General features: G+C 47.5%; 5 protein-coding genes and 1 long non-coding RNA gene across 6 annotated transcripts in view; 5 read left to right on the plus strand and 1 right to left on the minus strand.

Moving 5' to 3' along the window:
- Positions 1–8,220: 8,220 nt before the first annotated feature.
- On the minus strand, positions 8,221–30,946 carry HEPH (hephaestin). The gene is made up of 21 exons (XM_021548432.2): positions 30,833–30,946; positions 27,652–27,848; positions 25,313–25,557; positions 24,609–24,821; positions 23,857–24,036; positions 23,262–23,516; positions 22,577–22,745; positions 21,100–21,239; positions 20,173–20,304; positions 19,797–20,008; positions 18,020–18,170; positions 17,495–17,707; positions 16,364–16,574; positions 15,971–16,110; positions 14,942–15,073; positions 13,949–14,055; positions 12,982–13,207; positions 11,458–11,597; positions 10,944–11,106; positions 10,208–10,240; positions 8,221–8,945 (listed from the first exon to the last, which is right to left on the minus strand). Exons 2-21 carry the CDS (start codon positions 27,810–27,812, stop codon positions 8,701–8,703), a joined length of 3,468 nt encoding a protein of 1,155 aa, XP_021404107.2. The 5' UTR covers positions 27,813–27,848; positions 30,833–30,946; the 3' UTR covers positions 8,221–8,700.
- Positions 30,947–31,442: 496 nt separating this feature from the next.
- Positions 31,443–47,052, plus strand: LOC110480451 (heat shock factor protein 3). Its single transcript, XM_021548383.2, has 13 exons — positions 31,443–31,580; positions 32,657–32,765; positions 34,396–34,523; positions 37,392–37,516; positions 38,376–38,451; positions 39,121–39,182; positions 39,612–39,693; positions 39,971–40,104; positions 40,903–41,148; positions 42,339–42,444; positions 42,997–43,062; positions 43,900–43,966; positions 44,548–47,052. Exons 1-13 carry the CDS (start codon positions 31,443–31,445, stop codon positions 44,877–44,879), a joined length of 1,671 nt encoding a protein of 556 aa, XP_021404058.2. The 3' UTR covers positions 44,880–47,052.
- Positions 47,053–50,385: 3,333 nt separating this feature from the next.
- On the plus strand, positions 50,386–57,628 carry LOC110480483 (V-set and immunoglobulin domain-containing protein 4). Its single transcript, XM_077786500.1, has 9 exons — positions 50,386–50,440; positions 51,021–51,377; positions 51,902–52,183; positions 53,100–53,168; positions 53,830–53,907; positions 54,205–54,273; positions 54,950–55,063; positions 56,234–56,255; positions 57,375–57,628. The coding sequence occupies exons 1-9, from the start codon at positions 50,386–50,388 to the stop codon at positions 57,553–57,555; spliced, it is 1,227 nt and encodes a 408-aa protein (XP_077642626.1). The 3' UTR covers positions 57,556–57,628.
- A 6,696-nt stretch (positions 57,629–64,324) lies between these two features.
- On the plus strand, positions 64,325–65,739 carry LOC144247118 (V-set and immunoglobulin domain-containing protein 4-like). Its single transcript, XM_077786618.1, has 4 exons — positions 64,325–64,637; positions 64,867–64,940; positions 65,130–65,544; positions 65,723–65,739. Exons 1-4 carry the CDS (start codon positions 64,325–64,327, stop codon positions 65,737–65,739), a joined length of 819 nt encoding a protein of 272 aa, XP_077642744.1.
- Positions 65,740–66,007: 268 nt separating this feature from the next.
- On the plus strand, positions 66,008–67,307 carry LOC144247110 (uncharacterized). The gene is made up of 3 exons (XR_013340791.1): positions 66,008–66,100; positions 66,508–66,615; positions 67,234–67,307. It is a non-coding gene; the product is annotated as an uncharacterized LOC144247110 (long non-coding RNA).
- Positions 67,308–67,643: 336 nt separating this feature from the next.
- LOC144247119 (uncharacterized) overlaps positions 67,644–68,545 on the plus strand; it is a 2,209-nt gene continuing 1,307 nt past the window's right edge. The window contains exons 1-3 of the mRNA XM_077786619.1: positions 67,644–67,680; positions 67,830–67,952; positions 68,395–68,416. Of these exons, the coding sequence (XP_077642745.1) occupies positions 67,644–67,680; positions 67,830–67,952; positions 68,395–68,416 (182 nt within the window). The remainder of the gene's footprint in view (positions 67,681–67,829; positions 67,953–68,394; positions 68,417–68,545) is intronic.

The raw sequence follows: 68,545 nt of genomic DNA on the forward strand, positions 1-68,545 counted from the left end.
CATCAATAAGTCATGGCTGCAATTGCATCTGCCCTGAAATCAGCTGTGGGGGAAGAGGGGGAGGATGCAATCTGGGAGCCAAATAATCTAATTTAGAAGTGTTTCTCTCCAATCACGTCTTAGTGATTTGGTTTGGGTGATTACACATCACTCTGGAATGGGTACACTGCGTAACAAGGGCGAAATACAGGAGGAAAAAAAGAAACAAGGCAGAAAAAAACCCCTGACACCCCAGAAGCTCCAAAGGTGCTGGGGACTGATCCAAAACTCAGAGAAATGCACTTAATTTTATAAAAGCAGCTTGGAAGTTTACACAGCTATTCTTGTCTTTCACTCTAATCCTGATCCCTTTGAAATGAATGGTATTCTTATTGTTTGTGTTTTCCTAAAATTTCCCAGAACTTAGCCCCATGAATGTTCAAAAATAATAAACTGTTTGGGAACAGGCTGTCTCCTTTCAGTGCCTCTAACACTGGCCAAAAAGGTTTTATGAACCTGTGTGCCTGATTTGCACAGAAATCTCACCTCCAGAAGGTACTATGAAATTTTAATTATAGTCCATCTGAAGCAAAGTGGCCCTGAATTAAATCCAAACTTCTCCCATGCTGAGCAGAGGATTTTGTGCCTGGCAGTCTTACAAACCACTTCTGCTGCCAACTTAACAGGATAACACTCAAAAACCTTGAGAGCCCTGAGTGGCAGTGGCTATTAATTATGAAGGTTCAATTATCAACGACAGCACCTGAATTGCTGAACCTCAGGCCCAGCTCAGCACGTCTCCATAACCAAATATCATTTCTTGCTGAATCACTGGAACATTTGCATGAGTCAACCTGAAGCAAAACAACCAGCCCTGCACAAAAAGGATGCTTTTCTGCCCCCTGATCCATAGTGCTGCTTCGACCCATGCTGGGCAGGGAATTCTGGAGCCACTACTGAGCAGCTGGAGGGTGAAGCAGTTGTAAGCATAAGCAGCCAGCCAAATTTGCAAGAACATTGAAAACATCCCCATGTGTGTGAAACAAAAATCAAAGAAAATACTTCTGCATAAGCATCTGGTCTAGGATGTTTTGTTTGTTGTAGTGTCTTTTTGCCACAGAAAAGCAGGCAAAAGCAGCCTTAATCGCTGGCCACCACCTTGCTCCATCTGTTACTAATCAGCATCTAGGACAATATGACTTTTTTCCTGTTTTCTGTGCAGCCAAATTCCCAGAGCTTACACACAGGACATGGAAGGTGTGCTAATGCCTCTGCTAAATGCTCTGACAGCAATGAAAACATCTCAGGCTTTTGTGAGGAGCATCAGCACAAACAGAGATGTTTTGAGAGTGTGTTGGCAAGGGCTGGGGGTGGTGACCCAGGACTGGAATCCACTGCACTGGGCTGGGGCCACCAGCCACAAACCCCACATAAACAGAGGAGATTGATGCTGCCAGGGCAGCAGCCACAAAACTACAATTCATATTTCTGACTGAGGCTCCGTCGGGACCCTCCTTCCTTGCAAAGCCCTGATTTCCCTCAATCAATTCTCACATTTCCTCTCTGTGCTGTGCCCCACAGTCTGGGCTGGTCACGTTTGCCACAGCCAGTATCACTGTGACACACACCCAGGAGCCAGAGAGGGGCTCACTCAGCAGGAACAGAACAAATTACTTCTGTCTTCACAGAGGTTTGGCATGGAAATGTCAAATGGAACAGGTAGACAACCTGCTGAAAAGATGCTTTCTTATCATACAAAACAAGCCAGAATCTTAGAGAAGCCCAGCTGAGTTCTGTCACGTGTGGTTTGTGCCCTGCAGTCAGGAATTTGTTGTGCTAGGTATGAATCCAATTAAGGTTTGTTGCCCTTCCAGTCCACACTGTGACATTTATTTGCCATCACCTTAAGAAATCCAGGGATTTACTGACTCTCCTCCATTTTGTTTAGTAATATATGTATCTTTAGCCTACAGAAAGCTGGCTCACGACTGTCAGCTGGCAGGACAAGGACAGACCCAGAAAGGTGCAGGACATGTTCAGAATGTGCTTTACAACTTATTGCCTTGTTCCATGGAAATCATCATCTGCTCTCTGACCCCAGACTCTCGCTTACAGCGCGTACCTGCACACGTCCAGGTACAAACAGGCACAAGATCCAGATGTGGCATTGCCATGGCAACACACTTGTAAAACCAATGTGCTGTTTTTCTGAGATTCACCATTTAGAGAGAAGCAGCAGTAAAGCTGCAGGTGTCTCAAAGAACTGTTCAATGGATTGTGCAGAGCAGCACCAGGAGACCCTGGGAGAGGTGGTCAGTGGGACAAATCCTGGTGGGTGGGCAGGGGTGGAACCCTGCATGTCATGAAGCACTACTGAGGCAGTGAGGTCATAGAAGGGCAGATAAATAAAGCAGCACAAAGCAACCTGGGGAAAAGGATCCACAGGAAAGCCCTAACAGAGCATGACTGTGTAGCTAAATGTTGCTGTTGAGGCAGGGACAGGAATGAAGATCTATCTTTAGAAGGTAAAGAATCTATCTAAGATAAGGAAGATAAAGAATGATCTTTATTCAAAAGCACCTCTATTTTTTATAGAGAACATCGTGAACATTAATTCCATTGGTCTTAAAGTAAAACCATTTCACCTGATTGGACTTAGTGTGGTAGAACATATCTATAAACAATATGAACAGAAAACAAGATAATAGGTTGTTTGCATTCCTCGCAGACTTTTTCCCAGGCTTAGCCTGGCAGAAATCTTTCTCTTTTTCTCTTTGACTGAACTGAGAATATCCACGGCTAAAGAGTGTCAGAGGTCACATATCAAGTGCAGGAGCCACATGGCTCAGGATACAAGAATTTGATTATATTGATTAAATATGGGCAAAGTCTGTGGAGGTGTTTGGCTTGATTGGGCAATATTTGGGCAAACTGAAATGAGAAGAATTTTAAATCTTGGTTCCATTTCATTTGACTATTCAAAATCCCCTAAATTAGGATACAGTTTGTGTTTCAGCAATACTGATATCCCCCTGGGTAAGAACTGAGGCCACAGCATGGTAGGCATCAACCATTATGCTAAGTGATGCCCCTGGGCACTTCAAGCACTGTGTTACTGTGGCTCAGCTTGATGATTCCAGACCCTTCCCCACAGCCTCTCCACTTGTAATCAGTCTTCAGGCTCTCAACTTAACTGAAGATGATAACTTACCCTGACAGTGATTTATCTGAATTTCTCAAAGCATTAAAAGCTGTGGCCTAGTCTCCCATCTTGTATCACTGCAGACAGTAATTTGATGCTCTGCTGGATTATCAGCCTTTCGGGAATTTGCTGGCTAATGAAACACTGCTGTCAGTTTTATCAAATCTTTGTAGAGCTTCACCCAAGGGAAATCATATAACTCAGCCACAGCACCAGCAATCAATTTCCCAGGAGGGTGCTCATAAAGCAACTGTGAAACCTGGTATTTTTACACCTAAAATTTGCAATTCTGCCATAAGTCTGTGGGTTCCACTCACTGAGGATCAGAACAGGACCCAAGAGGATCCATTTCTGAGCTGTGCATCTGGAATATTAACAAAGGCATAAAAGTCATGGTTCCTCACCCACTGGGCTTCTCAGACTGGCAATTAGCAACATCAAGGGATCCTGGTCAGTTCTTCCAGGCTAACTCACAAAACACCCCCAAGCTAAAAATCTCTAAAGGCTGTAGAGAGAAAACCATGAGCCACAATCCATTCTGACACAAGACTTGCAGCCAGACCTTCAGAGGAGCACGGATGGGAAGGGAGGAGCTCCCAAGGAAAGGGCAGCTTGGACTTGGGTGGCAGCTTCACTTAAGGACCATCTCTGGCCCTTCCCAGGCAGCTGCCTTGGGTCTGTGCCAATGACTGGAGAAAGGGACAAACTCAAACTTCAGTTAGTGTAGGCTCTGGTCCCAGCCTAAAAGGTCAATATATTTTTTTTATAGTTTCAGTCGTACCTTGTGAATAATCATTCTGGTCACATCAAAACAGCTTTGTGAACTGAAAGGATAATTTCCATTTCCATTGTGAAGACTTTTCTAAAGAAAGGGGTAGTTTTGACATAAATCTCCCTCAGATATTGAGAAAGTAGAGCTGGAATGCCTGTTCCAGCTTTATTGAAGCAAAATCTTTCAGTCAGGAAATGTGCATTGATTTTTTTTTTTTTTTTGTGAAACAAGAGATTACAACTTCAGGGCATGACATCCCTTCAGCAGTGAGAAACAGTTTTAAATGCTCAGCTTTGCAAAGAGCTACATTTCTAAAAGTGTGGCCAGACCCTGGTACAGGACAGGAACCAGACACTGTCTCCAGGGCTGGCAGTGGGCAAAGGGTCCCTCCAGTGCAGCTGTACAACCTATGAGGCCCCTCTCTTGTGGCTGTACAGCCCTTGGAATAAGCTATTGTACACTGGGCTGGTGGGAAAATGTGCATGCATCCAGGAACATCTGTAGACAGGCTAATAGCAGCATAATCTTGAACATCTGGGCCATTGAGCAGATAAATCAAACAGCAGCTCTTCCCAAGAAAAATTATTTCTTTTGCATTGAGAAAATGAAGCAGGAAGGAAGTTTTCTGGGGTCACATGCCAGCTGTAACCTACTGAGTTGTATATTCACAGAGTATTGATGAAAGGAGGTTGAAGATTGTTTCAGCTCAGTGCAGCACTAACAAGCTCTTCTGGCCCTGCTGGAGTGCTGCAGTGCTCACCAGCTGCCCGGCCACCTCCTCATACCCACGCTGCTCTCACTCCCTGGGTTCTTCTAATGTTTAACAAACTGAGAGTCTGCAAATTGGACTAGTCACAATTCTCGTGTTCAGTCTTGTACAGGAGGCCCAGTTTTGATAAGCCCATCCAAATCTGGCTGTACATGCCTCACCCCACTGGTTCCAAAGCACAAGTTTCCAAAAGGATGGGAGCAAACACCAAACCTGGAGGGATTGACACTACAAAAGCACCCACACCAGTGACCTCTCCCACATGTTATGGTTTGCTTAAGAGCTTCCTGCATTTGGCAGTGACATGGGGAATAGAACTGTCTCACTGCTAACCCCATTCCCTCACACAGCCTCCAGCAGCAGGAGCCCACGGGCAGGCAGGGACACACTGTGCTCACTGCCATCCTCAGCTTTGCTTTGGGCTTGACCTGACAAAGCAGGTCAGCCTGACCCAAAGAAGACGGCTGCTCTTCACTTGTCTCTAAAAAGGAAAGCTTTCCTTGGAAGAAAACCCCCTAAGTATGAGAAATAAGAATCCACTAAGAAGGTCCTACAGGTAGGATTTTCTGTCAGCTCCTTACAGTGACAGAATGCAAAGCTTCCCATATCAACATACACAAAGTAAGACATAACTTCTTTGTTAAACTTGATGACACTGAATAAGAGAGTATTTGTCTCTCCTGTGCCTACCAGACATGCACAGCACGTATTGAACTGTCTCTTATGCAGCAAGTTCCTTGCCCACACCTTCTCCCAACAGGCTGAACTCCTCCTTTACTGTTTCCTTGTGTCTCTTCAGGGAGAGGTGACTGTTTCATCTCACCCATCCTTCCCACAGCTACAGAATGCAGAATACAGAAGCCTGTCAGTCCCACAGCTACAGAATGCAGAATGAAGCCTGTCTCTCAAGAACACCAAAGGACATTCGGTTTATAAAGCACATGGTGAGCAACATATTTACTTCCCCAAAACAAGAGCAAATTATCAAACAAATTGATTTCCAAGACAGGCTGTCTTTAACACCATAAATGCTAATTTCAGCAACATGCCCAGTCCTGCTCTTCTTACATCCCAGAACAATCAGTGACTGAATTTATTGATTGTTTCCAAGACAAGTGCAGCAGTCTGATACCTCATGTGTGCACACTGCCTTATTCCTACATCCCATATCCCAGACTCCATACACAAATAGGCCAGATGTGGCTTTCTCTTCCGCTCAGATCCATCCTCTGATTTTACCTTGCAGATCCCCTTGTTTTGGCAGCTGTTGCGCCAAAATTCTTCTCTCCAGGCAGCCTGTTAACACATCACTCCAGACTTGCCACCACTCCTATAATTTGCTATGCCAACAAAATTGCAAACAGGATGCACGGCCAGTCTGGATCACCAAGCAATTTAGTTCAGAATTAGAGGCTGTACAACAGCTGAGAGCCCAGCAAACCCTTTTGCTGACAATTACCAATCTCAGTTTTTTCATGGAGTGCCACAGGTTAATTCCACATTAACTTCTGTGTTTTGAGAGAAAAGTACAAAGACATGTGCACAGCCAAAAGGCTTTTGACTCACACGTCTCCCATGCACAGTCGGAGGGGGAGTCAGAGGAGGATGAACCACACGGCCATGGCTGCCTGCCCATCACTGAGCAAGGTGACAGCACAGGGATCCCACCCCAGCCCTGCTGCAAACAGCCAGATGCTGCAATGCAACAAGTAACTACCTCTGCTTTGCAGTCACCCGAGAGAGCCTGGAAGGCTTCAAAGAGGTGGGTGATCATCTGGGTCAACTTTTGAAAATGTCATTGCAGCTAATGGAGTCTAGAAAGGATGGTGTTAAAACTGCAGACAGAAAGCACTACCTAAAGCAACTACAACAGGCAGTATTAACTGCTCCTTACATTTATCCCACACAAAAGCTGCAGCACCCATTCTCCCATGGCAGTAAACCTGTTCTGAACTCATACTGGCAGTATGGGTTAAAGTGGGGTGGGTTTATGGTGGAGGTTTATTGGACTAGCTCAGATGGTTAAAGCATGGTGCTAACAATGCCAGGGTTGAGGCTTCAATCCCTGTGTGGGCCATTCACCTAAGGACCAGACTCTGTGATCCTTGTAGGTCCCTTCCAACTCAGAATATTCTCTGATCTCTCCTCCTCCTCACACGCACACTGGCTGGGAGAGCTGAATCTTAGAAGCAGTTGTGACCTTGCTGATAAACTGTGCTTTGTCAGTTTGCTGCAACAGAAGATTCTAGAAAAATGATCTGTTGCTGTTTTGTCCAAAGTTTTCCCTTGAGTTTTCTCAGGTTGAGGAGGAATTGGTGCTCACAGGACACAGCCCTCACATCACAGGCTTCTCCAGAGCCCACCCTCAGTGTTCCTCACAACCCCTGCTGGAGGAGACCTCTGCCACTGACACTCCACTTGGCCCAAAAAACACTGCATTGTAGGAATTTTGGCAGCTTGCTGTTTATGGAATGTGAGAAATCCAGCTCCTAACCCCCCTGCTGCCCTGCTTGGGGCCAGCACCCAAAGCCCAGTCTGAGACCAGGCTGCAAAGCTTCAGGAAGGACAATTTCCCTGTTCTGCTGCCCTGAAGCAAGGGAACACATTTAAACACAAAGAGAACTCCCTTTGTCTCAGTGCAGGCCCAAAACATTTTTGATTTATTTTTTAACAAGTCAAGGGGGAAAAATAAAATAAAGACTTCTTTCTTCATTCTTATTTTTCATGCCATAGCTTCTAAAATTTCCTGCAACTGATGGGTTTAGAAACCTCTGGTCTGCAGTAGCAACTGATCCAGCCTTGAATCTGAGCAAAGTTCATCCATATTCAGAGTATTCAACAGCCCTCCAGCCCCTCACCAGGCTTAATGAAGTGTAATGAAAGAAAAAGAATGAGCTTTGTCCTCACTGCCACAGGAAAAGGCAGCTGGAATTATGCAGGGGCTTGATATGAATTGAACATGATTATGTATGTGATAACCACTGTTCTGAAGAAAATGGTGCTGTTATACCTAAGGAGCCCTCAGCAGGCTCTTGTAATTAGAGCCACTTAGCTGCTTTAATTGCCTCTGAAAGCCACCCAGAACAGATTGCTTTTATGCTCTTCCCATTTTAAAACCAGGCACAGAAATACAGAAGCACTAACCTGCATCCATTTGGGCAATGGGGATTGAGGGGAGGGAGCTGGACAGGTATTTCATAGGGAAGGGCTCAGTACTTGACCCACAGGGCAAGAGGACTGGGATTTGTGGGTACACACTGGATGATGTTCTGGTGATGTGTGTGGGCACAGTGATGCTGGAAGATGGCCACCACAGCCCACAGGTGAGCTACAGAACTCTGGTTCCACCACCCACCCCCAGCAAAGAGCAAAAGGATGTGTCACAGCAAGGCTGACAGTGAGGCATAGCTTGACATGGCCCTGATGAAGTTCTCACAGTGGCATGCAGTGCCCTGAATTTGTGTCTGCTCACTTATTCATCAAAAACAGCAATCCAACTCTAAATTAACCATCTTTTTTCTGTATTCTTCATTGATTCACAAAACTGAAAATATTATTTTTCTCTCCTTCAAATTAATTACATTAATGGTTCACAGTTTCTCAGGAGACAGTTCCCAACTTGGTTCTGGCAATGGAGCAAGACTGGAATCTGGCCTAAGCTATTCTGATAGGAAAGACCAATTGGAGCTGTTCTGGACAGAAGAAAATGTCCCCTCTCTTCCCTAGGGAAGGAGAGTATTCCAGAAGGACCTTTTTTAATCATTAATTGTCTTCAGTCAGTTCAAATGGTCCTTGTATCTCTCCTGGATTTTCTTTACAGTGGGCTGAGAAGAATATATGAAGAGGTCAGGGTTCCAGCTTTCCCTCCTCAGCTTCTAGAAATACAGTGCACAGTTGAAATGATGCCCCAAAATCTTTGCTGTGGACAAGGATCCAGCCCCTGCTCCAAGCACACAGCCCAGTGTTTGTACATGGTTTTCAGAGACCAGAATTCTTTTGAGACATGAGTTTGAATCCGTCATCCAGGATGGATCTCCGATTGCGTCGTAACCTCCTTTGCCTCTCAAGATGGATGACTGCTCCCAGGAGCACACCAGCAGCCAGGAGCAGCAGGACTCCTACAACAGCCAGAGAGATGACTGTGGCCTCTATCTGCTCTTGGGTCACCTTAGATCCAAAAAGTATCACCTTCTGGGACTCATCCTCATCCTCAAGCAGCAACCCTGAGAGACAAACAGAAAGGTATTTTCAACAACAGCCAGCAAGACCAGAACTGAAAGGTTGCAAGAAATGCAACAAAGGAGGATTAAGAAAAACATGATGCAAAGTTGTGGAATCACCAACCCTGGAAATGTTCAAAAGATGTGCAGATATGGAGCTTAGAGACATGTTTCAGTGGTAGACATGGCAGTGCTGAGTTCATGCTTGTACTCAATGACCTTAGAGGTCTTTTCCAATCTTAATGATTCAGTGATTCAAAGGAGGCCCCAGTGGCTCTGTCAGACCCAAATCCCTGAGCCCACACAGAGATTTGAGATGGATGGTTCCTTCCCTAACTGCGAGCACACACAAGCTGATATCTGCATATGGTATGAAACCAAGTTATTTAATATTGACACTACTGCTCTCACATATTTCCTCTTCTGGTTTGTCCATTTTGAATGAGGAAAATGTTGGGGAGAAAATGACTGAAGTAACAGTGGAGAAAGTCTGCTGAGTTGTAGGTAGGTGGCTGCATTTGTAGCTGGCTTGAACTGGCTCTCAAATCAGCTCAGCTGAATTTCCTCACAGCAGCTGAAAAATGGACTTGTGAAGAAAGATGAAAAATCACAAAAATATACCACCAGTGTACACCACTCAGAATTCTACTACAGAAAATTTCAAAGGGATCATATCTACTACTCCCCTTCTCCCTGTGCTGCTCAACCAAAGGCTTTCTCACATCTGTTCTTCACAATGCCCAAAAAACTCCAGGCATGTGCTTGGACTCTTTTCTCAGGGGAACATCAGAGCAGAAGACAGATGTGCGTGTTTGCATGCTGACTCCATTCCTTCAGCTTGCAGAGATGATTGTGAAACTTCCCTAAACCACAGGGTCACTGACAGTCCTAAGAGGGAAGACAACCCATCCCAGGCAACCTCCTCCAAATCTCTGCCAGTACCCAAGCTCATACTCTGAATCCGAATCCATACAAAGCAGGCACAACAGGGTGTGAGGCCACTGACCTTTTCCACTTAACACAGGCAAACAAACCTAACCAGCCCAACTTCCTTATTTCTATCACCAGAGGACAGACTGGTGACCTCCCTGTTATCTACTTAAGCAAGGCCTCGCACCAAGGAACTGCCAGGCTGGAAGAGGAGAGGCTGTGGGTGCTGTTGTGCTCCTCCCTCCCCTTACACAGATCCAAACTTCCCTATTGTTCAGGGATCTGCCCTCTCCCCTTCCCACAGACAGGCTTTGGCAGTGCTGTACACACCATACCTGGGGTGACAGTCAAGTCTTCCAGCTCTGACTCTGAAAGAAAACAAAAAGGAGTATCAGAAGGAGTTGGGCTAAGCAGGCAAAGCCCAGAACAAGGAACATCTGGCAAGGATCAGATCCAGAGGCAGCATGGTTTTCCAGGACTAGCAGGCTGTCCTTTGTCCTGTCCATGTTTTCCCTCTCTACATGACATAAGAATTTTTGTGTCAGCTGCTTCAAAGGCAGCCCCAGTTCCAGTGCATAACCCTTCCCATCCTTAAGAAGGAAAAGTGCTGAGGGAGAAACAGAGATGGCCCTGACACTGGGCAGGCAGTGGTCACCCACAGCTGAAACACTGGGGCATTCACTGTCTTGGTAATACATCTAAAACCACATCACCATGTGGGCTCCATTGCAGCCAACCCAGTACTGAGAGTCACTCACCTCTGAGCACCTTCCAGTTCTCAGTAAGAGCAATTACTGGCTGAGAGCTGAACATACCAGTTCAGACACGAGCTAAAAATCAAACTCAGAATAACAACATAGGCAATGTAAACTCCAGAAAACAATTTGTTTTTAACTCCAGCTACAGACATTACCGTATTTAAAGGGAACATCATAATTTAATAACACTTCGGTAATTATCTGATCCATTAACTGGCTTTTTATAGTATGTGAGAGCTGAGATACAAACACTCAGAATTTCACAGCAGTAGCAGGAAGTGCTGCTGGATGTTTTACAGTGACAGCTCCCTACCTTCTCTAGGCAGGACAGTGAAGAGGATCTCCATCCCAGCATGGATATGGTCGGACACATGACAGTGAAGCAGCCATGTCCCAGGGTTCCCAACCAGCATCTCCACCATTTCAAAGGTCCCAGGGAACAGATCCACAACATCTGCTCTGTAGCTTTTGCCATTCTGTTAGAAAAGGGAGGCCAACAGCTGTAGCACTCAATGCATCTTCTCAGGAAGAAAGGTCTGCCAGTGTTGCTGGGGACCACGTCAGCTTTTAATGCTCAAAAAAGCCAAAGCTTTCAAAAAGCAGCTTGGGAAGCAAATTATTATCTGGTAATGCCTAACCCTAACAAGGATTAAGCTGGACATCTCAGCACAACACAGGCTCAGGGAGTCAGACTGGGATGTGTAAAACCACATCCTTTTCCTAGCTGGGTGAAGCTTCTGCAGAGTGATTAAAAACCATTCAAACACTGAGTCAAGTAAAAATGTGGTATCAGTGGTATCTCCCTTACCATCAGAAGATATTCTTACCTTGTATATGAAGGTCTCAGCATGAAAATGAACCGTGTGGACATCAACCTCGTGACCCATTCCCAGCAGGTACCAGCTCACCCTCTCTCCCTGGTACATGGTCAGCCCAGGCAAGGTGGCATAGAGCCTGCCATTGATTGCTGTTCAGGGAGTAACACAGAGAGGAAAAGGCTGTTAGCTGTCAGTGAAACTGTATGGGTGCTGCACCTCCACAGAGGAAGGCAGTAAATTCAAAGCTACAAAGCTCATACAGCACCCAGTGTATCAGCAGCTAGTGTCCCCCACAGGACAGTCCCACAGCTCAGCTAATTATCCACTCTGCTCACAGCCAGGACACTGACTTGCACCCAAGGCCATGCTGTAGCTCAGCTCAAATAAACCTCAAGAACTACCTTTGCTGAAAACCTGCAGTCAGCCAACAGAAGTGGATGCCTCTAGAAGTCAAAATGCATTAAAATGGCATTTCCAGCCCAATGATGGACAAACATGTATATACCTACATACACATAAATGCCTGAACAATTTCCTCAATGAACATTGAGATGAGGTAAATCCTGCTAGTGGGCAGCCCTGTGGTGCTCTGCCTCACACATCACATTCCAACCATTTGTAAAATCCTGCATGGCAGGACTTTACCTCTCAAGTAGCACAGATGGAAGGAACCCTGCTGTGACTGCACATAGGGATCAAAACAGGCAAGGGATCAAAACAGTGAGTGAGCTGACTGCTATGGCACACACATGGAGACTCTTGTGCTCAGATGACAACAGAGGGAATGAAATGGGAAAGAGGCAGGATCTGAGGGCAGAGCACCAGGTTTTTACTCCCAGGTCTGCCCTGGGCACTTTGTGTAGCCTAAAACATGTATCCTACTTCAGCATGCTGGTTCTGCTAGCTGTAATACTGGGTTAACAACTACACCTTCATGGACGTGTATTTGGAGAGTCTTTATCTCACCCATACAAAACCAGTAGTAATGATAGTACAGAAAATGCAACTCCTCAGTATTCTTATCTCCACAACTGTCAAGGGACCTGTTTGGCTGAGGTTATCTTAGATATAATATGGAGATTAACATAAACAACATATTAATTAAACAAATGTGCTCATCCTTCTATGGTAGAAATAACCTAAAACAGCTAAAACAACTGAGCCACATCTTGCAGCCACACACAGCTCAGAAAATTAATCTGAAGCCTAACATACTCTGATGATCCCTGAGACAAATGGAATTAAATTCATCTGACAAGTTAATTTCACATTTGATTTTATTCCCTTTTCTGAGTCACTCAGACACATCCAAGATTAACCTCTCTGGCCTGGATGTTGCTATTCCTCCTTACAGGGACAGCCACAAGGATCAGCCTTCACTGCAGATCAAAGATTTGGCTGTAGGTTTGCTGCAATATTGAGAACAGACAGTTTAGTTATGTCTGTGCTATTGATAATGGGAAAGGATGGGGACATTTCACCACAAGTCAAGCTCCCTACTGAGAGAGGTTGCAGAATCAACTCCAATGTTACCGTGCATTTTGTTGCTTTCCACAAATTTCTCATCCAGCAGGTTGATCTCCTTGTGATTTCCCTTACTGAAACGTTCCACATTCTCCTCCAAGTACCAAGACTGATTTTCATCAAAAACCAGGAAGAGCAGAGCAAACTCCCTCTTTACATCCTTCCTGGTCCCACTGGACTGCAGGGCTCCTCTCCGGCAGACCTTCAGGGGCCCAATCAGCCCACTGTACATATCCTGAGCAGAAGGAAGGAGAGCTCTGAGGCAAGGACCTTCTCACCCTTTTCTATGCAGTTCTTTGCCTTTCAGCAATCATTTTCCATTCCCCCATCAACCAACTAAAAACAACCAGTGCTGCTGTACAAGTATTCTTGTTGGAGAGCATCAGCCGCTGAAGGAATAGGAACTGTATGTGCTCTTATAAATGCAAATCCAAAAGTCATAAATATGGATGGTATCAAAGTATTTTCCACTTGGTGACTGCAAAAACATCTGCAACTTGAGATAAAAAGGCCATTATTTCTGGGTTGAATGCAATGGTTTATTGCAGGATCCTCCAGGTGGTTGCCCTGTGAAATTAGTGCTATGACACTTCTAGCAATGGTCCAATCTGCCTGCTTTATTCATGAGGTTTATTTTGGACAATTTCTGCCTTTTGTAGGTTAGTCCTATGGCTCTCACCAGTACAAACCATGACTAACTGGGAGATGTTCTAAAAGCCTACAAATAACTGGAGGAAGGTTAGTATCAAGGAGAGACGGTGGAATTGTTTTATGAAGGTTTTTTAGGAAAAAATAAGGGCAGACATCAGGAAAATTCAGATTATTTCCTCTCCACAGAGAATGCTGAATATGTTACCAGGTGATTCTTCCACCTCTTGGCTGGGCCAATCTCAAAATTGTACCCAACTCAATTGTTTTCTAAATGGCATAAAAAATTGGTTTAATTAGGCTTTTCTGGTTGTAACTTTTATTTTACCTTTACTGGGTCCACTGCAGAGTAGTAGATCCAAGGAACACAGGCTGAATCATTTGGCCCTGGACCAGATCTCTCAGGAACTTCCCACCGGTATGTCACAATGTCACCTGAGGGACAGAACAGCACCATACACCAGGTGACACACCCACTCACTAAGCAGCAGCAAAACCAAATGGAAAAATAAAATCCTGTCTCCAAAGCCCAAATTCAATTCTGTATCTGCCAGATATTGCATCTGCCTTACCCAAACACAAAGCAGGGTGGAAGCTCCCCTCTCAGAGCAAGACGGAGGGGTCACAGGGTGTAAACACTGTCTGGTACCAGCACAATGCAGGTTTATCTGCTGCTTTTGAGGCTGGACCTGACCATGGAAGCTCATCCAGATGAAGCTTAATATAATCTTTTTTCTCTTTGAAATGAATTCATTATGCTGATTCAAATTGGGGTTTAAAATCACCCTTTTTTCATATTAGCAGCCCATTTCACAAAGACAGGATCTGGCTGACAGCCTGACTGTGGCTTGGATAGTCTGGGCGAGGGGACCAAAAATTAAATACACTAGTATCTGGATCATGAGACAAAGTGGCCATTTCAGTCAGATCCCAGCAAGCAACTGTGCATTTCTCCCATTTCATACTATTTTCATATTTTTGTGCACATGCATCCCAAAGAAGAGACTCCCACGTCCCAGGACTGGCTGAGCTGTCACCTGCCATCAACTTCCCCTTCCCACAGAGAGACCACACTCAGTGTGGGGGAGATAAGGCTGCACACAGAATGTCCTACACATGTTCCAGATGGCTGCCATCCCCACACAAATGGTATCACTGAAACTGTGCTGCACCTGAAAGACCAGTTACTGTCCAGTTCCAGCACTCTACTCTAGCAACACCAGGACATCTGAGGCTGCTTAAGGAAACCAGTCTGGCTCTGAGATAAAATCAGCTGTGTGAGTGAGCCCACACAGGAATGCAGCTAGAGACAGGGACCTACCAGGGTTTGCCACTTGGGGATGCCCAGGCTGCTGCTCCAGCACCCCGTGGGCGTGGATGGAGTAGGGTCGCGAGGCGTTGTTCTTGAACACGATGTTGAGAATATCGCCCACTTCCGCCCACAGAAAAGGGCCTTGGGACAGGAAGAGTGTACTCTGAGACCAGCAAAATCCATCAGCACATCCCCTGGGATATTCCCACCCTTCTCTCAACATCTTCTCTGCATAAATATTACATTATAACATCATATTTATGATGTTCCCCTTTCTCTTCTTTACCTCCCAAAAAGAGAATTGGATGTCAGTCCCAATCCAAGTCTTAGGAAACTAAACTGATTTTCACAATGAGGACAATGAAGGTGGTTACACACATCTTAACTGGGCCCAGCACAGCTAAGGCTTGATTTCTGAATACTGCTATGCTAAATGTCACATGTTGATCACCCCTTGCTATTGGTTTCAAAAAATAGTCAACTGAGACTGACAGTGTCACAAATCAGAGCTACAGCTTATTTTGAGAAGCAGATGCTGCCTCAGCCTGGCTACCCTGACACCACTTACAGTCTTGGGCTCATAACACAGAGCTCTGTCTCCACAGACCTCCACTAGTCAGTGCAAAATGCTCCTCCATGTCCCAAGGCTGCCTGCTCTTGCCCCAGTAGCATTTCTCTCAGTTACAGATTTTCCCCTCTACTTCTCAGACCCCTCTCAAGAAGTCAGTGGTTGTTTCTGTCCCACAGTCAGAGAAATGCAGCTGTGAAACACGCTTTGCCCAAGCCATGACAGAACACTGGTGCAAAGGCAAGTGGAAAAGCCCAGGCTTTCCTACAAGCTGTGCACAGGACTCTCCTAACTACTGTCTCCAAGGTGGCAGATGTGAGTAGAAGACAGTCCCAATTTCTCTGCACTGACACAGCAGATGCCTAAATATCCAGTGAACCTTCAGATTACAGCTGTGAGTCACTGCAGCTTCAGAACCCCAGTCCCATTTCTGTGTGAGAGGAAGGTGAACCCAATGCACACATCCTTACCCAGTATCCCCAGGTGCTCGTCACCACTTATCCTGGCCTTGGGGGTTTGGAAAGTGCCATCCGTGTATTCCCTGTAAACTGCTTTCTTGTACCTGGAGCCGAGCAGTCCATCCTCATTGCTCAGAAACACGTCAGCATAGCTGAGAAATGCAGAATGAGTGCTAAGATAAACCAAAACCTCATGGGGAACAAACAACTAACTTGTGTCAGGGGGTTCACAAGCTGAAGGGGCTTCCCAGAGCCATCAAAGGAGAGCATAATGGCGTGGAGAGCTGCACTCCCACCAGCAGCGCCACCAGCATATGCACCAGGTCACAGGGTGGCCAAGACACCCAACTGGCTCCAGCAGGGTCTGCTGGGACACTGCTGTGGGTTTCCCCAGGTGGGCTCTACCTCTCAGCAGAGTGGTTGTGCCGCTGCCTCTCCCAGCTGCGGTCGGGTGCGTAGTCCCACAGCAGCTCCTCGGCCGCCACGTAGAACGTCCGCACTCCCCTGTAGCGACGGGCAGAGGCACTGCCCATCCTTCCACACTTGGAAACCTTGTACTGCTGCCTCATCCCAGACTGGTAGTGATTGCTCGTCTGGCAGTAGATCTCAAAAGTCCCTGAGGGAGGCAGGATGAACAAAGAAATCAGTTGCTTTTGAAGATTCCAGGAGACCGGTGTCAGTATGTGCTTGGTGTATCTCTGTGGTGCTTACAGAGCTTGGTTGCCACAGGCCAAGGTTAAAAGGAGTCATTGGAAAAATCAAGCACACATAAATCATCTCGGGAAGCTTTCTTACACAATAAGCACCTATAGCACTGTCAGAATCTGTGCTATTGATGATTCCGAGATTGTAGAAAGTCTTTGTCTCTCAGCCCCACTGACAAAGAAGCCATAATTCGTCTGTGCTGGTTTCAAGGTTGTTTATTCTGTTTATCTCTAACATGTTCTGCTGCCCTGCCCAGCTCTGTCCTGCAGGGCAGCGTGTGGGGCTCTGCCCTCAGTGGGATGTTCCAAACATTAAATACCAGAAACTCCCTGTGCTGGATTTACAATGACGTGCCAATATCTGTCACCTACGTTGGACAGTGTGTCCCCAGCCTGAACCAACAGAAAAATGCCAACACCACAGTGACACATGGAGGGCATGAAGAAGAAAAAGGACAAGGCACACCCAATTTCCTCCATCTTGTGCCCTTTGAACCCCTGATCTAGAATCCTAAAATTTTACTTTTGCACCCGTGGCACACTTAATTATTACTTATATCAAACACTCAGAGCTTGTAATTCATCCTGTAAGATTGAAAACTCTTTTCCATGGACAGAGATCACAGACAGTGTCTCTGGGGACTCTGTACAGGGGGGTTCCTGACCCCCTGCCAGGGTCCCAGACCTTCCAGGTCAGCCAGAGGGATCCCCTGGACTCCCCCATAGCACAGCTCACCCTGTAAGAGTTCATACCACACTAGAGAATCGACCACAGGAGCAAATATCACAATGGGAGACTTCCATCTGCCCAGTCAGCAGTGCAGGCACTCACCGCTGTTATCAGGCTGCATGAAAGCAGTGGCAAACGTGTGGGGGAACAGACTGGCTGAATCTCTCCGCATCCCGTTCATCTGCAAGGTGTTTCCCTGAAACACAGCTCTGTGTACGTCCGTTTCGCTGCCCAAGCCCAGGAGGTGCCAGGACACTTTGTCTCCTTCACACACATCCAGCCCAGGCAAGTTACCAAACATAAATCCATTGATGGCTGGAAAGGAGAAAGCAATTAACTCTCTGCAGGCAGGTGTCAGCCAGGAGATTTTGAGCATACACCTTGTAGGACAGGCCTGCCAGTCAGAAGAAGGGTAACTTGTTTGTAATTCACCCCTGGATATGCTGAGAGCACACTTCTCCAGACAGCCGTGCTGCTTGTCCATGTCCCACCTGGTGCCTCCAGCCTGGCTTGATTCCAGGCCAACACCACACAGCCCCTTCCAGCCCCCAGCTCAGCCTTTAGGTGACCATCAGCCCATGCTTGGCAGGTTCATCCCTGCTGTCACAGAGCAGCATCCAACCATACCATGCATCCTGTTGGATTCCTCAAAGTCATCATCCTTTTTCACAGATGTCTCTTCCATCCTCAAGTAGTACTTTATGTTGGCATTCAAATACCAGCTGAGGTTCTCATCAAACACGTTGAAGAGAAGATAAAATTCTTTGTCGATCCCTTTCTATAATTACAATTATGGTTGTTAACTTTTAAAATGCAACAATTAAGTATTCTTAGAGTTAAAACTCTTTTGCTGGGCTCTTGTATTCCCCTTTATTTTAAAACATGGCTCATTGAGGGACAGGACTCTATTCTTTTACTGATGTTGAACATTCCTCTTTTATTTCATAAACAGCACCACTTATGCATTTTCCATTACATTTCACATGAATAAAATGAACAAAAACTCAGCCAAGGCCATAAAGTTAGTGCCTCCTTCCTCCCCCACACCTAAACTGTCTGTCAAAACCAGATCCAAGACCAGAGCCAGACACAAGGCAGGCTGATGAACACACCACAGTCCTCCTGCCTCCTGTCACAGGCCTGGATTGGGGACTTTTAAATTACCCAAAATCCTTCAGAGAGTTAATTCTCCTAAGAAATGCATTTCAAAGCATGGTGTTTCCCCACTAAAAGAACATTGTGATGGTGTCCAGACTCTCACCAGTGACTGTTGTCACTGTCCCCAGCAGCACACACACTGCCAGCCTGCTGAGAAGGGGAGCAAGTCCCAGGCTGCAGCACATGGGTACAGCAGAGTGGCCATGCACCTTCCACAATTAAACATTCGTTAAATGTTTGACAGAGATTGTGGAGCCAGAATTGCCATCCCAGGTGATTTTTCCCTGTCTTACATTTCCAAAGGTCTGTCTCTTTTGCTCACGTTTCCAATACCTACCCATGTTTATCATTATCACAGCTCCTTCACCTCCAGGGCTGTATTCCCAATCCTCTTTGCTCAGCAGATCCACATTTCCACCCTGGGTGCTCATTGATTTCTTCTGCACTCCCAATTTAGTCACATGGTGCCCCCACTGACTGTCAGCTCCCCCAGGAAGGCTCTGAGGACAGCAATCTCCAGATCTGTCACCGCTCCCCGAGCCACGCTGCAGGACACCAGTCAGGGCTTGATTTGCCATCTGCTGTCTCTCACAACAAGGCTCTGCTCCTCTGTCTGGTACCTCCCCAGGGATATCAATTCTTCCCTAGATTTACTGCCAGGAATAGACTACTTCTGAGTGAAATTCCAAGAAGTTCTGGCTGCCCTTCAGGTTTCAACTCTCCATCAAAAGCATAAGACCTGTCATGGCTTTTCACATACTTTTTTGTAGCCAGCTCTGCTTGAAAATTAACTTATCTGGCAGAAAAAATGAGGCTCACCCAAACCTCAAAGCATTGTATCACCCAAGCAGAACACCTGTAAGCAAAAATGTTTTTTCAATGTTTCTGGGACTGTAAGGACTATTCCACATGCCTCTCTGAAAGCAGTCTGCTACACAAGCCTCAGGACAAGTTACCTATAAGGTAAGTATTCCAAGGTACAGTTGTTCAGCCAAGTTTGTCTGTGAATTAAAAGCAGAAAACTGTTTTGAGGGCAGCTCTTGAGAGCCCAGAACACTACTGGCCTTTCCCAGGCAAGACCTGGGTACCAGCTGTACCAGCATTAACTTGGCCAACAACAAGGCTTTGATTTGAGACTCTTCTGGACTCACACTACTGCATATTTGCTCCCTAATGTTTTTCTGATGCTTCCTTTCTCTACATGAAAGCAAAAACCTTTAGGAATGTGGCAGGAAAACTCCTTTACCTGCTTGTTGTTGTCATCCAAAGTGCCTGACTTGCAGATGAGCAGAGGCCCCACTAAGCCTGAGCTGGAGTCTCTGACAGGATTTGCAGCTGAGCTGTACAGCCAGGTGAGGCAGGGAGGGTCACTGGACGTGGGCCCCACGTGCCTTGGCACAGTCCAGCGGTACGTGAAGTTGTGCAGGGGTGCCACAGAAACCCCACTCTGGGACAGGCCTTTAAAACAGGGATTACAGAGTTAATCCTGAGTCCCTGCACAAACTCTGTTACACCTTCTCACCAGGTACTTTCAGAGCAGGCTTTACTTCACTCGTGTCAACCAAATACCCAGCACCTCTGAAGGGTGATGGGGATGTACTCAAGAAAGGGGATCCACCAACCATCATGGTACCACATCCCTTCTGATGCCTTCCCATAGGACACTCCATGTGGCTGGATGCTGAAGGGCCAGGAGGCTTTGTTAAGAAATGTCACCAGGATGGTGTCTCCGACTTCAGCTTTGATCACCGGACCTAGGATATAGCAGGGAGAGCACATCAGCAACACAGCATTTCCCCAGGCCATCAGGCAAACCAAAGCAGAGGGGGCACCTTCCTCCAAGCTGCAGGGCCAAAGATAAGAGGCAACAGATGGTCTGGCCTTGTTGCTGCTGAAGGGGGCTCAGTGGGAGCAGGGGCTGGCAAGGACTGTGTGAAAGCAGTTTGGGTGCGCAGGAGAACTCAAGAGAGGCATTATACCCTCATACAAGGAAGTAACAGAACAGCCAAATGTGCTGGAATGCCCTCAGGATAGACCCTGTCTCTCCCCCACCTACATAAAGCCCCCTCAGCCACCCAAAACATGTGCCTCAGAGGTGTGAGATGCTCCAAGCCCACCAGAGTCTGTAAGCCCACGACCCAGCCAGCCAGAGAGGAGCTATGAGCCTTTACCACGCCTGTGCCCAAGCACCCAATCAGGAGAGAAAGATCTCTGTGAGAACATGGGGTTTGCAGCATGCCTTGAAGGGGCTCAGTGTAAAGCACAAAACCAGGAGCTATTGCTATGACCTGTTTAGCTCTAGTCACACATACTATACTGCATCCCTCAGCTCTTCCCTCTAGGAACACCTTCAGAATGACCCCTGAAGTGATTCTGCCCACTCTACCACCCTGCACTTTGGCCTGCTCAGATGTGACTGTTGTGCAGCACCTCTTGTGCCCTCCCTACCCCTCAAAATGAGCAGGCAGGTACAGCCACCTGGCACTCCCAGCATCAGCATCCTTCTCACAGACACTGACAGAGGATTTGTGTTCCTGGATGATTCTCACCAAGTATTCCAAGGTGTTTCTCTTCTTCTGATTGCTGCTTTTCCTCACGAAAGCTCTCATCAGTATATTCCACATACTTTGCCTTCCAATAGACACCCCCAATGCGGTGGAGGCTACGCTTGAAATACTGCTCAGCAGGACTAAATGCAAAAAGCAAATGTCAGGTCATGTCATAGAAAAATGAGCCCTGTTCCCCTGCTCCCGTTGGCAAGGCCATCAGCATCTCCAAATCAAGCAGTATTTCAGACAAGAACAGCACCTCTAGTTTGGAATAAGCACAGCTTTGATTCTGCAAAGCTTTTTTGCCCTTATAGAGCCATCCACTTGTGTGTTCAGGGAGCACCTGTAGCACACAGCCCTATACCAGCTGAACCTGCCAGGTGTGATCAGCATCACTACACAAGATGTGTGAAAGAATGAACAAAACTGCAGTGCAGTCAGTGGGAAGGCAGTGCTAGAATTCCAACCTCTTCAGAAGCTGGGGACAACCCCATTCCCAACTAAAATAAACAGCTGTAAAGGTATTTATTTCCTCCACTACCACCCTCACCAAATATAAGTAACAAGCCTTGCAGGAGAGGCAGTGCAGCTACAAGGCCAGCTCACAGGTCTAAGGTCTGCAAGGCTTGCTGCATGGCATTGGGTAAATAATTAACCACTTTACATTTCCTCTTTTCCATCTGAATAAGATATATCCTCTCCAACAGATTACTAGGGAAGGGACATAATCTCTGTAGAACGAGAAGAATCTCTTTCAGTTAGCCAAAGACTGAACGGGAAGTCTCTCAACTGCTATCCCAGTCACCTGACCATGGGATGGAGGGCTGCTACCCAAGTGCTGGCATCTAATTTCCTAGAAATTGCATCCTGCAGCAGCACCAGCCTGAGACCCATCTGCAGGCCAGCAATGCCACCCTGTGTCTGCTGCACCAGGGGCTTTTTTAATCATTTCTCATATAGATCAATCTCTTTTTAGATTAGACACAGCAAGCAGAAATAAAGCCCAGAGACAAATGTGGCAGCTCACATTTTTCATCTGCTGGGACTTCTGCTGCTTGTGAGTACAGCTGTGTCACACAGCACTCTCGTGGGAAGGCCCCAAGGTACCTGTACTGCTCACAGTCCAGCTACAGCACCCTCCTTTTCTAGATGGGCTGATTGGCCTTCTTAGGAAATGCACCCCATGTGAGCAATAGGCACATGTTTTGAAAAGAACGAAATTCCACATTTCCTTGAGCAGTGTTCCTGATACAGACCAGACTCCCCAAACACTGCTCAAGCCCAGCAGCCTCTCACTCACCTGCCAGTGTCAGTGAGCTGTTTCCCAACACTGTTCAAGCCCAGCAGCCTCTCACTCACCTGCCAGTGTCAGTGAGCTGTTTCCCAACACTGCCCAAGCCCAGCAGCCTCTCACTCACCTGCCAGTGTCAGTGAGCTGTTTCCCAACACTGTTCAAGCCCAGCAGCCTCTCACTCACCTGCCAGTGTCAGTGAGCTGTTTCCCACTGAGCCGGTCGAACGCCGAGGGGCCGTAGTCCCACTGCAGCTCCTTGGCAGCTATGTAGTATTTCCGAACTCTCCCCTCCAGGCTGGGTGCTGCAGCTTGCCGAGAGCAGGGCCGGACTTCATAGAGTGCCCCCATCCCAGCTGCCCAAGACATGAAGGTGGACACTCAGCCCCTCCAGCCAGCCTAATGGGCAGTCCCACCCTCCCTCTGCCATCCCAAAGGGCACATGGATGGGAGAAGGTGAGTAACTCCACAGCAAGGAGTTCTGTGAGCAGAACCTCCAACCTTAGATAATGGATGCTATGGAAGTATGGACTGAGAGTGACTAAAGCCTTCTGCTGTCCTCAGATCTATCATGCAAGTGTCTCTTATAGCGAGCAGAGCTCTTAAGGCACTGCCTCATCTCAGTTTTCAGCTGTACCAAACATCAAACACCACACCATGGTACAAGTCACCCCCACCAAAGCTGCCCTGCACATTAGTGACCAGCCCACTCCAATTAGTAATCAGCCCACTCCAATTTTACAAGACAAGGCATCACCCACTCATCTAGGGACATTTTTCCATGCCCAAGACTGCTCCCTACCACACTGTACATCATGTACATCAAAAACAGAGGACACAGAGTCCATGACATATTCCACCCTCTGCCTTACCTTGTATGTGATCATTGACCTGGCAGCTCAGCAGCCATCTCCCAGGGTTCCTGGGGATCATATCTGCTGTAACAAAAGTGGCTGGGAAGAGGCTGGCCACATCTGTCCTGTGGCCCCGGATTGTGATTGTCTCTCCATGGAAGTAGGCTGTGTGAACATCAATTTCATTGCCCATCCCAAAGAGGTACCATGAAACAGAATCCCCAGCACACATCTTCAGCTCAGGGAGGTTGCCAAACACATAACCATTAATAGCTGCAAAACAAAGCAAGCCAAAATTAGAGAGCAGAAAAGGAACCTCCAGAGCTCCTGCCAGCAGGTGACAGCACAGACACAGTAGGAGGATGGACCTAACCAGAACTCCTACTCTTCTTCTGCTTTGGAGAGCCCAGCTCCACAGCTCACTCCTAAAACAATGAGCATAAAAGCTCACTCAAGCCAAAAATAAAACCAAAACAATACTTCAATTTTCTGGAGTTGTTGCCCTGTCCCTGAGATATTATTTGCTAAGCACATGATCTCAGAGCAGATCTTGGAGCACTGACACTCCTGAGTGTCTCAGCAGACACAGTGGCCTCACAGAGGTGACACTGACCATGCATTTTGTTGCTCTCCTGAAATTCCTCATCTTCTTTGTCCACAGAGCCAGGATCTGTGCAGAATGATGCAATGTTCTCATCCAGGTACCAGCTTAGGTTCTCATCCACCACACTGAACATCAGAAAAAAATCAACATCCACATCCCAGCGTCTTTGAGAGCTGCCAGTCAGTGTTCCTGAGGTGAAAGGAGAGAGGAATGAATGCAGAAAATCACTCATGCAGAAAATCACACATCAGGCAAGAGATTAGAACCACAGTAGCAGAGAGTCTTGTCACATGAGTTGGAGACAGATGCTTTCCCACCATCCCCACAGCTCACCACAGAGCAGCGAGATCACCTTTTCCAGTATATCCCTGCCAATACAGCTCTCTCTCCCAAGCAGCTCTGCCACCATGTGCCTCAACTACAACACTTCCAGTCTTCTCAGTCCTGCTGAAACCAACCAGTCACCATGATTTTCATACACGAACTTGGACAAGAGCCTTGCTCTTAACATGGATTCAAGCAGCTCTCGTGGATCAAGAGGCCTGCAAGCTTACCTGCCCAACCACTACAGGATAATGACAATGCAATGACCAGGATCCAGCTAGAGCCCAGGTACTGTCCACTCTAACCAAGCTACATTTCCCTCTGAAGCTGGGAGCTGCACACCAGAGTATCTTCACATCCTATCCCTATTCATGTCACTACAAGACCTTTACATTATGGAACTGCAGGCCTCAGCTGCTTTCTCTCAGTGTTTTTACCTGCTTTACATGTAAGTAAAGGCCCAATTAAGCCAGATGCAATGTCCCTTGGTGCATCAATATGAGAGTGATAGATCCAGGTCAAGCAGTTTGGGTCATCATCAGTTGGACTGTGATCTTCAGGGACAGTCCAAGTATAGGTGTAATTCTTTCCTGGGAAAACAGCATCATCCTTCTTCTGATCCTGGGGGGACATATCAGGATACAGGGATCCTAGAACAATTGAGCAATCACAACATCCATTCAAGAAGAGCCAAGATGCCCACACATGTAACCTTATACTGAGCTGAGACTCACCATCCCAAGGCTGAAATAGTGTTTAATCATCACTTCCTTAAAGAGGCACTGAGGCACAGAGCCACTGTAAGGCAATTTGCCCAGTAAATGGGTCAGCACAGAGTCAGCAGGACTATTTCCATTCTGCCTAGTGCTGCTTTGCATTCAATTCTGCACTGTGCCCCACAGTCAGTCTCTCTACAATCTCTAGAGTTGATCAGTGTTTTGGAGGTTCTAAAATCAAGAAACCTGGGCCCAGGTCAGGTCTCTTAGCCCCATGACACTACTAACTCAACACCTGATATCTTCACCAAACACCCAAATGTAGTTGCTTTCCAGCTGGGGCTTTATGGACAGCTCTCCTCCATGAATACTCTTAAATTCCCAGTGAGAAAAATCTGTCTCCATGATGGCAGTAGCTCATTTACCTTCAGAGTCCTTTTTGTAGAAAACACCATGAGGATGGATTGTATATGGTCGAGTAGCAAAATTTTTTAGGTGCACTTGAATGGTATCCCCCACTTCTGCTCGGATGACAGGCCCGAGGAACCCCAGCCAGACAGGTTTGGGGATCTCAGTGGTGTACGTGGAGTCCGTGAACTGCTTATAGACAGATTTCTTGTAGGTGCTTCCCACCCTGTCTTTCCCAGCCTGTAGGAATGCTGAGGCCTGGCTGTAGAATTCAAAGGGAAAGGCACTTTAATGAGTCATCATTATAACAACAGCTGGTCAATGCTGCAGCAGAGTCGTGGTCACACTCCACTTTCCGGAGTACAGCAGAAAGCTTTGGCATTAGAGGATACTCTAAGCCACCCATGCATGGCCACAACTTCAACCCCAGCTCTTCACCAAGAGACACAAAGTGCACCCTGAACTGTGCCCTGCAAACAAGAAATGGGAAGGACAGTGCTTCCCAGACAATCCCATGTGTGTGTTGCAGGGAGAACCCTTTTCATTCCTCCTTCAGCCTTCACTGGGCTCTTCAAAACTCATTTAGATTCCTCTGTGACATTTCCAGCTAAATCACAAGGCAGTAGGCAGAGTGGAGTCTTGACCCTCTGGCCAAATTTTGAAGTCTGAAAGATGACTTTCTACTTCACAGTTTCCAAATTCCTTCCAGAGGGGCAGACGAGTCAGGCAGGTACATACCCAGCACGTAACCAGTTTCCAGAGTTAAAACCTCATACAGGTACTAAAGTTTAACTCACAAGCATATTTGCTTGTTATGGGAAATTCTTAATAGATAAGAAATGAATCACAGTCCAGGTATTACTGGAAGTGGCCTAAATGAGAGACAAGGTCACTCCCCTCACTTCTCCCTTCGGATTGATCACCCACAGCACAAGCAGCCCTGGAAGGGAGGCAAACCCTAATATGCATCTCAAAGAATGAACAATGGAGACCCAAATATTAAGCATTGGCCTCATCATTCAAGAACAGACAGGGCTTGGCTCTGGCTATACAAGCCAGAGTTCAGCCCTTTGCCAAGTCATCTGTGCAGCCATTATTAGATCATTCACACTTTGTTTTACAGATGTGCCTCCTTCTCTACACAGTCCATTTCTTCCCAAAAAAAAAAACCTGAAATAATTGAAATAATTTGCTACTTCTATCAATCATATCAAAATCTCATCCTTCTCTAATTGCCAGTTTCATTTCTGCAATCATTGTACAAATAAGTCCCATTAACTAATTGTTTGCAGTGACAACAGCTTTTAAATTGCTTTTAAGTCCAATGGCCCCAAATTTAATTTCCTTCTTTTCATGTATTATGAGAGAAACCAAACAAAATCCACTGCATTCATTACTACTTCTGGAGTCAGTGTTAACATCTTTATTCACACTGAATTTTGGGGTGTTTCCTGTGGACTTATTTACATCTACACAGCATCTCCAGATAACAGAGACTTTTCCATGCTAAACTGACAGACCTTGATGTTTCTGCATACCCTTCCTGCTCCTGCTGTGCTGTTTCTGAAGGAGGTGTCTGAACCTGAGTGTTAGCTATTTTGGAGGAGTAAAAGACTGAGAGCAGATCAAAAAACACCAGCTATTTCCCACAGAAAATGAGAGCAAGGAAAAAAGTACAAATGCCTTTAAAATAATATGGAAACCTTTGAAAAACAAAACAAACCACGTACACAAAAAATCACCAACCAAAGAAAAAGGCTAGATGTTTTGAAAGCTAAACCCAAAACACTGTTTGTAGTAGTAATTCGAACCAATTATTGCAGTTTCCAAATTTAATTTCGCAAGAAAAACAAAACTGTTTTTCAAACAGCCCCTAAAATCCCATGCAGGAAGTCCCATTAAGTCTAAGGCTCAAAATTCCACTGAAACGAAAACAAGCTGGCTCTGTGAAGTCATTTATAAAAAGATGAAAAGTCATCATGCTTCAGGATAAACAAGCTGATCACCAGCTGGAACTAAGCAAAATGAAACTGCAGGGTAGAGCATTGCAAAACCTGGGTGATTTTAGAACAATCTGTTCTGCGTCTGCTCTATTTTCTGTTCTGTGTTTGTTTTCCATACACTTCTCCCTAGTGTATGGGCTCTGGACTCTCCAGACTAACCATCCCTTTTCCCACTGACACAGGTTTTACCACAGGAGCATAAAACAAGTTAAACATTAAGCTCATAAATATCAGAACCTATGGGAGTGTTGTCTCTTGCTTGCTCAGATGCCCCACAATACTTGCATTAAATGACACATCAAACGACAGCTCCAAGCCAGCCCCAGAATAAATTCTGCTCGAAGGGAACGTACCTGTTACGTGCAATACTCTGGTTAGCGAGCACATTCCTCCCCGTGGGAGCATAGTTCCAGTCCACTTCGTGGATCCCCAGGTAATAAACTCGGATCACACCCCCAGCAAATGTGGGTGACAGCATGGGGATGCAGAGCAGCAGCCACCAGACTGATCCCATCTCAGCCTGAAGGGAAGGCGTTTTTGGAAGTTACACCTATTTGGGAAACACAAAAAGAATGAAACAGAATATGACCACTTGGTTTGAAGGTGCTGGACATTTTGAGAGGGTAGGAAGAAATCAAGTGTAAGTATTATTTGGATCATCACTCAAATATTGAAGAAGGAAATCACTCTAACAAAATTGACATACAAGGCAGATGGTGATCATGCCTTGGTAATGAGTCCCCAATACCAAATGGGCTGCTCTCATAATAGTTTCATTAACCCTTTTTTCACTGCTGCTCACATTCCAAATCATCTTACAGGTCCACATACAAAGCTCAAAGAAATAGTCTTGAGCAAGTACATGTATATTTTAAACCGTCACCAAGACCTCTCTATTTTAAGTCACCCGAGGAAGTACAGTTTAGTTACTGTGAAGTAATTGTTAATTTTAACTTCTTTAAAGATGGCTCTTAAGGAGCAGCTATCTGTAATCCAGGAGTACATCTCAAACAGGCTGCACAAGGTTTTTCCTTTCTGTTCTGTTATTTTCCCCATGATTTTGATCAATAAGTAGCTTACTCATAAAACTTCCAATTGATGCCAAGCTTGTTGGCAATAAGCCAACATCCAAAGTACTCTTAAGAGAGTTCAGAAAAAGTTGGGGAAACTGTCTGAAATCATTAAAAGAAGTTATGTGAATAAAGGCTCAAAGAACTGCCTGCATGAAAGGAGAACCTGATGCAATACGGAGCAGTAGAATTACACCAAAAGATAAGGAAGGATTAAACTGCATTTAAAAATCACGTGAAAATGACTACAAAAGTTCTCACACAATGAGACCCTTAACAAAGCTGGATATAGCCAGCAAACAAACTGCACCTAAACAAGCTGTTGAGATACAGCTCTTGAGACATGCAACAGCAACTCAGAATAGCAGAGAGAAACAGAAAGCAAGAGAATGAGACACATGACCTAGCAAGAAAACTCAGAAGAATCAGTTCTCCTTTTCATACAGAAAAGGATGGTGACACAGCACCATGGCAAAGGTTTTTCATAAAGAGACTGTCATTACTTATTCTTACTGTCTTTGTAACAGCAACATGAATGTATTAAGGTTTGTCTGCAGCAAAGCTGGGTATTCTCTAAGCTTTCAGTCAGCACAATCACACAGAGCTGCTCTGAAACATCTTCTAACATCTGATACCCAACAGACATGATTCAATCCCAGCACATGGCAACAAACATATTCAAAGCTTCACCTTTTGATTTTCAAACATGCTGTGCTATTCTCAGAAGCTAATGATAATCAAGTATTGCTGTTTCCAAATAGTCAATAAATTGGACAAAGTTTAGAGACACCTTCTTTCCCTCCTTTCTCAGAAGGGAGCTGTAGGGATCTCTAAATCTGAGAAGCTTTGGATCCATCAACACAGTATAGCTCTGCTCCAGTGGCTCCACCAGCCAGTCCCCCTCAGAAGCTCCTGGTCATACATCTGATAAAACTCAGATACAGAACAGCCCCTTCAGAGCAGCTTCAGCAGTGTGGGAACAACAGCAGCACACTGGTTCATGCTCACCCCTACACACCACTCAGTCACTGACCTACTCCCTGCTGCTGCTCACAGGGAGGTAAAATACCATTTTTGACTCACTGTGCCAACGTGGACTCCAAGGAAGGAGTCTGGAAAGCCATACCTGTGCCGTTTCACACAGCAGACCACCAAAAGGCAATGGTGACAGCAACGTGGAAAGAAACAGCAGCACCACTCCTCAGCCTGAAGCTGCCACCCTGCCAGCACCCACCCCGAGGGAAGGGCAGCGGGATGCTCCTGACTCAGCCCAAGCTGTGGCCTTCGTGTCAACTCAGGGCAAAGTTCGCGGGAGCTTCCGGCACACAGGGAGGCCTCCTCAAGGCCCGGGAGCCACCGAGCCCAGGCAGCCGGGGCAGGCTGCTCTTTGTGTGCTCTCATCCCTCTGCCTTGTGCCGGCAGCACCACAGCACGGGAGAACCACAGCTCGGGAGAACCACAGCTCGGGAGAACAGCGGCTCTAGAGGCTGGCTGTGAAAACTTCCCATGGAGACAAACCCACCGTGCCAGAGCCCGGCTCGGCGCCCCAAGCCTCCACACGGCACCCATCGGGTGTCACACACAGCCACCAGCCTGTCCTAGGCACCCATCGGGTGTCGCACACGGCCACCAGCCTGTCCTGGCTGCCCATCGGGGTGTCACACACAGCCACCAGCCTGTCCTGGGCACCCATCGGGTGTTGCACACAGCCACCAGCCTGTCCTGGCTGCCCATCGGGGTGTCACACACAGCCACCAGCCTGAGCACCCATCGGGGTGTCACACACAGCCACCAGCCTGTCCTGGGCACCCATTGGGGTGTCACACACAGCCACCAGCCTGTCCTGGGTACTCCATGCTGTTCCCTGCATGGATGAGTCAAGGACAAGTCTTTGGCACAGCTTTCCCAACGCTTTACCAGAGTCCCACCTGGACTCTGCTTGGTGTTCGATCACATCACACACACCTCTGGGGTAATTCTAGGGAACAGCAAAAATTATCCCTGAATGGAGATGTAGCAGATGTCACAACATCTTTGCTCACATACCCATCACAGTAACTAATCACCATTTATTTACTCAACTAGTGCAAGGTGGGAGTAGCTAAATTAGTTTCAAAAGTTTTTGGTTTTAATTTTTCATTGATATTAATATTTACCTTGATTAAGGAAAGAAAAAGAAAGAAAACCAAAACCAACCCAAGTTTTATATTACAACCATCCCTAAATCTTAGTAGTTTAAAGCAGAATCCTCCCCTAGGACTGCCCTTTACCGAGTCCCCGACAGCACAGAGAATCGCGAATGAACGGAAATCAGATTTCAGGCGGGTTGGTGGGATCCAAATTCTATGTGATCCAAGCGGACGATTCAGGGATATTTCCCGACACCTGACTGCAGGGAAAGCACAGCCCGAGAGCGAGGGGAAAGCACAGAGGAAGGCAGGAGGACGGACGGCTCATCCCTTACGTGCGGAGCGGGAGGCGGCGCGGCTGCGGTGCGAGACGCGGGAGCGCCGGCGAGGACCAGCCCGGAGGGACAAAGGGGCTCTGCCTCCGCGGGCCGACCCAGCCCGAGCCCGGCCCCGCAGCGCCGACCGCGCCCGCTCCCGCCCACCGGGCAGGGCGGGCCGGGCTGCTCCGCCCCGCACCTGAGGGAGCGCGGAGCCCGGCCCGCGCCGCGCACCTGCTCGCCCCGCCCAGGGCTCGACCCCGCTGCGAGGAGCGCCGGGAGGGCAGGCGGAGGCAGAGCTGAGGGCGGCGGCACCCACCTTCGGGGCAGGACCGGCGGGCGGCGGCACCCACCTGCGGGGCGGCACCGGCGGCCCCGGCCGAGCGCTCCCCGGGGGCCTCCCGGGGCGGCGGCCGCGGCCCCTTTAAATGCCCGCGGTGACGTCACGCGGCCGCGCGCTCCCCCGGGAGCACAACAAGAGTCACGCTCGCGGCCGCCGGGGCGAGCGGGGGCGGGGCCGGCGCGCGGGGCCGCCGCTGATTGGCGGGAGCCGCCGGGCCCCGCCCCGCGGTGCGTCGCGCGGCGCCGCGCGGCCCGTCCCCCTGGCGCGGCCCGTGGCGCTCCGAGGATGCGGGAGGCGCCCGCGCTGCCCCGCGGCCCCGCCGCCCCCGGCGCGCCCGGCCCCGGGCCCGTGCCCGGCTTCCTCGCCAAGCTCTGGGCCTTGCTGGAGGATCCGGACAGCGACGACGTCATCTGCTGGAGCAGGGTGAGGCGGCCGCTCGGGCCCGGCCCGGGGAGGCCCGCGCGAAGGACTCGAGGGTGGCGGGGGCGCCGGGCCGGGGCTGCGGTGGCCGAGGGTCCCCGGCTGCCCGCAGCGAGCCGAGCGCGCTTCCCCGCCCCGCTTTTGGCGCTGCTGGCGGGCCGGGGCCGTGCCGGGGCCGTGCCCGGGCCCTCCCGCGCTGGCGGCCCCGCGTGCGGCCCGCGGCGGCGGCGCTGGCGCAGCGGGACATCCCCGGGGGCAGTCCCGGATCCCCGCTCGGCAGCTCCCAGGGGCGAAAGGACGCTGGCAGGAGCCATTAAATGTCCATTTTCCTTCTGGCGCGGGGACGGATGTGCCCCGCGGGCATAGGGCATGGACACACTGGCCAGACAAGCACTGTGTTTACTTTTGTTCCCTGTCATTTTTAAATCTGTAGGGTTTTTCTCCGCTTTTTTCCCAGCCATTCGCCCTTTACAAAGGCAAAGATTAAAATAAACACAATATTTTATTCTTTATCACATAAAAGTGATGCAAAAAGCTCTTTCTGTTTCCAGGAAGTTTGGTCTTGAGCATACGATAAATCTGGCACTGCTGGTGTCACACTTACCCCTGGTCACCGCTGGGTTGTGTTGTCTGAACTTCGGTAACTGAGCAACGTTACGTAGTTATTTTTAGTGATGACATAGCACATACAATGGAATAATCTTGTCAGGAGCTGGGCAGGCTGATGAAGGGAGATGAAATCTCTTTAGTGGCATGAATTCCATTTGGCTTATGCAACGCTTGTGTTTCCTGGGGACAGAGGGAGCAGGTTTTTAGAAAAATTTTACCTTGGATTAAGATCAGTATGTCAGGGCTGTAAGAAAATTCCCTGTTCAGTAGAAGCTTTCTATGTACTTGTGTCTCTGAATTCAAACCTTTTAGTCCAGTCTTGGGTGTTGCCACAGACTGTTCACTTGGTGAAGTCTTTTGCCCTTCTCTCCTGTCGGAACGGTTGCTGCTGTTTTATGATCTTCACTTAAGAGCAACACTTTAGAAAAGCTGTGCTTATTTACTAACTGTTACTTCTGCTTGTTTCCTAGAATGGCGAGAATTTCTGCATTCTGGATGAGCAGAGGTTTGCCAAGGAGCTCCTCCCCAAGTACTTCAAACACAACAATATCTCCAGCTTCATACGGCAACTGAACATGTGTAAGCATCAGCGCTTCCTACACACTCTGTCTGCCAAGTTCATAGCTATTTGGCTTTGGTCTGGATTTCTTAAACAAGCAAATGAACTTGGCAAGTCTTTCATCCTTAAAAACCTGAGCCCTGACCTTAGGTTTGTTTTGCAAAAGAAAAGACTGATGGTAGAGCATGGTTTAGTGTTTGGTTTTTGTGTTTTAGCTCCATTTGAGTAACAGCTGTTAGAATATGTGCTGGTGCCTAGAGGTAGCGTGAGGTTCCCTCAGCTCCAGTGTTGCTCTTGCAGCAAGCAGGTGTGTACCCAGGGGAGTAGAGAACACCTAGAATGTGAGAAAAATTGCCTGGATTTTGGGGCTACCACTACTCTTGCCCGCTTTGATGTGTTGGAACCAGATCAGTCCCACTGATGGGCTGAGCTGCACTACATTTCTCGCTGTGTTTTCTCTGCTCAACTTGTGAGCATCATGTGGCAGTGTTGCATAGCACATGTGCAGTGTGGCCAGGCAGAGGGGTGCAGTGAGGGTGGTTCAAGGGCACAGTGCAGCATGCAGGGCTGCAACAACCAGCAAGAATAACTGCAGAAGCTTCTGGAACCTGGAGGGACAAACAGCCCAGGAGATGCTGCCTTAGTGAGGATTTCAGACTGACAGGGAGAAGCTCTCTGTCCTTGCCCAGCAGGTTTGCCTGATCTCTCTAGCTGATGCCTGTATAGGTTTTGTAACATATAGCACATCTGTTTTGTCTCTGGACAGAGGGTAGATGCTTCTGTTTGTGTTATGTGCTTGTTTTTGTAAGCTCCATCACTTGAGTGACAGAGGATAATCCAAAGAAACAATTATCTCCTCCCTTGTAGGATAAATTTAAAAAAAAAAAAGCAAATATTCCTGTGTAGCTATACAATGTAGTGGCAGCCTCCTTTTCCTGCTGGATCTATCCTGGCTTTCTAATAATAGTTGGAGTGCATTAATTGTGTTAAAACCTTGACTGAGGAGAGACGTGGATTGGCCTGTCAGCTGAATCATGCATCTACCCTGTGGTGTTTGAGCAGTGATGGAAATAGAACTGGCAATATCTTACTTTGTGCAGGCAGTCTAGTATGTAGAAGGTGCTGTGCTGCAGGTGTCTGCTACAGGCAGGCAAGGAATTAACTTCTCTGCTTTGCTTTATTCTGCAGACCTTGGTGGTACATGACAGCATTTGTTTTGATTTGTAGTTGTCAGGGATAAAAGGGAAAGTGTGCCATTCCTCTGCATCCACTTGGACATGATTCTATTCAAGATACCATAATAAATCTAATTTCTGACTAACTGTTGTGAAGGTTTGTACATGGCTGTGATGATTTGGTCATGGCTGTCTTGCCCACAGACACACACTGGCCTCTGCTGTGCAGTTGCATGTGCAGCCTGCCAAGGACGGGCAGTGCTACTGTGGACATGTCCTCTAGCTGTGAAGATCAGAGCAATGAAATCATTGAGCACCAAGAAAGGCTACCTTGGCTGTTTTTTTTTTATAGTTTTTTCTCCCAGTAACTGTAGTGCAGTGGGTGTTTTGGTAGCACTGGACATTTCTTAAGCTGTATGTATTCCGAGTCAGCTTTCAACTAGAAGAAATGGCTTTGTTGATTTTCTCTCCACAGATGGTTTCAGGAAGGTGATTGCTCTGGAGAATGGTATCATTACAGCAGAGAAAAGCTCAGTCATTGAGTTCCAGCACCCTTTCTTCAAGCAAGGGAAGGCACATTTACTGGAAAACATCAAGCGCAAGGTATAGTCTGAACACATACTTACTTCACTTAGTTACGAAAAGTGGCTTATCAGGAGTTCATATGGGTGTTTCAAACACAAGACAGCAAATACCATGGGAACCAAGGTAGCTCCCTCATGATGCCAGGCCAGTGCTTAGACAAAACCTGGTCTGCTCTTGGTTGTGAACTGGGATAGGACCATGTTCTGCATAATCATCAAACCACAGCCCTTCTCCACAGAGTTCATATCCCTGATTGCAGCTTAGCATGATCTGCATTTTTGTCAGCATCTCCAACTCTGAGAAAATCACAAAGCAAAAGAAACAAAATAAAATGCATTCCCATTCGCCACTCATTAAAAATTTGCAAGAACATCAGTAACCATTTCATTTGGATGAGTTTGCTTAAAGTATATTGCTCCTCCAAAACCGTGTTGCCACTAAGCTACATCCTTAAGATCACTTTCTGCTTTTCTTTTGTACGTTCAGGCCTTGTCTGACCTGTATCTGCACAGATATTTATTCTCTATTGGCACATTACAGCCCATAATATCCTGAGGAAGAGAGTATCATGATCCATCACGTTGACATTTGAACAGCAGAATCTTTTCTTTAGGCTGTCGTCAGGTGTGGCTGCATTGCCCAGGGTAATAAAAGCCCAGCGTAGGCTGGAGAGCTGCAATTGTGTTTGGATTGATTCTCCACTGAGCTGCCCCTGCTTGGAGCCAGGATCGATGGCGTGGCGCTGGCTCGGGCCTGTGCCCCCCCTGCTGTGACCAGCGTGTCCCAGCCTGCACGCCTGGCAGGGCAGGTGCACGCTGACGTCAGGTGTGGCACCATGTGTCCCAGGGGTGGTGCACTGGGTGGAGTGTTCTAGATGGAGAGACAAAAGCTCTGCTCAGTGCCAAGGACATTGGTGTGAAGTGTTGAATACGTTGGTGAAAGATACTCTTTGTTGCACAGGAAATGTTTTTGATTTTTTTTTTTTTTTTTGTAAAGCAGTCATTAATTTCCTTGCTCTTCTACTGCCTGGAATGCAGCCAGTATATTCCAGTATTGTCTATAATCTGTATTTCAGGCCTCTGTCTGGAATGCACGTTTGAATGCAGGACTTACTTTACTTACTTTCGCTTTTAGTTCTGCTGGTGTGCAGATACCCTGTGTGTCGTCATAGAATACCAGAATGGTTTGAGTTGGAAGGCACCTTAGAGCTCATCTCATTCCAGCCACTGCCATGGGCCGGGACACCTCTCACTAGACCAGGTTGCTCCAAGCCCCATCCAGCTAGGAATGGGAACAGGACAGCCAAGTTTCCCTGGGCAATCTGTGCCAGTGCCTCAGCACCCAAGGACTGGGTGCCCTGATTAGCCAGTTGGGGACTCTGAAGAGCAGTTCCTTGAACTTGGGCAGAGTTTATATTGGCCCTTGTTTTTTTTTTAGAGGCTAGCTGGCTGCATTTGGAATTTCCACCCACTTCCTAAAACTTTTGGTTGTCTTCCCACAGAAGGATGGTGTGCTGAAGAGAAATAAGACAGCCTTGAATTCCATTTGGGATGCACCCTGTGTACATTCGCATAATTTATTAGCTGCAGCAAACAGCAAAGCATGTAGACTGCAGACAGGGAGGAGAACTGTCAGACCCTTCAGTGCATCCTTTGCACCATGGGACTGTGTCAAGAAAGTAGTTAGTCATGTCTGAGAAGTGATTGCACAACAGCTGTGTTCTGTTCCAGCACAAAGGGATGGGATGTTGATTTATAACACCATTGGTTCATTTACTGACCATTCCACTCGGAAGACAAGATGTGTGAGCCAACCTGCACGGAAGTTACCACACTCCACAGCAGGGCAATACCACATTGGTGCTTTCACCTGCCCCACGGAATCCACACAAGATGCTTTCCCATCCTCCTTGGAATTTAGCAGAGTAACAAGAAAACTCCCAGCAGGATGTAGGTTGGGAGGGACACCTGGTATGACTCCATGTGGCTCAATTATAGTCAGTATTTGGCAAAATGATATTCAAAATTATGGCCACAAAAGCTGAATGTGTCATTCAGACACGTGCATGTGATGCACTATAGACCTGTGTTTTTCAAAGTCTTGAATTGTGTTGCAGCCAACAATGGTTCTGTTGCAGAGAGAGTTGCTGAAGGAACTGGAAAATGTTTCATATACAAGTGCAGGAAGGAGATTGTGAACTTTTTGCTCTCTGATGGCTTTTCCACCATCGTTTGAAGCAGCAGCAGTCACAGATTGTGCTGTGAACAGAAGAGTGGTTTGGACTCTCTGCAGACAAGTCTCCATAACCTTGGAATGTCACTGAGCAGAGAGGTAGCAGAGGAAACACCAATGGGGGAATCAGTTCAACCTGGTGTATGATAAATTTTCAGATTGAGTAGGATGCATCTAACTGGATGCCTTCATCTCCCAGTAACTTACTGGAAATGTGTTACTCCTTTGCTGGCAGATTTACCCATACCTAGAAGGAATATGATCATCTTGTTCTTCCACAATCAGCTGTGGGGTTTTTTTGGCTGGTGTGCTGTCTGTGACACTAGAGGGCAAACTGTCACCAGGCCTGACAGGGAACCCCCAGGGAAAGCCCTTTGCAGTCAGTGGTTTTTATTGTGAATTACAGTCATGAATCTACTGTCTCCAGGTACAAAGTGCTAATCTCATGTTTTCATTGGCATCTTGTTTTGTTCATACAGTGCAGCCTGTCCTAAGGATTGTCACCTGTAGCAGTTGTGGTGTTTTGTGCCATATAAGAATTGCAGTCTTACTTGGTCTTTTAATTGGGCTTGGTCCTGCCCTGCAGTCTGGCTGCACTCTCCCTGCAACAAGGAGCATGTACTGTTTGTAGTAAAGTGTGTGTACCTATTCCAGGTGTCTGCAGTGAGAACTGAGGATCTCAAGGTCTGCACAGAGGATTTGCACAAAGTCCTGTCTGAGGTGCAGGAGATGAGAGAGCAGCAGAACAACATGGATGTCAGGCTGGCTAACATGAAGAGGTAGACTCGGCTGTTTCGGGGCACTCATGCATTGAATGTTGCTTGTATCTGATGGAGATTGGCTAAATATGGGTTTCATTTGAACTGGAAACAGGTGAAACTATATCTTTTTCCTAAGAATGCCCATTCCACCCCACACAACATTCTGAATCTTGTTTGGTTTTGCAATTCAGTTACAGATGGAGATTTAGACTGGGTGTTGGCTGCCTTGAGATTTCACTCTGGTTGCCAGCACCTCTAGTAAGTTTTTAGGTCAATAAAAGCATTTCATTTTTTGAATGGAGACAGGGTTAGATGCAATGAGGGACAATTGGTGTTTTGTTTTCTTTCTAACTGAAAGTGGACTTTGCACATCCTCATCTCTGTTCTCTCAGATCCCCTTCATATAGGTATTGGTAATTCATTCAGGTCATTGGTATGCCAGCAGATACCAACCAGAGTCCAAGAAATACCTTTCTCTTTCTGTTCCTTAAAAAAAAAGAGCAACCAAGCCCATTGAACAGCACCTTTAGATCTGTCCCAAGACTGTCAGTGTTTGGAAACAGGCTGAGTGTAACACAAAGTCCTTACTCAACAGCTTTGAGGCTTTGAAGGAATACCTCAGATCAAGATTATTGGTGGAGCAGCAGAGGATGAGGGTGTCCTTTTTAAGTGAGTGTTTCATGCTGCTGATGTAAAATGGAGTTAAGTTAATCCAGAGTTAATGTTAGTAGATCGAATTAACTGAGGGTTAGTTATCCACAGAGGGAATGTTGCCATTGGTTCTGCGAGGTACTCTAAAGGTTTGAAAGCTGTAAATCTAGAGCATATAAAGTAAACTCTGTTCATCCTCTGTCTTCTGATTTATTCTGCATTGCAGAGAAAATAAGGCCCTGTGGAAAGAAGTGGCAGTTCTAAGGCAGAAGCACAGTCAACAACAGAAGCTGCTGTCTAAGGTACCATTGCAGCATCTTCAGTGCTACCATCCTTATTCCTGCCTCTGTGATACTTCATGGCATTCTTTGCTTATGTAGAATGACAAATGACACAGAGCTGAACAGGCTGTATTAATACAGCATAAAGAAAATGTTCACAGTTCCTGAGTGTCCCAGAAGTAGCACAGTAAAGAACCACGAGCAAAGCACTAAGGAAAAGTCATAGTAGGATGTCAGTGTGTGGAGACAGTGCATGGTAACAGGAGCCCAGAACTTGAGAGATTGCAGGCACATGGAATGGAGTCTGTGAAAGATCTTGGACCAGGATACACTTAGATCACTTGAGAAGTGAATTTGGAATGTATAAACTGTAGGAGTCTGCACACTGGAAAAAAATTTTCTCTGGTTTATTCCTCAGCTGTTTCTGGTCTGGAATCCTCTAGTGATTTGTGCTGCTATATTGTATTTCAAAAAAAAAAAAAAACAACTGTGCAAGTGGGCTAATTTTTCTATGCAGTTTGTAACTCTTGCTTTGTTCTTTAAAATACAATTGCAAATGGTTTTTTTAAACTTCTGTTAATTTCTATCATGTAACTATATAATTTTATAGTAAAATCTGAATTAAGAATTTAATATTAGGATTGCTATGCTGACCATTTGGTTTTGGCTTTCTCTTGTCTTTCCTTTTAGATTCTTCAATTTATACTAAGTTTGATGCGAGGAAATTATATTGTTGGGGTCAAAAGAAAAAGGTAATTATTTGATAGGTCCCAGACCAGTCAGATGTAAATTGTAGGGATAAATCAGTTTCTATTGTGTGACAGGTATTTTTATCACTTGCATATTCAAACTTGAGAAAGCTGATGGAAGGTCAGTCAAACACAAAACAAGTATTTCCTCCTTATCACTAAAATGGGTGGGAAGGTAATATTCTATAAATTTTCAATTCCAGAGGGCACAGTTATCAGAAATGGTAAATCTCAAAATGTGCATGTATCCTCCAAACCACAGTATGTGTGTAGGACAGGCTGCCTGCAGTACCCTTCCTGACACACACTTTTTTCCCTAAAAGCCAGGCTTCTTGGGAGGGCAAGAATGATGACCATTACTGCCTGTCCTTGGCACTGCTGCAGCTCTTCCCTCTGGCAGGCAGGATGAACTAAAGCTGTGCTTTGTCTCAGGTCTCTCACAGATGCTGCAGGTGCTTCACCCTCCAAGTACAGTCGCCAGTATGTCCGCATCCCTGTGGAGAGTGGCCAAGCTGTAAGTCTTCCCAGGGACAGAGGCAGTGGGTTGGACAGGATGATACACAGTGATATCAGTCTTCCTTACAGCTACAAATACCCTAAGCTGGTAATCAAATGCTCTCCCTTTTGTAATGGGCAGCTTAAGAGCAACACGCTGGCTGTAAAATCATGCAAATCAGTGCAACTGGTCTCAGATGAAATGTGAACAGGAAAGAGAAGCTGCAAGGAGAGTGGGCTTCAGTATGAGAAAAGGTCGGAGCCTGTGGTTTACTCATTCTGTGCTGTGTCTGCAGATGGCTTTTTCTGAACATAGTGCAGCTGAAGAGGATGGAAATGGTACAGGTCTGATAATCCGAGATATCACTGACACCCTGGAAAATGCCACCAATGGCCTCCTTGCTGTGGCACACACAAGTGGCAGAGCCAGGTATGTCCAGAGTATATGAAGTATTTATCCCTGGGCTAATAACTGGGTAGTTATGTTAATGTTGGCAATCCATCTGGATTCTGGGAAACAGAAGGTGTCTCTGAATGTCCATTTGTGCATGACAGGACTGTTGTAGGCTTTCCTTCTGCAGCATGTAGCTTTGGTCATTGTCAAAGCTCATGTGTCTTCTGGAGTCCCTGGAGGCCTGACAGGCTGATAGGCATTGCAGGTTTAATTTGCTGAGGCTTTTCTGTCTGTTCAGCAAATGAACACATACTTGACTTTTCAACTGAACAGGGACCTGAATGCATACATAGGTTTCTAATAATCCAAAATGTATATAGATTGCTAACAAATCAAAGTGTATAGTTGTATATCCAGTTTCAATACTGCTCTCACTAAGCATATCCTAGGGAAGGCATTCTCTGTGTGGCAACAGATTTTACTGAAAACCCATTTAATTGTTAATGCCCAGAGTAAAATATGGACTGATTAGGAATATTTTTCTTTCCAGAGTCTATCTGTTAAGAGTTTCCCTCCTGCCTAGTTCCTGTATATTATATTGCTGCTTTTTGCCCAGGAAAAAGGTGTTGAGTTATACAGCTTTTATGCTTTCTGTACAAGTTGTAGTAAGAGATTCTTCATCTGCCACTTTGCTGCTTTTTCTAAAGACCAGTTTGTTACTTGAATCCTTGACTGGCCTAATCTTATTAAGATTTGAGATACTAAACCTGAAATGAATAGTAATGCAGTTGATAAATTCTCCTATGTGATGTTTCTGTTTGGGTCACATTTTAGAGAGCCACAGGCAGCTCTAGATCCTGGCTTACCTCTTTGTCAAGTATCACAGCCAAGTGAGTTAAGTTGTGCAGAGCCTGTCCCATCAGTTGCTGTAAACGATGTCACCAAATCCAGCGAAATAGGCACGGCTGCTGTGGAGCTCCACACTGCACAGCCAAATGCTCCAGAGGACCCCGTGTCAGTAATTGACTCCATCTTGAATGAGAACAACCCTGGAAACCAAAATGATCCTTTGCTGGACAGGTATTAACTTGTTTCTGAAAAGTGTTTACTGTTGTCACCTCGTGGGATGCTGTCAGAGTTCTGTGTTGTTTGGCAGAACATAGGGAATCTGCTTTTGAATTATCATTGAAGTAAATTCTCTGCACCTGTTACCAGGGCTTAAAAAAGTCAAGCGTTGGCATCACATATTGAAAAAGGGCAAGGTCTCTGTCACCTTCATGGTAACGTGTGCCTGACTGCTGGTGCATCTGTCAGTGTGCCCCATCAGCCCACTGCTGTCACTGCCAGGTGCTGCCAAGCAGCAGGTGCCAGGCACTGAGCTCGGGCTGGCATTGTGGGCACTTTGTTCCTGGGACCTGGATGTGTATTGTCCTGGTGGTCATCTCACTGTTCTTCCCTTCTCTGCCCCTCATTTGTACAAAGCTGTTTCTTGTGTGCTCTGTCAGATCACACAGCCCTGGATCAGGGGTGCAGGCTGTGGGTTCCTGCCCCACTGTGTCTGCACAGGAGAGCTGTATCAAGGACAAAGCTTTAACGCTTGCTCCTACAGCTCTTCTGCTGTGGTCAGCAGCAGGTTGGAGGGTCTGGGGTGGTGTCCCAGCACTCATGGTCTGAAGGCCCTGCTCTATCTTCCCTCCTGCACAGCAGGATGTGGGGCAGTGCCTGGGAACTGCCTGCTCCTCAGTGCTGGGGACTCATGGCACAGCAAGACATGAAGTGTGGGTACTGTGCCTGCCCACACTGCCTTCTCAGGTTCTTCACTGTCCCTCATGTCCTTCCCACTCTCCCTGGAAACATGTCCAGTTTGGCAACAAGCTGATGTTTCAAAGTAGGTAGAGTTCCTTCAGGCCCAGATTATTTCCAGCCCTTTGCTTATCATTCATTGTCCCAGGGCAAAGCCATCAGACCTTTGTTTAAACAGATACTGGTGTACAGGCTGAGATCTGAGAACATTCACCAGATACTCAAATGAGGGAAGAAGTAGGTATGAAAGGAGGAATTGCTTTTTGACCTGGTAGCTGTAGTTGTGCTTGCTGTTCAGGTAGTTTTCTCTTGTACCTGTACCTCAAAGAACTTGAGTGAAAGGTGATATGGGAATGTGATTTCATCCATGTGGCTATACTGCATTGTAGGCAACCTGCCCTTTGGGGCAAGAGGAGGCCCTGCCTGCCAACTGTACCTTACAGTGCTATGTAATTTTGTCTTTTTAGAGAGGAAATTCAGGATTTTCTGAACTGCATCGATGCCAGCCTTGAAGAGCTCCAAACAATGCTGTCAGGGAAGCAGTACAACTTTGGTGCTGAAGCATTCAGCGACGTGAGTGTCTTCTCACTATTTCTGAGAAATACTGCTCAGGCTGTGTCATGAAATGCTGCTAGTTTATCTCATGTTGTAATGGGTAAGAGTCAGGAACATCTTGGAAAGCAAGTAGTTACAAATAGAATGATTTGTAGGTATTCAGTGTACAGGGTAGTACTGGGAGTCTTTCTAGGTCATACAGGATTCCTGTTGTACAGAGAAGAAGTGGGGGGGGGGGAAAGGAAAACATTTGCCTCACTTCTCCTGAAGCCTAATCACATACCATCACATCCTGACGTACATCCTTGTATTTGATTTAACTGGATGATACCGAGTGAAACTTAGCTGTATTCCTGGAATCACTGGGAAATAGGGTAGCCTTTTCTCCTTCTGTGACCTCAGTTTACTGCCACAGCTTGAAGCTCCCAGCTGACAGCCCATGGAGGTGCCACTGTCCCCATGCTTCAGTGGAAGGAGCAGCTCACTGGGGCCTGCAGTCCTCTCAGGAGCCCTCTGCAGTTTTATTTCAAGAACTTTATTGGTTCACATATGATCTGGTTTTATTTTCAGACATTTAATCCGGAGCTGCCAGCCCTGGATATGAACTTGATGGAAACTCCTGCTGGTATTGAAAATGTAAGAGTAAGATTTACTTCTGTGATGGGGAGGGCAAGTGTGATGCTGGGAGTTGAACCTTGCTTGATGCAGCTCAAGGGTGGGAACAGGGTTGATGGCACAGGGTGACACTGCTGGTTCATCTCCTCCAGCTGACTCCAGGGTTTCAGTTATCAATGTTGGCATGTCAAAATTTAGGAGGGATCTCAAGATAATTTCCAGTCCTACATTCCTAGTGCAGTCATACGCTTGGAATGCCTATCTGAAGACTAAAGGAAAAGTACTAAACGAAAATTGTAGTGCAATATACTGTAGTTGTTCTGAACATGTCTCTATGGGATTTCCTCAGAAGATACACAGAAGTTCAGCACAAACTTATTCTCTTGGTCCAGTTCCTAACATTGATTCATACTATTAAAAAAACACTCTTGCAAGTGTTATTTTTGTTGTAGTCCTGAAATAATATTTAAACTAGGATTTCCCAGTAAGAAGAGCTTTGACTACAACTGATGTAAAATGCATCTGTGTTTAAGCAGTGCCTGCAGAATTCAATTACATGATGAAATCATATTTAACTGTTATTCCAACAAGACCTATTATAATAAAGCTTTTGGTTTGGAAGGTAGAACAAGTATTTGTTAGTCAGAAGTTTGTTTTGTTTAGTAAGTTGTCTGTATTTCACTGTGCCTCCTTCTGAAAGCTCCTGTGTGCAGGCCTTCATGTACAATGACAGGCTCACTGCTCAATTGCTCCATCTCTCTTTCCTCCTCCTTTCACATCTAATTCTGTTAACCAGTCAGTAAAGATTTCCATTTTGTTGTTAAACATTCTGTCTTAACTCTGTCTGCTTTGTTTCAGATGGCAAACTTGGCAGAGAGCACTGAAGGTTTGGGAGCAAGTGAGAGGGAAACAGCAGGAAGCAAAGGTGGGCAGGAAGGAACACTGAGCTCTGTGGCAGCTCCACTCTCTTTGAAAACTGTGTATTGAAATGGAATTGTTGTAGCCTATAGCTAACTCTCCTTGTTTGGTCTGGACTTAAGCTTTTTGTGAAGACTGTGATGTTTCACTGATCTTGAAGCTGTGCCTCAGTCTTTAAAGGCCTATCCTGTGGCCTGAGGTTCTTCACACAGAAAACACGGGTCCCATCCTGTGTCCCTTTTCACATGGAAACGTGACATGAGTGCCACAGTGGGAAGCAAAACTGCAAAGGCCCTTGTGGCACTACCTCCTACACAGGCTGTGATCCCCCAGAGCTGCTCAGGTTTCCATGCAGTGCTGCTATTGCATGCTGTGAGAGTCAGGGGCTTGGAGTGGGCTTCAGGCACTGATATTTGCAGGCACTGGGGCATGGCTTCACTCTGACAGCTGTGGGGTGTAGGGTTTGTCCCAGCCCACCTTGGGCTTTCCTGTAGTGCACCAAGTTTGAAGCAACATCTCCATGTGTCTTTGCCTTGAATAAGAGCCTTCAGTCAGTGAAGCAGTTTGAACTGTTTGTTTTTCCCTCAGATATGCAGCTGATCCAGTACAGGGCCAACCCTCTGCTTTCCTTATTTGAAGAGCTGCCTTCAGGTGAAGCTGCAGGAAAGGCAGACGATCCAAAAGACTTTCTGCTGCCTCCCCTGGAGGAAAAACCTGCTCTCCAGCCTCCATCAGCCAGTGGAGCTGTTGTGCCACTTGCAGCTCCAGCAGCCCAGGCCGAGCCTTTGGACACTTTGGGAATGGGTGATCCTCCTCTCCTGCCAGAAGATGGAAATGGAGAGTATAAACTGTTTCCACTCCTGCTTCTCAGTCCTGTTGCTAACTTCATAGATGAGGCCTCTGAGATAGAAATTTCTTGAACTCGTAGAACATCTGTAACCAGCTTAGTGCTATGGAATAATCACCAAAGGAGTGGAGCAGCAAAAATGTGAGCTTGGTCCTCACCTGCTTCCTGGGGACCCTGTTCTGCACAGACAAATGGAAGTTCTCTTGCTGCAAGCAGGGAGAACTGAACACAAGCTCAACAACAACAAGAGCTGGTGGAGTGAAGGCACCAGACAGAGGGGAAGAACAACAACCCTGTAAACATACCACAGTGTATTCCATAACTTTTTATCCAATATTCTTAATGCAAGAGGAAATCCGTTTGTATCCTGTTTGTAAAGTTTGGCTGGGTTTTTTTGTTGGGGGGTGGTGTTTGTTTTTATTAGCTGGATAGTAATGTGGTGTGTAATATTTTAAACCTGGGTTTTACTCTTTGGAGAGTCTGCTTCAATAGGTGGCTTGCCTACTTTTTGAAATTGTTTTTACATTTTGTTTTTAATTTGAGATTTCTTTTTTGATTGTTACTGGCTACGATTGTTTGCATCTGCTTAGATTACTTTCATACTCCTAGATTTGCTCCTAGGTTTAGGGAACATTTTTCCTATGGAAAATGACATTTAACTGTGGAGTATTATTTTTTAACATGCTAGCACACATCCATTGCCCTGGATTGTAGGAGTTGTGGTAGGAAGTGCTTGCCCTCCTGTGTAGTGCTGATTTCTCATGCACATTGCATGGCAGTTCCGGGGTAACCTGCCCCCAGTTCACAGGTCATGTGTCCTTGGAGATAGTCAGTAGGACTGATTCATGTTTAGCAAAGGCTAGCAGCTGTCCCTAAAATGAGAAGGGGAGCCCTGGAGTGCCTTGCACTGACTCACATTAAGGTGTCTCTGAGCTGGTAGCAGCTGTTGTTCCCTGCCCCTCTATGGACACCGGGTTTCACGCTGCAGTTTCTGCCCGTGGAATCTTAAAGCCAAATCAACCAGATGCATCTGAGTCTTTTGACAATGAATTACATAAACAAGTGTCTACTTCACCAAAAAGTTGTTCCCCAAAGTTTCTTTTGGCACTGTTTCCCAAGTTCTCTGAACAGCTGCACTGTGGAACCCAGCCCTGGTGCCAGTGGAGCAGCAAGTTGTGTGCTGGTACCAAGCATGTCACAGCTTCACCAGCCCACACAAACCTGCTATGTGCTGAAGTGACAGCAAACTGCTGGGGCTGCAAAAGGCTTGGATGCAGGTAGAAACCCCCTTGGATAATACCACCTGATATTTCCTGCCAGCACAGTTACTTTACATTTTTTCCAGTTTTAGGAATTCAGGCTACCTGCAGGCTTTGTTCTCTCTTACGTTCCTGAAATAATAAGTGCTGAGCTCTTTTATGTTCGAGCATCCAAGGTAGATATTCTGAAGCCTGCTAGATAATGCATGTTACCTGTACTGGCCCAACTTCATTGGATTTGTGCTTCACTGTCCAGTCTCTGAGTTGCAGAGGAAGGTCCTGCTCCTGAGTGTGTAACACCTTCAGAGTCATTTTATTTCTGTGCTTCTGTACCTGTTCTTACCACATGACCCTTCTCATTTCCATCTTTTGAATTGCTTTTTGCCAAGTTTGTCTTATTCAAGCCTTCAGAGTCTCTTTCACTGACTTGTTTAGGTCAAGGGCTGAATAGTCTCAAGTTTTCATGAGCTGAAGGGAGAGGGGGAGGTAAGCATGTTGCATCTGTCGCAGGTCAGGTTTGGTTTGTTAATTCCTTCCCAAAGGCTACAGTTTTGCCAAGAGTGAATCGGTGAAAAACAGGCTTTTCTGGTGTGCTGGTTGACAGCACCATGCAGACAACAGAGTTCTTTGTGAGTTCTGTGCCTCTGACTCCCCACGCTGGCTGGACTGTAATTTCTGTGGTGGATTAGTGTCATGTTCCTCTGTCTCAGAGTCATCTCCCCTCAGCGCAGCTCACTGTCAGGTATTGGGTCTGAGTGCATCATGGGTTTTTAATACACTTTCTCTCTTAAGAAGTTAAGAAACCAAGGCTTAGAAAAATTGCAAAAAAAAAAAAAAAGTTTGTATAGCTGTGTGTCTGATTTATGTACAGGTCCGGGAAAAGTATTTGTGCAACTTTCCTAAGAAAGATTGCAATGGAAAGGGGAAGACTGAATAACAAAAAAACCCACATGCTGAAGTAATTAAACTCAAGAATTGCAAAAAGATTACTGTGTTTCTTGTACATTCTTTGTGTGTGTTCCTGTCTGTGTCAATGTTTCCCAAACCTGTTTACCGATTTTTTGCAGAATTAAGACTTTTTCATGCACTTGGAGTGTGGTCTCATGATGCAGCTGGTGTCTGTTTCCAGAGCGTGGGAGAACAGCACCTGGGACTGGTTTTTCAAAAGAGTTGATGTGAAAGCTCAAAATACCATGTATACTAAAAATAACACCAGATGTAGTGCACATGTTCTCCATAGACCCCCAGTAGGAAAGGCCCTCGGCTCCATAAGGTGTGGATTAAAATATTCACTGGAGATAACATAAGGAAATGGAACAGCCCAGATCATCTGTAGCATCAGGCAGACCCCAGATCTGGCACCCCTGTGCAGACCGTGCCCAGGGTAACTGGCACCACAAGCATTACAGGTTTTGTGAGATTTTCCTAGAAGTAAGGAACTGTTGATCATTTCCACTGCCAAGAAAAAGGATCTTTCTACAGAACATGCTGCTCTTCAGGATAAGGACAAGGCCACGGCAGTGGAGTTGGCATGTGGAGCTATGGACAGACTATGACAAGCTGGCTGAATCTGCAGCCCAGTGCACCTCCTGCCCAGCCTGTGCCCAAGGGCCAGTGGCCAGGCACTGAGCCCCCATGTGCCAGCCTGGGTGGGGCTACTGTCACCAGTTTGTTACCCATGACCGCAGGGCCTCGCTGTAGCAGCAGCTTCCTTCCTTCAGCATCAGCACACATGGCTGCTGCCTGGCTCCTCAGCTTTATCACTCTGTGTCTGGGGAGGAAAGATTGCTCTCCCTTATCATTTGTGTGCAAGGAATCCACAGAACGCTCCCAGGCACGGCGAGTGCAGACTGAGAAAGTGCCAAGTTCCTCTTGCATGCTCCTTTCAGATCTTTTGCACTGTTCCAGCCCAGCCCTCCTCACACCAACCGTGGGAGCCTTGCCATCAGTTCATATCTACTCTATACTTGCTAACAGCTTTCCAGAATACAAGAAAGACTGATTTTGCTCTGTTTTCTTCTGGGCTGTGTGATGCCACCTCATCCATCCATGCTCAGAATGTTTTGCTGTCTCCTAAAACAAGATTCTCGTTTTGAAAAGCAGCATGATGGTATCACAGATGCCCAAAGCAGAACCAAGGGGTTGCTGCCACAGTCACCTTAGCTACAGGTGCCTGGCACTGCATTTTCTAAAGAGTAAAGCTTATCCAGCCACTGTTCCCCCAGCCAACAGGGTAAATGTAAATACATGAAAAATACCTACACACCTTTTTTAGTCACACAGTTTGAGTTTCAGCTTCCTGGTTGGTTCCTATTGTGTTTTCACACGCAGCCACTCGCTCACTCTCCCATCAGTGGGACTGTGGAGAGAATTGGAAAGGTAAAAGCTGGAAAATTCTTGGGTTGAGATAAAGACACATTAATCGTGAAAGCAAAAGCTGGCACACAAGCAAGGAAAAACAAAGGATTCATTCATTGCTTCCCAGGGGCAGGCAGGTGTTCAGCCACCTCCGGGAGAGCAGAGCCCATCATGGGTAATGGTGACTTGGGAAGATGAACACCATCACTCCAAATCTCCCTCCTCCTCCCCCCCCAGCTTTCTACACCGAGTGTGATGTCATGTGGCAGGGTCAGCTGGGGTCACCTGTCCTTGCTGTGTCCACTCTCCATCTCCCCTGTACCCCCAGCCCCCTCACCAGTGTGGCCTTGGCTCCATGTAAACACTGATCAACAATAACAAAAACATCTCTATATTGTCAACCTTGTGCTCAGCACAAATGCAAAACATAACCCCATATTAGCTACTGTGAAGACAACCCTACCCCAGCCAAACCAGTGTCTTCTACTTAGTTCCAGACAACATAGGCTTCTACCCTCCTCCAGCAAGCTCTGTTCCCAGCAAAGGAGTTCAAATTATTTGACCTTACTTAACGTGGCCTTTTCCTTCATAAAACCAAGAAGTGCCTGAACACTGCAGCCCACAGCAGCTTCTGCTGCTTCTCCCTGTCCCAGTGGCTGCAGGCTGGAGTGGCATCTCATGGGAAATTTCTGATGGAGGAATACAGGTCCACAAGGGAGGATCCCGCTGTGCCACTACAGACCCAAACCATGTCTCACTGGCACTACAGGAGGGCTGTGTCCACACCAGGGACTGGGATTTGGTTGGCTGCATTAAATTAGTCTGATTACTTGTATTTGAGGACAGGATGTTGAATTTGAGTGTAACAACAGCAAAGGCTCATTTCAGTTCAACTGGATGCAAGGAAGCAGAAGAGATTATTTTACTGGAGCAGAAGAAAACAGCAAAAGGCAGTAAAATCCCTTGAAAGGGATATTTCAGTAGAAAACAGATACTTCTCTTAGACAAAACTAGTGCTCAGTTATTGAATTATGGAGATTAACTATCACATTAAATGAATAGTAATATATCATTACAGTAAAGAAACCGTTATTTCATGGTCTCAAAGATTTTCTACTGTGACAAGCTTCTCATTTTCTCTCTGGGCATTTCCATGTTCACCTGTTCCCAAGTAGTCTGAAGGCACCAGAGGAATGTATGGCCCCAATTAGGGCTTGTAATTGAAAACAATTAATCAATTAAACCAAGCAGCTAAATTGCTTTGTGAGAAGGGAGGATCCGTCTGTGAGATAAAGGAGGGTTGTAGGTATCTGCGACTCTTGGAAAATTTTTTACTTTAGATTTGCATACTTGAATTCATCCTCTCTTAGATATGATAGAGTGATATAGAATATTTCAGTTGGAAGAGGCCTACAACAATCACTAGTCTTGCACTGGTAATGTAAAGATTTAAGGGGTTTCATGAACCTTAACTTAAAGCAAAGTGGTGGGTTTCATAGAAGCCAGTGAGAAAGTGAATTATGAGGACCTAAGCGGTTCAACTCCTTGTGAGTTTTCTCTCAGACCTGTGTGTGTGTAATTGCATGGTAGAGCTCATTTGTCAGCAAGCAACACAAGGCTGAAAAGATGAAGAAATGGTTGCCTAGGAATCAAAAGAAATAAAGGAAAAAAAATTAAAAAACAGAAGGGGGACAAACGTACTCAGCAGAAAATACCAAATAACACAGAAGTAATTTTTACACTTTCCTCTTTGCACCCTTCCTTAGGATTTCCGGTCTGCCCACGCCTCTGCCAGTGGTCTCTGAGAGACTTGTTTTCTGATAAAGAGGAAGGAAAAACCACCAGCCGTTGTCCCGGATGCTTGGTGACAGAGTGAACCCAGGCAGGGAAGTGTTCCTGATTTACCCCAGCTTGGGAAAAGCGGGTCAGTCCGGCTGGAGAGGGGGCAGCCGTGAAGGAAGGATGGGAAAGGTGCTGCGAGCAGCCGTGCTCCTGGGTTCCCTTCTCCACTGCAGCGGTGAGTCTGGGCTGGGCACAGCCCCTGCCCTGCAGTGTCTGCGTGTGCTTGGCAGGGGTGACTCTGTTTTGGGAAGTGTTTAGTCCTCAGAGTGAGAGAAATGTACTGGGACAATGGCAATTTTTACAGGAAAAAGAGTTTTCAGTTTCTTTACCCAGTGGCTTAAGTTTTTCGTGTTTGGCTTAAGCTGAGAGAATGGTGTATTTCAGAAAAACAAAATTGGCAGTGGAGGAGGGAAGTCTTTGCTGTTCCTCAGAAGCCCCAAGGGGATGTCTGGAGCAGACATTTGCTGCATCAAGCCTAAGTTATCCAATAACTCTGATCCTGTGCTCTACTCAGTGCTGGTGGTGGCAGGAAAGCATCAGGCTGCACCCTGGCCATCAGCCACCTCCCGTCTTCATGCCACACTGATTTTTGGATAACCCACCCCTGAGCAGCCCAACCCTCACACTCCCCACTGCTGTGTTTCTCACCTGGTGGGTTCTCTTTGCCAATGCTCTTGCCATGGCTTCACCACCTGTGACCTGCCTTCACCCTGGCTGTTCTGTGGCTTAACTTTCATCTTCCTTTCTTTCTGCAGCTTTTCTGGACCTGAGTGGCCCCAGTGAGGTCAAGGGGGTCTGGAAGGAGTCTATCACTCTGCCTTGTGCCTATGTGCCAGTGGAGGACCTTGTGCAGCAAACCCTCACCTGGACTGTGGTACATAACAAGGGTTCAGGCACCATCTTTCGGAGGGATGACGCCGGGGACCATGTTCTCCTGTCTGAGTACAGGAACAGAGTCAGCATCCCAAAGGATGCCCCAGGAAATGTGTCTCTCCTCATCCTGAGCCTGGAGATCTCTGACAGAGGGACCTACACCTGCCAGGTCACCTGGAGAGACAGCAACAACAGCTTGATAGCAAAGGAGATCACCACCAGTTTGGAGGTTGTTAAAGGTAAATCGATGAAGGAGGCTGTTCAGGAAGGGAAGGCTTTTGGGAATTAGAGCAGGTAGGCAGTGACTGTGTGCTTGCACGCAGAAGCTTTTTTCTGAACAATTTCAGCCTCCAGCAAGAAACAGCAAATAGGTCAGAGAGAAATTCTACCCAGGACACAGCACCCTGCAGCTCGGGGAGGACCTGTGGCTCCTCAAGGACCAGTTCACCCCAGGCTCCATCTGTAGCCAAAGGGTCAGTGTTTCCCAGTGGCAGGCAACAGTGGGGATACTGCATTGCTGTTCTTTGACTAAACCTCACCAGCACGTGTTTGCACTCTGTCTGCCCGGTGTGGGAGGTTTACAGAGGCTGCAGGACCCATGTACGGCGCAGCTCAGCTCAGCCTGTGCAGGGAGGTGATGTGGGAGCCGAGCTCCTTCCTCCGGGAAGGCACCGACAGCAAGAGCGAGAACTGCTGTGCCGGGGGGACCGTCCCCAGCAGAGCCAGCCCTCCGTGACCTGGGCCCCTGTGCTTTGTCTTCCAGTGGCAGCCACCAAGCCCATCATCCGAGCTGCGGAGCCGGGGCTGACGCTGCCGGCCGGGGCCAGCGCCAGCCTGACCTGCGAGGCCGGCGGGTCCCCTCCCATCAGCTACCGCTGGTTCCGCGGCGCCGCGGCGGGCACGGCCGAGCTCCTGAGCAGCGGGGCTGAGCTGGCCTGGCCCAGCCTGCGGCCCTCGGACAGCGGCACGTACTTCTGCGAGGCGCAGAACAGGGCCGGGGCCGGCGCCGTGCAGCGCAGCGATGCTGTGCAGCTGACGGTGACAGGTGAGAGCCGCGGCACGGCCCCCGGAGAAATCCCTCTGCAGGGCAAACAGCAGCATCCTCCTTCCCTGCCCGCGAAGAAGGAAATGCCAAACGCCTTCAGCACTCGCACACAGCCCTCCCCGCTGGCTCCGCTCTGTGTCCTTCTCTATTTCCTCCGGTCCGTTTCGTCCTCTTTCAGGAACTGCTCTTTTCTGATGCAAAAGAGGATTTCTACTTCAAACATTCCTTTTTATTTATTCCTCTGTGGGTTTTCTGAAGTTCTCCCTGTAAGGCTGCCTGCCGCAGGTCAGCAAGTTTAGACAAGGAGTCGGGGCTTTATTTTGAGAACAGGGAACAAGTGAGTGGTAATTCAGTGGCAGAACAAACCAGACTGGCCTTTGCTCCCCACCACCAGCTGCGTGTCTCAGGAGACACACTGAGACACACTGCACCTCTGACACCGCCAGGCTCTGACACCGCCAGGCTCTGCAGCACGGTGTGGGACAGGTTGGACTCAAAGGCCTCACGGGTATTTTTCAGTCTAAACAATTCCATGAGGGGTGCCTGGTGGAAAACTTGCAGCTCTCCTTGCCTGGTTACTGGCTCAGCACAGCTGTGATGCCCCTGAGGGCAGAGCCAAGCACAGGCACCACACAGTGGCCTGTGAAAGAGGCAGAGCTCGCTGAGCTCCCAGGACAGAGCTCTGGCTGAAGCCCTGTGGTGCTTTTCCCAGCAGTCCCACACGGGAGGGAGCAGCAGGGGAACAGGGCTCAGTGCTGCAGGTGCTGCCTGACTCTGCTGGCACAGCATCCCCCTGCTGTCAGCTGGGAGGGGGCTGCTTCCTCCTGCTCCCACCTGTGGGGAATTCTGGACCACAGCAGCATCACCATGGTGGTCAAACCCCTGTGTAAGCCTCTCCCTCCCTCTAACCTTGCAGATCTGCCCGCCACAACAGCGGCCTTGCAGACGAGCAGGGGAACCACAGAGGGACACCACTCAACCACTGGTCAGTGTAAGAGCTGTGACAGCTGCTGGCAAGGATGGGGTGTTGGGGCCGTGTGATGCCTGTGCTTGGAAGTGGTTTTATTGCTGGGGAACAGAGTTTTAACATTACTGAACTTCAGACCATATGCCTCAGGTTTTAACTCAGATGGTTCTGAAACATCTTCCTTCCCTCAGTTTCCAGTCAACAGAGGGTTTATATGTTGCTCTTTGTAGAAGAGAATCGTACATGTCTTAGGACTGCTGAAATTGCTATTTCCTAAATTGCAGTTCATATGTGATGGGATGTTCTGGGTTTGGTTCTTCTCTAAAGGGTTTTTTTGCTTGTTATCTGATCCTGAGTGGAAGCTGCTTAGGGGAGGCAGATCTGGTGTCTCCTGTAGCAGACACAAGGGATGCAAAAGCTTCCTCAGACCCAACTGAAAACACATACTTGACCAGGAACAGCAGTTTTGAGGGAGGGCTTGTGGTTTCCCATTTGTTTTTTGTGGGATGTGGGGATTTTTGCCTGGACTAGAGCAGGTCTGCATGCAGAAACTTTCTATGGTTGGATTATACCTCTTTTGGATTTATGGTGCCCCAGCAATCACATGGGTATTGTGGAAGCTGGTGTCAGTCACTGGAAGCTGAGGGAAGATGCTGACAGGTGTTGATTGTTCTTGCAGAAAAGCTTCAAACAGAGCTGATGTCTGGAGGTACCTCAGGAATCTCCTGGACTCCATGGGGCCCCACCACTACTGCAGGTGTGTGTGCACAGACATACAAATGCACACAGGTACCTGCTGTGTGTCTATGTAGTTTGTTTGTATGTATTTATACTATATATAGTATCCAGCCAGTAACTATATGGTACTACATGGACTCTCCCTATAATATAGCATATATATAGTGCTCATTTCTGCAGTTTTCCTGTTTTCACTGCTTTGTAGAGGGGCTGGAGGCGTTCTCTTCTGATCCTGCAGCTCGAATCCCAGATCTCCTAGTGCTAAAATGAGGGCTGGAAATGCACTGTCAGATTTTAACTCATGTTTGTTTTCCAGATCTGCTCATAACAGCAACAACTCCTGAGAGTGGTGTTGGACATCCAGGGAAGAATGAAACAATTCGTGGTAAGTAAGAGCAAAACCAAGCTGAGAAGAAGGTTAAGGACTCAAACCAGATGCTCTGTAGTAAAAATTAGTATTCTGCCTTTTTAGCTGCAAATTGCATTAAGATCTGTTCTCAAAGGACCCAGACAATTCCTGGTGACACTTCAAAAGGCTCTGGATGTTTTTATGGAAGAATGACAAAAAAAAGTTGATAATATGGGGCACACATTAATGTGTTGCTGTGTTCCTGAGCAGTCGGTCCATTTTTATCTTTGACTGTCAAAAGTGAAACAGCAGAAAAGCCTCAGTGTGTGCCTCAAGCAGATCTACACATTCTCCAGCTTTGCAGCATTGGGACAGGTTTAGACACTTTCCAAACAGAACTGAGCAGCACCCCTGAATGGAAAGCTTCATTTCTGATATGCAGTGACCCTGCCCAGGTCAAATCCCTAGTCACCTCAGCATGAGATGGACACTGTCTGCACAGCTGTGGTCCCTTGGTGAGGTGTACACAGTGCTGGGTCACACAGCACCCACTCAGAGCCACAGGACCAAGGCTCTGTGGGGACACAGCCCCACATGCTCAGGCAGGGCTGACTGTTACTGTCCTCAGGGACATGGTAAATGTCATGTTCCTGCTATTGCTGTTGCCCAGGAGGGCTCCTCTGTCTGAAAATCCTCTGTTGTATTGCTTTAGATTCCCAGAGGACTGGCTTGTCCCTGTACATGGTCATCCTGATTGCTGTGGTGTGTGGTGCTGTGGTTTTCCTTGTCATCTCTCTTATCACTTGCCTTAGAAAGCCCAAAGACGGTGAGTAGAATGTTCTGGAGAACCTGAATGTTTTGCACTTGCCCAGCATGGCTTTTCCTTTGATGGGTTTTGGGGCCTGGAGCAGAGCTTGCAGCCCCCAGCTGCAGCTCTGGCACCTGCATTGTGCAGGCAGTAGATGACACAGATGGTGGGAGGTCCAAAGAGGCAGAGAAGTCCTTGCAGTCAGGAGGGTCTTCCAGGTACCAGCCATGGGGTTGGGGCAGCAGTGGCCCTGGTGCTCCTCAGCTGCCCCCTCTCATCCCTGCACTGGCTCCTGGGGCAGCTCAGCTCAGCCCCTGCCCTGCAGCCCATCCCAAGGTGTGTGGCTTGCTCTGCCACAGAGTTTTGGGATGGTTGTTTCTCACTGTTCCTCACAGACATCCCAGGGCTCAGACTCTCCTGCTTGGCCAGGCTCATTGTTCCAAATCTTTAAAGTCTCTGGCAGAGGGTTCATCCTGTCCTGCTGCTGGGAAGTGCCTTTGGCACCAGTTGCTGTTCAGTAGTTCCTGTAGTTGGCACCCAGAAGGGAAGAGGTCGTTGTCAGTTCTCCCTATTCCATATGAATTTGTTTCCTCTCTGGTCTTTGGTCACAGGATCCATTCACTGAATGCCTCTGTCTCTCCTGCACTGCCACCAGAAATCCCCTTGACCAAGAGTTCCTGGGAGGCCCCTCCTCACTGGCAGTGCAGGGAGCACACAGGCGTGCTGTGGGGTTTGAGATCCCACAGAACTTCATTTTCTCCTTTGTTATCCTAATGAGCTTCTTATGACTCCATGCTACCGATTAATAATAAAATTGTCAAATAGTTCTTTTGCCATTTTTCTTATTTTTATCCTTATTTTTTTAAAGGCATCCAGAATAGTCACTTTCAAAACTGTTCTTTATTGAACTTCTAATGAATAGGGAAACTGGGGAGTTCTAGTTTCTAGCTTCAACTTTATCTTTGACACTGGGTCAAAATAACCCAGTTGTGTGATAGCTGGGTTGGTTTTGTTTTCTTGGACTGAATCCTGGGAAACTGAGTCATCACCCACCTGACATGATATCCAAGGCTGTTATTTTTGTTCTCTCTTCAGAGGTCATTTTCTTAAACCAAGAAGATAAAGAATTTATTTTTTTTAAGAATTTAAATGCAAGTTATTGATACAAATATCTTTTTTCTTTTCCAGCTCAAGTCTATGATGTAAAATTGTGAGTATAATCCTTTATCTGGCACATTGATGACTCCTGGGGGGATGTATCAGAGCAAAAATAAAAGGCACTGCTATTAGCTGTCATAATGAAAACCCCCTTAAGCAGTCTGGGTGAAGAGGTTCACAGTTAGCTCAGCATCACATTGTAGGATGGCTTTTGGGCTTTCCATGGCAAAAAAGAATGTGGGAAGGAAGATCTTTTTCATGGCAATGTCAGAATTGTAGAAGTGAGCAAGCATTGCTTATTTGACTCCTAAGCCCAGGGTGGGCTACTGAAGATGATTGCCAAGGCTAAATTCTCTGTGTTTTTTATAGGCTAAATTCCCAGTGTTTCTTCAAGTGCAAAGGGAAGGAACTCCCCTTCTAGAGACCATTAATTATACTCTGATTTATCCTCAAAACATCCCTGGCTGAATTTGCTTCTAACCATAGCTAGGAAGGAAGTTATAGCTATTTCTAAACTCAGGTTTCACATCCTGATCTAACTGTAACCTGTGGAAGTTTTACTGGAAAGCCTGATAATCTGGTCAAAACATAGAAGGAGAGCCACTTCTCTAGGTGCAAAGTGCTGCTGACTTGAGTATTGCAGTGGGATGTGCCAGCATCCCAGTGCTAGGCTTCCCCAGCACTGTGTAAGGCAGCAGTTTAAGTAACATTTGAACTCTTGAGCAAGGGAACAAATGCTATGATGACATTTATCCTCAGAGGACCTATCTTCCTTTAAAAAATATTAGATACCATAAGCCAGACAGTGGATGTGGACTGCTTTCAGTTCTCAATTTACCCTTCCTCCAATACTTTTTATAAATATTTCTCTTCAGCACTTATCTCACTGTGCCAGTGCAAGAAATTGTGGTAATCTTTTAATTGCTTGTATGCCCTTTGCTGCCTCTCCCTGGAAAATTCCTCAGGGCTGGAAGTGATGCTGCTACAATGCCCAAGGTTTTTCTGCCACCAGAAGGCAAAGGACAAAATCCTCTCCTTCAGAATATTGTCATAGTCCAGTGGCCCAAGTTTACATGGGTTTGAGTCAGACCATAATACTGTCAAAATTCTGATGGTTGGAGATGCTTTGTTTACTCTAGTTGCTATTCTTTTTTTATTATTATTATTTCAGCCATAACATGAAAGCAGCAGCTTCTTCAAGCACAGGTCATTATGAGGAACCCATCTCTGCCACTGAAAACAGCTATATGATAGAGCTTGGAGAAAACAAAGTCCCTGAAGAAGTAAATAATGTGTCTGACTCTGTTGCAAACCCCCAGGAGTCTGAGTATGAAGTAGGGGACACTTCCTGAAAACCAACAATGCTCTGCGGATACCAGTCCTGAGGAGCACCTTTACCCAGACAAAATACATATTTATTTTCCTTTTTGACCCTGGGTTGGACAAGCAGTGGTTGCTCTCTCTTGACAGTCCCTGCAGTGAAAATGCAGGAACTTCAGTTACAGACTGCTGTGTAGAATTTCTGATTTTGTTTTCCTTGATTCCCTTTCACCACCTCTATCCAAGAAAGCCCTTTGAATGCTGCAGCAGGCAGGTCCCAGGCTAGGAGCAGTGCACTGAACTTACTGCTTTATCTGGCCAAAAGAACCAGTGTTTCCTTTGTGTGGTGGGAGGAGAGCCAGCACGGAGGGCTGCTCAGCATCCCCATCCCTGTGGGTGAGCAGGGCAGGATGTGGTTGACTTGGGCATCGATGGCTCCTCTCCTGCCCACCTGATGCTGCACAGATTTAAGAGAGATTTTACAGAAACACTGAAAGGCAGATTAAAGCCAAGAGAAACTCAGGAACCTGCCACACTAGAGGAAGCAGAAATGTCCCCTGCTGTCCTTGTGGTGCCCTTCATCCCTCTCCACAGCACTGCAGCAAGGTCTGGGTACACTGGCCACAGCTCTGGCTGCTTCTGGTACTGCAACCCGGCACATTCTTTCTGAGCTTGTGATCTCTATCCTCTCTTCACATGAATGATGGATATTTAAAAGGAATTAGGTACTTTTCCATAAGTTTGGGGTAGGATTGTTTACACATGCCTCATATATTTTCTGGTGTGCATTTCTGCACAACTGGCTCATTTTGGAATGCCAGCAAGCCACTCACAGCCCCTCACTAGATACTCAAGAAGTACTTTCCTCCCAGCTTAAAAGGCCTGAAGAGTAAGTTATGAATAATTTCTACTGGCCTGAGTAAATCCATTAAGCAGAGTTATGGAGGGACCTTTTTATAATGAACAGGGCAATCCTCTGTATCCCACTAAAGGCCATGCAGGCAGATGTAAAACAGAGGGAGTGACCCAAGAGATGAGCAAGACACTGGTATCATAGGCACAGGATTAATGGGCCCCCAGCTGTGCTGCTCACACTCAGGACAGCTCTGCCTCTGCAGGTCTCTGAGCATCAGCTCAAAACTCACCAGAATTCATAGGGAGTGCAAGGTGCTCATGGAAAGATATTCCAGTCAAAAAACATGACTGTGGTACTGTAAAGCCCATGGAATGTTGCTACCTTATGTGTGCATGTTGGCCTCATCTTGGGTTTAGCAGAGCAAGAAAAGTTACTGAGAAACATTGTAAAGAATAATTATCAGTACAAAACCACATCTGTGCAAACCATCTCTTGGAAAAAGAAGAAACAAATGAGCAGAGTGCCTATGGGGGTCAGGGCTGAAAAGGTGAAGGGGCTATTTGTTTCAGTTTCTCTGAAAAGGATGCAGAAATTAGTGATAATTATCTGGTAGCACTTTCAAAGGGCAAGGAAGAGTACTTCTTTGTATGCAACACAGAAATAAATGTGGAACACTGTGCTGCTCACCCAGGGCTGAGAGCCAGAGGTCTAATGGAAATTATAGGAATTAATGACTAAAAAGTTAATCAGAATGCACAAACTACCAGGCACACTGTCCAGGCACTTATCAGTGACCTTATAGTTTCTCCTGTGCTACAAGTTCTATTTCTCTTTGTTAAGAATGTACTTAAAAATCAAGGGCTAGGACATCTTGATTTCTGAACGAAATGGGAATACATGGCAGCTACTGGTGCTGTCATGGAGAAAACTGCCAACATGTACATGCAGCTTACTGCAGATGTGGAGAAAATAGGTGTGAGTGTTTCTGCATGTGTGGGGTCAGAGGAGGCGGGAAGGAAACGCTGCAGGTGCTGGAGCACAGCCCATCCAACTGAGCTCAGCCTGACTGCTGTGGCCACTGAAGGGCGAATATGGCCACCTGGAATGACCTGCAGTGCTCCTCATCCAAGAGGTCTGATGTGACCAGAGGAACACTGAGAGAAGGCAGAGATACAAAGGGTGCCCCACTGAGGGACAGGGTGGTCAGTCACCCTGGGGTCTGAGCTCTCACTGCTGAAACCCCATGGGTAAGGGCTGCAAGGAATCCCACAGCTTGCCCCAAAACCACTCAGTACCAGCTGCACTGCAAAGTCATGGGCAGTGCAGCCCTCCCAATGTGGTTAAACAGCAATGTTATCCTGGCTGGACAGCCAGCACCAGGAGCTGATGATATTAAATACAGCTGTTGTAAGGCAAGCTCATGAAACTCAAAATAAATCCATGAATTACGTTCTCCATGTGTTTTGTGTCTGCTTGCACTGTGGGACAGCTGGACAAGGTCCAGGTCCTGACTTGGTCTAGGGTGTACCTGGGCAGAAGAGCAGCTGCTGTGCACCCTGGGCAGTGGCAGAGGATGAGCTGAAGTCACAGCAGATCATCTCGGACCAGCAGTTTTGTTTAGCAAACCCAGAGCTCAGTCAGCCTCTGCAGAGCACTGAGAGGAGGAACTGGGCAGTCTGGAAAAAGCCAGCATCAGATGGTGCTGAGACTCCAGAGGGCACCAGCAGTGATGTGTGTGGTGGCTGCAGGTAAGGGACATCTGTACTGCTCTGATGGCCTGGGGGCTTGCAGCCCACCTGCAGCACCAGGAAAGAAACAGGAACTCAGAAGACATCGTACACATGGGTCACTTTCTTGGAATCAGGAGCTGTTTACAGGGATTTGGCCAAGATAAGAGCAACCCAGAACTAATGTCATTGACCTGGAAAATCCTGGGAAGGGAAGTGAGTGTTTCAGAGAGAGCACTTGTACATCATGTTTCTGTCACACATGCTTTAAGGGAAAATGCTGATTTACACTAATTTCTCTAAGTGGAACAAGATTATGTTTTGATGAGTGACTATCTGATGTGACAGCACTGTGGTGTGAATGGCTGGGGGGAGGTCACACAATCAGTTTCTGAGGGACATCCAAAAAGTACTTAGTAAAATACACTCTGTTGAGTCAGATCCATGAGTTAGCTATGGCTGGACTAAACAATAAAGTCTCAAGTAAAAATTGGGGTTTTTTTGAGTGCATATGTTTGAAAAAGAGCACTTTAAGGCCTTTCTTCTTACGTTATCTACTTTTTGGTCATTTGCTCATAGTTGGGTACTGAATTTCATCTCCTTGAATGCTGAGGATCTTATTTATCACCAGAAAAAATGGTAGCAACTTCTCTGGCCACTGGCAAACTTTGTCAGAAGATGAATGTAAGATGTAGGCTCAGCAAAGCTGGTCCCTATGAACAGGGTCTGAGTGACCATCTGTGCTCAGGTTTGGGGACATGGGGACTTTACTCTGCACCTGTAGTTAGCCCAAGATGAGTAGCAGAAATGGCAAAACAAAGAGCGCCTGAGCTGTGGTACCTGAAGAAATGACACTTGAGAGAGGGTCCTGTCCTGTGTGTGGGAGGAAGGTGGGTACCTGGGGAGACAGGCTGCAGTGTGCAGCATGGGAGAGAGCAGCAAGTTCAACCCAGAGCAGAGATACTGGAATAAAATACTGCATTTTAATAAACCAGGTCACTAGCCAACATGTCTGAGACTTCGAAGGATTTTTCTTCTTTTGTTCAGATACAAAACTATGAGAAGTCCTTTCAGTAAGGAAGAAATGGGCTGTGTGACTCAGGGAGCTGTGTCTGTGTCCAGGGAGAGAAAGATGTCATGTACATCACATTTGGGGAACTACAGTTATTCATGTCTGCTTTAGTTAAATAGTGCTGCTTTTTTTTTTTTTTTTAATCCTGCATAATTAGAGCCTCAGGAAGTCTTGCATGTCCGGTTCAAAAAATAATCCTATCAGCAGTTTTAGTTTGGGTTTTCAACTTCTTTCAGGGTGTGTTCCCCAAAACCCAGCTTCTCTTAAACTCTTTTGTGTAGGAGACTGTTTGGGACAAGGCTTTACTGCCAGTCATGGATCAGGGTGTGGAAAGGGTTGGGTTTTAATCACCTCTGTGAAAGTGGACACATTTCCCTCTTTGAGTGACACAGCTAGCAACTTTGACAAGCACTTTTCTGTTTGCTTGCTTGCTTTTAGGCAAGACTCAACATTGCCAAAATCTTCTCAGGGGCAGCATGGGCAGATGGATACAGGCCATGTGCACTGATACCCCATTGGCAGCTGCAGCAAAGATGTCAAGAAGAAAAGGCAGCAAAAAATCAAGTTTCAATGTCTTACATAGATATGCTTTGCAAGAATGGGTGTGGCTGCCTCCATCATCTTCCTCAGCAGGATGGCAGCTGGTACAGGGCTCTCAGAGTCCTGGATGAATTTGTTGCAACAGGTCTTGCAGCACAACATTTATTTTTTGCTCCAGACAAGTTCCACCACAGCGATCAGCAGGGTGGAACTTGGAATCACAGTCAGCAAGGGCCCCACGGGTGGGCATGCCTCTACCTGGGATTGAAATGAGATCTATGACTTCTCATAGCTTACTGACTCTGGGAAAATGAAGATAATTTCCAGCTCTCCTTACCCTAGCAGAGAGGGAATAAACTGTCACTGACATGGAGCAGCACTTCCAGCGATGGGTTCAGCTGCAAGGTGAATGTTTCAGCCCATGCAGACAGGTATTTGTTGTGATGGGACAAGGCTGTGGCAAAACCATCCCATTTACCTTTCTCTCCCAGTCCCAGCAGAAAACAACTCCCTGCCCCTCAGACACATCTGCAAAAGATTCTGTTTTCCTGGTGCAGCAGAACCATATACTAAGGCATGGCTATTGAATAAATCCCAAAAAGTTGCTCTACCATTCAACCCCTGTAACAGAATTCACTAGATCAGTAGATTTGCTTTTATACATGTTTCTTATATTTCTGTAAATCCTTCTCTTTCTGGTAATAATTGTAAGCACTACTCCTGTGTATCACACCTAGATAATTCTTGGAAGTACTTTTAAAGATACCCTATAGTGCACACTCTGAATGTCCCTTGGCTGCCAGTCAGAAGTCACCTCCTTGGCAAACACAGCGTGTGCCTTCAGAACATGACTTTTGCCCATGAACTGGACTATTGCAGCAGAAATGTGAGCTGAGAGAGTCTGTGATGCTCAACATGACCTGGCAATGGATACTTGCAGTTCAAAAAGGCAGCTGGGTCCTGGGCTGCATCAAGAGAAGTGGATGGGGATGGAGAATGGGACTGGAAAGATCCATACAGCCTTTCTCCTTCCTTCACCCTTCACCTAACTCAGCAGTGAAATGGACTCGTGATGTTTCAGAAAGAGGATCCTTGATGACAAAGGACAGAATAAAGGGAAGTGTTCTTCACTTGCAATCTGGTCCCAGGAGGGTGGGAGTCTCTTGGGGAAAGGACAAACCTGCACTTCTGGGAGAATGGGAGAAGTTGAGCGGATAGTGGTGTTTGTGATGACTTTCATCAGCTGCAACGGTGAGTAAATGCTTCAATGTATAAGAAAAAATTAGAGTACTAAGAGGATAGCAAAAATCTTTTGAATTAATAGCATCTTTTTTTGTTAATTGACAAGTCAATTAGAAAGTCTTTAGCTTATTGTATTAACCACAGAGCCTGAGAATTCGTGAGAATTTCCTTTGGCATCAGATACAACGAGGTGGGTTTCAAGAGTGCAGCAAATGGGGCAGTATTGGGAGAGTCAGCTTCACTGCCCCAAGGCAAGGGCAGAATACAGTTTTTTGGGACTCACTGTGGTGTCCAGCTCTGAAAACAGTCTTGGTGAAGATGGAATATGCATTCTAAATTTAATAACTTATCCTCATTGTTCTGTTAGCATGGCCCTGGGAAGAAGAAGAGTCGTGAGACCAGGTGCCAGCACATTTGATTCCTCTTGGTCTCTCTTACTTAGTGAATCTATGGTTGCATCAGGAAAGCTGGGACTGGAACCTTGGCTTCAATTTCTATTCCCTTGAGTGAATATAGCCTTTCTCAGGGCATATAGGACACTGGCAGCAGCAGAGGATAGTTTTGGGAAATAAGAGAAAAGTGTTCTTACAAGTTGTATACAAAAGCACAGGATTGTTCCTGACATTTAGAAAATTGGGTTGAAGTATATTCCCCATTTTGTCATGGCTTTGCAGATTACAGGGATCTGCCTTTCAACCAACTTCTTGTGAGCTAAAGCTGCTGAATATAACCAGTGTCTTTCCAGGGATGGAAGGGGGGGAAGAATAAGGGGTATTGGGAGAGATGAGCCGAGTAAAATGAAATTCAGGTGATTTGTTACTTACAAGAGGCTCTTCCCAGAGAAGATGTGGGAACCATGGGCAGGCAGCTGGAGAAACTGGAAGAATGTGTGGAGAAAATCTTCCCACTCTTCTCCTGTGCCTACTTGGACACTTGGCAGGGTGCTGATCTGGGTCAGGTCTGAAGTTTCCCAAGGCTAAAACAAAAGGATAGGCTTTGGTCCACCATTCCTATTTCAGGTTCAGTACTGCAGGGAAAATCCCTAAACGTTCCTGCTCACAAGGAGACTGTTTGTACTGAGAAAGAATTAAGAATTGGCAAGTGCCCAGAGAGAAACACAATAAAAATAGACATGAGGTCAAGGCAGCTGTTCACTTCCCCATGCTTGATGATGTGGGCTGGCTTAGTGCTGTGGTTACAGCACATCTGAGACCTGGCCTCATGCTGGCACCTACTGCCCGGTGAGTCCTGTCTATCCAGAGGGGGTTTCACTCCTCTGCTGCATTCTGATTTCTTCCCTTCCACTGCTGTTCCCCACAGCCCACCTGGATCTGTCCAGTGTCCACCAGGTCACGGGCACATGGATGGGATCCGCCACTCTACCATGTACCTATGTGCCTTCAGAAGGTTTCACGCAGCAAACGCTCCGATGGAGCGTGGAGCGGGACTCCAGCATCGCTACCGTCTTCCGGAGGGACGGCTCTGGTGACCACATCTTGCTGTCTAAATTCCGAGGCCGAGTCAGTGTCCCAAAGCACAGCCCAGGGGATGCCTCACTCCTCATTCAGAACCTCGAAATGCTTGACAGTGGACACTACACTTGTCAAATCACCTGGAGGTCTACAGATAACAGCTTGATAACAAAAGAGGTGACCACTACAGTTAAAGTTGTCAAAGGTAAATCCAGCAGTAAAGTCCTGCTCTTGTGCAGCCAGGTTAAACCAAAAGGAGGTAGGGGGGACCAGTGTTGGTGTGAATAGTCTTTCACACCACACTAGGCTGGGGGTTGAAGCATCTGCCTCCCTTGCTGTGTTGGTTAACCTTCTCAACACATGGAGGGGTAGGAATGAACTGGGGAAGGGAGCCAGTTAATGTAAACCTCAAGCTGGATCTATTGATGGGCTAGTTGAACCCATGATGTTTGAGTTAATACCCAGGTCTGGTTCTGTGCAGGCAACCAATATCTCTGTGGTTCAGCAAGTGGGAGTTGTGTGAGCCAAGTCTGCCTTCTCCCCTTCCCGAGCATCCTCATTGTGTGCTAGAAAAAACTCTTTCTGCAAGGAGCCACCCACCCCAGAGAGCAGGATTTTGTGAAAGGGCGGCAGCAATGGTGGCACAGCTGGTGTAACCGGGATTAACACGCGGGTTACCTGAGCTCAACCTGTGCAGGGAGGTGATGTGGGAGCCGAGCTCCTTCCTCCGGGAAGGCACCGACAGCAAGAGCGAGAACTGCTGTGCCGGGGGGACCGTCCCCAGCAGAGCCAGCCCTCCGTGACCTGGGCCCCTGTGCTTTGTCTTCCAGTGGCAGCCACCAAGCCCATCATCCGAGCTGCGGAGCCGGGGCTGACGCTGCCGGCCGGGGCCAGCGCCAGCCTGACCTGCGAGGCCGGCGGGTCCCCTCCCATCAGCTACCGCTGGTTCCGCAGCGCCGCGGCGGGCACGGCCGAGCTCCTGAGCAGCGGGGCTGAGCTGGCCTGGCCCAGCCTGCGGCCCTCGGACAGCGGCACGTACTTCTGCGAGGCGCAGAACAGGGCCGGGGCCGGCGCCGTGCAGCGCAGCGATGCTGTGCAGCTGACGGTGACAGGTGAGAGCCGCGGCACGGCCCCCGGAGAAATCCCTCTGCAGGGCAAACAGCAGCATCCTCCTTCCCTGCCCGCGAAGAAGGAAATGCCAAACGCCTTCAGCACTCGCACACAGCCCTCCCCGCTGGCTCCGCTCTGTGTCCTTCTCTATTTCCTCCGGTCCGTTTCCTCCTCTTTCAGGAACTGCTCTTTTCTGATGCAAAAGAGGATTTCTACTTCAAACATTCCTTTTTATTTATTCCTCTGTGGGTTTTCTGAAGTTCTCCCTGTAAGGCTGCCTGCCGCAGGTCAGCAAGTTTAGACAAGGAGTCGGGGCTTTATTTTGAGAACACGGAACAAGTGAGTGGTAATTCAGTGGCAGAACAAACCAGACTGGCCTTTGCTCCCCACCACCAGCTGCGTGTCTCAGGAGACACACTGAGACACACTGCAGCCCACACACGCCAGGCTCTGACACCGCCAGGCTCTGACACCGCCAGGCTCTGACACCGCCAGGCTCTGACACCACCAGGCTCTGCAGCACTGGTGTGTGACAGGTTGGACTCAAAGGCCTCACGGGTATTTTTCAGTCTAAACAATTCCATGAGGGGTGCCTGGTGGAAAACTTGCAGCTCTCCTTGCCTGGTTACTGGCTCAGCACAGCTGTGATGCCCCTGAGGGCAGAGCCAAGCACAGGCACCACACAGTGGCCTGTGAAAGAGGCAGAGCTTGCTGAGCTCCCAGGACAGAGCTCTGGCTGAAGCCCTGTGGTGCTTTTCCCAGCAGTCCCACACGGGAGGGAGCAGCAGGGGAACAGGGCTCAGTGCTGCAGGTGCTGCCTGACTCTGCTGGCACAGCATCCCCCTGCTGTCAGCTGGGAGGGGGCTGCTTCCTCCTGCTCCCACCTGTGGGGAATTCTGGACCACAGCAGCATCACCATGGTGGTCAAACCCCTCTGTAAGCCTCTCCTCCCTCTAACCTTGCAGGTCTGCCCGCCACAACAGCGGCCTTGCAGACGAGCAGGGGAACCACGGATGGACACCTCTCATCCACCGATCAGGAAGACAGTGGTGACACGGAGCACACAGTGACAGGTGAGTGCCCAGACCAGGGTTATTCACCTCTGTGGCAGGAGGAGACAGAGGCAGGGAGTTTGCTCTTCCACAGCCAGATCAAGCACCTATGCTGTGTATGAATTGTGTCTGGATTGTTACCCAGAGGCAACACCAGAGGCTGGTACCCCCCCTGCTTGAGAATTTGCCAGATGATGGGACAAGAAAATATTGTCTGTGTCCATCTGGGACCTGAACTGTTGAGGCTGCAGAGCTTCAAAGGGAGGTTTTCTGGGGCAAGAGACCTGGCACAGGCCTCCACACCTCATGAAGTTTATGGTGCTGCTGATGGCAAAGCCCCCCAGGCCAGCCAGGGAGTCACCATAGGAAAGAGAGAGTGAAGGTGTCCTCTGGAAATCTAGGGAAGTGCTAGGAGGGCAAAGCCAAAGCATTCCCAGGCTGTGCTGGGAATGATGCATTGTATCAGCCAGGGCTGCCAGGAACCTGTGGGGTGAAGGTCAGGGAGGGGAGCATGAGTGCCAAATGCTGCCCCAGGCCTGATGGCAAGACACACACAGGATAATGGGTGAGTCTAGGCTGGCAGAGCAGACCCCATTTTCCCAGTGGGACTGCAATGCATCCACCATTCTCCACTAACAGATCCAGTCCCAACGACACAGGTCTCCAGGAGGGATACTGCTCCAGTGGGGCCTTTCACAGGCACAGGTGAGTGGAGTCTCATGCTGGAAAACACCAGATTTGCACTGGCGAGGGCAGGGTGGCAAACATCAACCCAGACCAGCTCCATATCTGGTGGCTGTGCTTGTGGCAGATACGGCTGCAGGGAACAAACTTTGGCATGCCAAATACTAGGCATTATCCAGGCAGGAGCTGCGCTCCTGACTCCCGCCCACACGCCTGTTGGCGGGGACATTTGCAGCCTGAAGTTTGCTGCTTGTTTTCACGCAGGGATGCCCCATCCCTGGAAGTATCCAAGGCCAGGTTAGGCGGCGCTTGGAGCAGCCTGGTTGGTGGAAGGAGACCCTGCCCACGGCAGGGCGTGGAACGAGATGGGCTTTGCGACCTCTTCCAAGCTAAACCATCCCGGCATTCTGTGACTGCCGGGAAGCGGCTGAACCCCCAGGTGGCCTCGGCCCCTTCTCGGTTAGGACTTAAAGGCCGTCCGAAGCAGCGGGGCACTGGCGCCGTGTCCCCCGGCCGCAGTGACAGCGCTGTCCCCCGCTGTCCCCCCGCAGGTTCCCCGCGGCTCGCCCCGTCCCCGCTGCTGCTGGGGCTGCCGGCCGCGCTGGGCGGCGCCGCGCTGGGCGCGCTGCTGGCGGCGGGGCTGTGCTGGTGCCGGCGGCGGCGGCGGAAGGACGGTGAGCAGCCCCAAACCCAGGGGCAGCCCAGGAGGAGGGGATGGGATGGGGCGGGAGGGCGGGCGGTGGAGGGCCCGGTCCGAGGTGGCAGGCGGGGGAGAGACCCATCCCCGTCACTCTCATCCCCGTCACTCCCATCCCCGTCACTCCCATCCCCATCATTCCCATCCCCATCACTCCCATCCCCGTCACTCCCATCCCCATCACTCCCATCCCCATCATTCCCATCCCTGTCACTCTCATCCCCATCACTCCCATCCCCATCATTCCCATCCCCATCACTCCCATCCCCATCACTCCATCCCAGGTTGATCTCTTTCAGAGAGAAACCCGTGGGAGGGTTATTCCCTAAACGTGGGAACACCTGGAAGTTGGGTTTTGCTCTGTGACACGTAAAACAAGTCACTGCATATCTTAGATTATTTTTCGTTTTTCTTTTCAGAACCTCTCTATGAAGTTGCTTTGTAAGTGCAATTTTCTACTTAGGGTACTAAGACTGAGGGCACTGTACTGGTATCTGCTCCTAAAAAGCCTCTTTGCTCAGTGAAAAGCAAAGACTTATTTGCCTTATAGGGAGAGGATCTGAACACCTT

Source organism: Lonchura striata, chromosome 14 (assembly GCF_046129695.1).
Source record: "Lonchura striata isolate bLonStr1 chromosome 14, bLonStr1.mat, whole genome shotgun sequence".
NCBI lineage: Eukaryota > Metazoa > Chordata > Aves > Passeriformes > Estrildidae > Lonchura > Lonchura striata.

Excerpts from the sequence above, each read along its gene's own strand:
- LOC144247118 (XM_077786618.1), top strand. The coding sequence starts at position 64,325 with ATGGGATCCGCCACTCTACCATGTACCTATGTGCCTTCAGAAGGTTTC. Across the intron at positions 64,638-64,866 it reads TACAGTTAAAGTTGTCAAAG|TTGAACCCATGATGTTTGAG; the intron begins GTAAATCCAGCA and ends TTGATGGGCTAG. Across the intron at positions 64,941-65,129 it reads ATATCTCTGTGGTTCAGCAA|GGAGGTGATGTGGGAGCCGA; the intron begins GTGGGAGTTGTG and ends CAACCTGTGCAG.
- LOC110480451 (XM_021548383.2), top strand. The coding sequence starts at position 31,443 with ATGCGGGAGGCGCCCGCGCTGCCCCGCGGCCCCGCCGCCCCCGGCGCG. Across the intron at positions 38,452-39,120 it reads AACAGAAGCTGCTGTCTAAG|ATTCTTCAATTTATACTAAG; the intron begins GTACCATTGCAG and ends CTTTCCTTTTAG. Across the intron at positions 39,183-39,611 it reads GTTGGGGTCAAAAGAAAAAG|GTCTCTCACAGATGCTGCAG; the intron begins GTAATTATTTGA and ends GCTTTGTCTCAG.
- LOC110480483 (XM_077786500.1), top strand. The coding sequence starts at position 50,386 with ATGGGAAAGGTGCTGCGAGCAGCCGTGCTCCTGGGTTCCCTTCTCCAC. Across the intron at positions 50,441-51,020 it reads TTCCCTTCTCCACTGCAGCG|CTTTTCTGGACCTGAGTGGC; the intron begins GTGAGTCTGGGC and ends TTCTTTCTGCAG. Across the intron at positions 55,064-56,233 it reads CCTTAGAAAGCCCAAAGACG|CTCAAGTCTATGATGTAAAA; the intron begins GTGAGTAGAATG and ends TTTCTTTTCCAG.
- HEPH (XM_021548432.2), bottom strand. The coding sequence starts at position 27,812 with ATGGGATCAGTCTGGTGGCTGCTGCTCTGCATCCCCATGCTGTCACCC. Across the intron at positions 24,822-25,312 it reads CTACAAAAAGGACTCTGAAG|GATCCCTGTATCCTGATATG; the intron begins GTAAATGAGCTA and ends CAATTGTTCTAG. Across the intron at positions 22,746-23,261 it reads GGTCAATGATCACATACAAG|CTGGGATGGGGGCACTCTAT; the intron begins GTAAGGCAGAGG and ends TGTCTTGGGCAG.